Source organism: Microplitis demolitor, chromosome 4 (genome assembly GCF_026212275.2).
Source record: "Microplitis demolitor isolate Queensland-Clemson2020A chromosome 4, iyMicDemo2.1a, whole genome shotgun sequence".
Classification (NCBI taxonomy): Eukaryota; Metazoa; Arthropoda; class Insecta; order Hymenoptera; family Braconidae; genus Microplitis; species Microplitis demolitor.
This window is the reverse complement of record NC_068548.1, coordinates 5,487,899-5,551,431: the sequence shown is the minus strand read 5'-3', so window position 1 is coordinate 5,551,431 and position 63,533 is coordinate 5,487,899. Positions and strand designations below refer to the sequence as shown.

The window sequence follows — 63,533 nt, the reverse complement described above, 5'->3', positions numbered from 1 at the left end:
GATATTTTTGTAGGGAATTGAATGACTTTCAAAATTTTTTTTTAATCATTACACTAAGTCTAATATCACTTGAGCCGCTAGATACCTTTAAAAAAAAAAAAAAAAAAAAAAGAATATAAAGCAATGTTTTAGTCAATATTAATATATTAATATATATATATATCTCATAAATATAAAGAGAGGTAAATTTGAATTTGGGAAAAAAAAAAGTTGAAAGTATTATTAATTAAAAGTAAATGTTTAGATGCTTATTCTTTGTATCTTTCTATCTCTATTTATAAAAACAAAGAAAAATTGCCAATTGATAAATTTAAATTGGCGCCCACTCCAGTACATTCTTGTCCAATATTTTTAGAAAAATATTTAAGAATATTGATGTTTCTCTAAAATATCCATAAATAAATTATCAACTTTAAAAGAGTATGAGAAACATGTAAAAAAAAACTATTTAAAAAAATCTATTGCTATATATAAATGTATTGTTTCATGCTTGTTCGCTAAATCGTTAAGGAAACATATAAAATTTTATAATATATCGCGTTTCTTATTTCGAAATTGCATAGAAAATACTTATGGCCTACGAAAATTCAAGCTTGGGTAAAATGGCTCTCGTACAAATCTTTTTTAAATAAAAAAATTCGGATACTTTAAAAAATTGAAATATTCGGCAGACTATTTTTTTTTTTTTTTTTTTTGTTTTTTTTTTTTTTAAATAGAAAAATTGTTTATTTAAAAATCAAGATTTCTAAAATAGATAATTTGTTTTTATTACCACGTCTGCAAAAAAAAATTTCAAGTTATCCCTGGAGATTAAATATCATTAACGCGATGTATAAAAAAAAAAAATAAAATAAAACAAAACATTTAACAAAATATATAAAAAAAAATAAAAACGAAAAATCGGCCTCAAGAAAAGTATAAGGAAATTCTATTAATCAATAACGTTGACGTTATTGGTATACATATTCTATCAAAAAATAAAAATATATATATAAATTATGTTAACCATCTCTAAAAAAAAATATATATATAAATAAATGTGGAGTATGAAATGTGTTATAGATACAATATAAATAATTTATTTGAAGAAAAAAAAAAACGAAAAGTGCAATAAAAAATAAAAATTGTTAATGAAAGTAATAAAAATATAAACAGTAAACATATCATATATATTTAGACGTATTTTATTGGCTTTTGATTGAACACGTGACGACTTGGGAATTTCCCAATCTTTTTTTATGTTTCAATTGATTAATATTATTAGTAGTAGTAATTTATAAATATATATTTTTTTATTAATTAAAAATTTATTTTTTTTTTAAGAAAATTTTTTTCAATTTTTTCAATTTAAATGTTGAATAAAAAAAAATTTCAAACTGCTCCAAGAAGCCACGTGATCAATTAAATAAATTGTGTTCTACAGTAGATTCAAAGCAAGACTTGAAAAATAAAAAAAAATATATGTAAATGAAAGTATAATAAAATATAATATATATAAAAAATATATATAGATTTAAAAAAAAACTAATGATATTTATTGAAAGTAGAAATAAAAATGAAAGTGACTTCGCTTATATCGCGGCCAAGAATATCGCGCATATCAATTATTGTAATAAGTAAATATTATATATTATTTAAGTTTATATATACTTTGTTGATTTATAAATTATTTGTAATTATACATTAATATGTAATAAAATATGTATGTATAGAAATCAATTAATTATGTATTTTTTTAAATTTTGACTTATGCCTCCTTTCTTGCATTAGTATTTGCTAAGTATATAAGTTATTGAAAATACTCGTTATATAGAATTATAGAAAATTTGATGACTTTTAAAATGCGTACCAACAAGACATACTTATTTTTATGACAGTAAAATATATACATGTATATTAGCTAACATATATGTGTCGCTTTTAATAAAATAAAACTTAGTATGGTAGAGGTACCATTTTTGGCTACTTTAGAGCCAGTTTTGAATACCTTAAAAATTTGAATAAAATAATTTGTAAAAGACGTAAAGACAAAATTAATTTTTCAAATTTATACAAAGATACTTTTCTCAGACTGTTACACTGGAAATTTTATTTTATACTTTTTCATTAATTAGAATGAAGTATTAAATGTCCAAAAATGAAGCATTGGCCACAAATGGTACTTCTACTCTATAGCTTGTTGGTACTCATTTTAAAGAGGTTTAATTTTTTTTTTTAATAAAATTTTGAATAATTATATTCTATCATTTTTTATGTCAAAGACGACATGCCTTCCAAAATGAGTATCTACAACCCATACTTATTATCATTAATTTAAAATATATATTATATTCATATCAAAAAATACATATGTTGACTTATAATAAAATTAAAAGAAGTACGTCTTGTTGGTACTCATTTTAAAGGGCATAAAGTTCTTTATTCAACTATTTCAACAAAAAATAAAAATCTTCAATATTTGCCCTCGAAAACTCCAAAGTTATTCTAAGCCTAAATTAAAAAATAAAAATACAATTTTTTATTTAATGATTTATTGAACAATAAAGTTTACATATGTAAATTAAACAACAAATAATACAAACAGATTCAACACTTCCATTTTCTCTCTTGATAGTCACTACATTCACGCACATCCGTTAAATTTGGTTGGATAAAGTTCGGGTTATTGCTAAACATAATCCGATCAATTAATCGCTGATTCGGGAAATCAGCAAGCACAGCAACGAACTTATTATGTGGGTTTTCAAAATAATTACTCATTTGATAATTTATCGGTACTTGACAGCCATAATACCAATTACTCCATCCCTTAACAGCTATTTCTTCAGCGAATGATTTGTCTCCATAATAATGACCAATTATATTAATAAAACATTTATGATCATTATCTTCAAAACTAGCTCTCTGCAATTCCTTCATTTCTTTGCTTTTCGTTAAGACCTCTGTACCCTGATCATTTGACTTATTGTAAACTTTGCCAGCAATTTTACATGCCCTCAAATCAGTAACACAGTCTTTAAATGAATCATTATAATCATCTCCAATTGTTGCCAAAAATATGAATCCCCGACTGTCTTTAATCGATCGGTTGAGTGACCACTTATTAATTACTATATTGCTTGCATAAAATTGACGCAAAATATCACAATTACTCATTGTTACATCCGATGCTGCTGAATGATCTTGTCGTAAAAAAAGAAATACCAACTCACTTGTATGTTTATAAAGAAATGTTTTTATAGTATTTAAAACATGACCCAACATTTTATTCAAAAAATAACGACCATTATGAATTGCGAAGCGATTCGATGTTGGACGAACTCCAATATCAAAAGCACGAACTCCAGAATTTAATTGTTCGGTCAAATTTAATTTTTGATTTTCAAATGTATAAGAATCTTCATAACCAAGTGATGCACGAGTACCGATAATTGATATATTACTCAATTTTAAATCATTTGAAAAATATTTAAATATATATTTACGATCTTCGTGTTTTGCATATATATATTTTGGGCATACTGTACTAACTGATATATTTATGATAGTTAAAATTAAAAATACTAAGAGATACATTTTTTAAAATGTTTATTTTAATTATAAAGTCGAGCAAATAATTTTATGTTGACTCGAATCAAGGTGGACTACGTGACTGATTTTAGGTGATGAGTATTACTTTATATTTTAAGACACTAATAGATAAAAAATTGGATAATTGTAAATTAATGAATGGTAAAGACAATAAATTTATTTAAAAATTATGTAATTGAACTTTTATGAGTTTTTATACCATGGGTTTTTTTTAAATGATAAAAAATTTCAAAATATATTATTTTTTAAAATTTTTTTTTTTTTTTAGAATTTTAATGGGAATTCTACTAATATAGATTTATAGGGAACTTGAAACCCTTCAGAATGAGTACCAACAAGATGTATTTATTTTGATTACTATATGAATCAGATATATTTATTTTAATTAATTTAAATATATGTATATTTTTTGAATTATTTAAAATAAGTATGGCTTGTTGGTATTTATTTTAAAGAGAATTTCATGAGCTATCAGTTTTTATGGTCAAAAATGTTTTGTGGTTACTCAAATAATTTAAAAAAAAATTAAAAATAAATTTTAATTTTGAATAAATTTTTTTTTTCATCATTCTTACATAGAAGATTGAATGCCCTCTAAAATAAGTACCAACAATCCATAAAGTCTAAGAGGTATTGCCTCAGAATTCGAGTACCGAAAATTATTCGGCTTCAATTTTTTAAACGATTTTCTTCAATATGTTGTACTGGTGATATAAATGTATGTTCTCACGGGGCAACTTGGTATTATGTTTTTTAAACCGAAATTATTTAACGAGTTACATGATACTGTTACGTATTTGGTAAATGATAAATTTTTATTTGCAATGTTTGATAAAAAAGCGAGAGAATTCTTTGCAATAAATTTAATATTTTTAGAAGTATGAATTTTTCAAGGATTAAAAAATCACGAATTGAGATATTTTTGATGCGATAAAAATATATAAAAAATTACGATAAGATACGAGGTATTTATTTTTAGATTCTTTATACTATAGTTACTCGGGAAAAAATAATTTAGATCTACGATGATCTACAATAGATCTATAGAGATCTAATTTTTTGAAAAATTAGATCTTCGTTACTTTCAGCAGACCTACAGAGATCAAGGTAGATTTCATAGTTGCCAGGGTTTTTTTTTTTCAAGCGACAATCGATAATTATTTAAACATACCATATGATCGTAATACTATATCCCTTATAGCCAAGTTGGCGAGAAACTGACGAGAAACTTGCAGCCGCAACTGGACACTAAGTTGACCACCAACAGTTGGTACCTCCAATAGTTGATAGACATTTTCTGAGAAAGTTGGTGGCAAAAGTTGGAAATTCAATAAGTTGACGAACACTTTCTGAGAAAGTAGGTGGCAAAAGTTGCTTGCAAAAGTTGGTGATCATAAGTTGACGGTAAGTTTACTTTCAATTTCCTCAAAAACTTGCATTCTAGTTGCGGCTCCATACTGACGCCAACTTTCTCAGAAAGTTGGCGGTAACTTGTAGCCAAAAGTTGCAAAATCTAAAGTTGTTGACAACTTGTCGTCAAGTTGGTCAGAAACTAATGAATGACCAACTTTTTCACGATCAACTCGTGCTATCAGGGATAGTGTGTTAATGTGTTATTTATATTTGTTTTATCGACAGTTAGTAATTAATAATTTTAAATTTATTGTTAATTAATTTAAAAAAAAAAATACGGTAAGGCAAGAGACCCAGTATCCGATCAAGGACAAGTACCCGATCACTCATGTATATGTATATCTATATTTACTAAATTTTACAAAGTATATATATATATATATACATATACATATATACAATATATATACATATATTAGGGTGATTCAAAAAATAATGAATTATTTTTTTTTTGCAAACAGGTTCAAAAGTTTTGTTTAGATAAAAAAAAGACGCCTGTGAAAATTAGAGCTCTTAATACTAACATTAAGAGGTTCTGCATTTCACTTTTTTATTTTCCATAAGAATAACATAAAAAAAATTTTTTTTCGTGTTCTGATTTTTATAAGTAGCTAAAAATTCGTCATAAGAATAATTGGCCGGCATATTTTTTTAGGTAATTGAATGCTCTACAAAAAAAGTTTTTTATCATTTTTTTATAAATCTATTTGTTTAAAAGTTATTTGAGGTTGAAGTCGAATTCATATCAAATTTTGAGATTTTTTTATTTTTCCGGCAAAACTATCAGACCTATTACAAAATATCATGGGACCTTTTTTGTAGACAATTTTACTCCCTAGAAGTTATTCTTATAAAGTTTTTTCAGATTCTGCATTGTTTTCTAGTTATTTTTATTTTAATGTCAAGCTCATAAAAGCAATAATTTTTGGATCGATTTTAAGAGCTTGACATTAAAATAAAAATAACTTAAAGCACAAAATATATTTTTATCTCATTAATAAAAATTTTTTTTATTTATCATAAAATCAAATTTAGTATTTATCCGAGTATAAGGTAAATGTCCCAATACCGGAACGATTTGATAATCATATTATATTCCAACTCGTACGCGATGAAACTAAATAAAACTTTCTTTATTTGAAACCTTAATCTTTCAGTTAAAAAATAAGATATAAAATAGATTTTAGAAAATATTTAAAATATGAAAAAAAAAAAAGTTAATTAGAGCAATAGTCTCGGATTCATAACTTTTTCATGTCTCTTAATGGTTTTGCTAAGAAATCAGTCAATGGTCTTAAGCTTATAGAAAATGCATAGAATTACTTTTCAATAATTTTTTTTTTGTATATGCATCTTGAATGACATAAAATTTAAGAAAACATATTAAAAATATGAAACAAATAGTATTATTATATTAATTTGACTGTTCGTCTATTGGTACACCAAAATGAACCCGCGCCCAGTACCGGAACAGCCTCTCATATTAATGTTATCGATAGACATTAACGGTGAGTTTTATTGACTGGCTAAATCAAGTAATACAATATTAATTATTACTGGAGCCCTAATATTTAATGCAGTATGTATGATTGTTATAAAAAAAGATTAAGTATAGATAAGCTCTAATTTAAATCATAAAAAATAAATTTTTGTTTTTAGTTTTTTTTTTTTTTGGAATTATTTTTCTAGTATAACCTCAAATGATTTATTTTGTTTCTATTCTTTAGTTCAAAATAATTATTTTCATTGAATATTCAATCATTTTTAAATTTTAAATACATTTTACATTATGGGTGTTATATAGCAGATATCAGACAAATTTAAAATTATTAATAAATCGAGTAAATAATTAATAATATAAAATTTAAAAAAATGCAAATTCAAAAAATTTTGAAATTAATAGTGTTTTTTTTGTAAATATTATTTTTTTAATTATTTATCTTATTTATTTATAATTTTAAAGTTCTCTAATGTCTGCTACATTCATACTCGTTTTACATTAATATTATTTAATAATTATTAATATTTTTACCATGAATAAATGCAAAAAATAACTTATTTTATTTACTGTTCCGGTATTAGGACAACCGAATTCCCGTATTGGGACAAGGCTATTTCAGCGTTCCGGTATTGGGTCTTTTGGGTGTCATAGAAAAAAAATTGTTTTTTTCATTAAATTTAAGAAAAATGAACTAATTTGATTATTTTTGAATTGGCAAATGTCTATTCTATATGATGTAATAAATTATTTTGGTTTATAATTTATTTGAATATTTTTAAAACGATAAAAATCAGTCATATACCCTTCGTCGTTCCGGTATTGGGACATTTACCTTATATTAAGCGCGTTTGTACTTGTAACGAACAAAGTCCATAATCATAAAAATGGTTTAATCGCCATTCTACTGTTAATTACCTCATCAATTTATAATGTTGATAACAAAGTTTAAATTTAACTCAAAAAAAAAAAAACTTCAGTATAATTGTAAATTTACGAGAGCTAATACACTAAAATTATAAAAAAGAAAAAAAAGTATATGTAATTCTATTTATATTGTTGAATTTAATACCTATTGCTTTTGACCAGTTTGGCATTAAAAAAAAATTTTTATACATTATAATTATGGTTGTCAAAATTATAAACTTCATTTATTTTATTTCAATTTTAATAAATGTATCAACAAATTCACTGTACCTATGTCCAAAGTATCAGTATGAGCCACATCAAGATCATAAAAATTTCATGTCTCAGTTGCCAGACAATAATAAATTAAATGATTTGTCATTAATCGGTAGCTACTTCTCTCTTGGTTACGAAGGTTCTGTTGAGTTCAAAAATCAAAATTTAACTTTGACCCAACAATTAAATTACGGGATTCGTGTTCTCGATATTGGAATTTATCCGATTTCATACAGATTTGGCATAAGACAAAATGACGACAGTCTAGGATTGATGTTCGATGAAATTCCAAATACAGTAAGACATTTTTTGAGTGAAAATCCGAGTGAATTTGTTATAATTTTATTAAGACAAATTGTCGATTCAATAAATCCAGGAAAGACAAATTGTGAGATATTAAATTTCTGGTACAACTATAATTGGATGATTAAAAAATGGACTATCGACGATACAATTGGTCAGCACCGTGGGTCTATTTTATTAGCAACAATTGGTGATAATTATAATAATTCATTTAGCGAATGTGTAACAGACTTGAGATCAGAGTGCAGATTATCGTCAGATAGTGACAAAAAGTTATCTTCAAGTTTAGAAAATCTTTATGTAAATAAATGGCAAGAAATAACGAACCTGCAAAAGGCAAGTTTCGAAGATGAAAGGAAGTGTTTTGTCAATATAATAGCTAATCATGATGAGGAATATAACCACATTGTCGACGTTCTCGCGATTAAGGGGCTTGAAAGCTCGAAAACTGGATGTCAAATGCCGATAAATTATCAGATAAGCAATTATTTTGTTAATCCACACCGTGGATTAGTTATTTTGTTGGCTGATTTTCCGACCCAGCGATTGATTAATCGGGTTAATTTTAGTAATTACCCGTATCATGTACCGATTAATTTGACGGATAAAGTCGAATGTAATAAATTCGCTCGTAGAAGTGATAATTGTAATGAGTTTTATATTTAACACCCAATTTTTTTATAATATTGTACTTAATTTGATCAATATAAATCTATTAAAAAATGATATTTGTTTTTTTTATTCTTTTATTTAGTATTTAATTGACAGAGAGCTCTGGTAGTTAAGTAATTCGATTACAATTGTATTAATTGTGCAGGTCGATTAAGAATTTGAGGCCATTTAAAATGAATATCAACAAGGTATAATTTCATTTTTATTTTCATTGAAGTCTGATATGTGAGTATGAATTTATGTACACAAAGATAAAATTTAGTAACCGTTCCTAGCACGTCTATGAAATATGAACCCATAACGTTATAGTGATAATTACTAGGAATTATGAGATAGACGCTCATAGATTCTGGAAAAAGTTTCTATAACTATGGAAACAATTCCTACTCGAAGAAATTATTCTCGTTTAAAATGCTATGGTGTCATAAATAGTCATACTAAAGACGAATTTCGAGCTCCTTGAGTTCGAAAATAGCGGTAAGTTTTGGGGCTGGCTCGCAGGGTCAACCGTTTTTAAGATTTTTTAAATTATGGTGTTATAGCAGTCCAGGGAAGATAAAGGAGGAACACGAAAGATGACGTCTATGTATTGTTATGAAGAATAGTTCGTGACTTTTGTGAAAAATTTAAATATTGCACTGAGAGAACAATTTATTTGAGCCAAATAAGATTTATTTCAGGCAAATAAATCCCATATTTGAATGGACCCAATTAGTATTTATTTGAGACAAAAATATGGTTCATTTCAATGAAAAAGTCATTTGTTTATAGCTAACAAATCTTTATTTGAATTTTTTTTTCAACGATGATTTGTTAACTATAAACAAATATATATTCTAATGGAATAAATTATTTTGCTCAGTCAAATAAATTGTTCTCGCAGAGTGTTTTTGAAAATATCTAATGCATTTTAAATATCATAACCGTATTTAAATTTAATTAATTAACTAATTAAGAAAAAATTGAAACTTTAATTTAAAAAAGTACAACGTAGAAGTAATTTCACCGAGATATAGAATTTAAAAAAAATTACTTACAGGTGTTATCAATCAGGAGTTAAACAAAATTTGTTGAATAGATTTTAGCCTAAAAAATTTGGAAATTCTAATTATAAAATTGACATGAAGACTAGCGTACGTATTTCGCGCGCAAGCGCGCGCGTGTCGTTTGCATATATTTTTTTGCTTTCGACCAATCACATTACAAATCGTGTGCCTTTATATATATTTCATCTAAATTTTATTGTAGGATTTATTGTAGGACAAATTTCGTTTAACTTCCAATTGATAATAATTCTGTCATTTTTTTAAAAATCTACATCTCAGCGAAATTACTTCTACTTTGTCTTTTTTCAATTAAGGTTTTAACTTTTGTTTTTAATCAATTGATAAAATTTTGATACGCTTATGGCAATTGAAAGTCATTGAAAATTAAAAAAAAAAATAATCTCGAAAAAAGGTTAAAAAAGTCAAAAAATTTATTTTCTATCTTCAAGTATATACACAAAATTCGGATTTTAATAAAAAATATCTTAATTATAGGTTATTGTGTGCGTTATTTTATGCAATAAAACAATGATACTGAAGTTGGCCGAAGTCTAATAAGTTTTGAATTTTTTCCAACATGATAAATCATAAAAAAAAAAAAGTATTTAAAAAATTGCGCTTAGAGTTTTTTGAATTTTTTACATGCGCATATTTTTAGTTTTTTTTTTTTGTAATTAATATGGTGAAAAAAAAAAACTTCGAAAGTTGTTAATGATCTGTTGACTTCAAAGTCATAATAAATCATTTATTATTTTAAAACCTATTAATTTTCCCGCTAAAATATTGGTATTAAATTTTTGAGATTAAATAAAGAAAAAAAAAAAAAAAAAGAAAAGAAAAACAGTTTTAACTGATGACTCCAATGAATAAATATAAGTAATAAATTATTGTCACATTATAAAAGAATGAATAAATAATTACTAGAAAAAATTTTAATTAAAAGGTGCATTCCGAAATGCGCTGCGATCAGCTGTAGCGTAGCGCATATTTCAGAATGCACCCTCATTAATTATTATTATTATTTGTGTGGTACGTTTAAATATTTGAAAAATAAATTATTAAAAATTTGAGAAATATTAAAATTCATACGTTAAAATAAAATGGCGGCAGAATTTGATAGAAAAATATTCAAAAAATTAAAAAAAAAACACTTGAGTGTTTGAACAAACCTTGGTGGGGAAATAATATGCAGAAGGGTGTCCTCATACACTTGGAGATTTAAATTAAATTGCTCCAAGTGTATTCCAGCTAAAAAAACGTCACTTAACTGCTATTTCCCACCAGACGATGCCAGATGATTGGGCTCAGGAACTTGGAGGTTATCAACATCAGCAATTCACAACACTTTACACTAGCACTGAACACTCAACACTTAACGATACCACAGACAATTCGCATAATTTAAATTTTACAAAGACTACACATTTTAATTAAACAATTACTATGAGCAATGAATTTTATATATAATTTCACGAATCAACTGCAATACTGTGTTTCAATTTAAACGTAAAGACGGATCTGTACTACTACTGCCATTTTCGATGATAGTGACTGCCGCTATCGAACCGCCAGTTGATACAAAGCAATCGATTTTGCGATTCATCGACCACTCCCCACTTTAGCAAAAATTTGAACGTTGAATACAGCAACGCGCAGTAGCGCCATCTTGGCGCGAAAATTTCAAAATTGAAATTCGATAATTTTATTAAAATCTATTTGTATCAATAATTACATTAATTAGATTAAAAAGCAAGCTCGCAATTATTTATTTTTATCAATTATTTAATAATTATTGTTATTACTTGCGCGGTAAATTTATATATTCGAAAAATAATTTATTAAAAATGAGAGAAAAATTAAAAATCGTAAATCAAAATAAAATGGCAGCAGAATATGATAGAAATATTTAAATTGAGTGTAAGTGTAGCAGGCATCAAACAAATTTAAAGCTATAAGTAAATAATTTAAAAAATAATATGTTTAAAAAATGCACTTATTAATTTACAAAAATTTTTAAATACGTATTTTTTATAAATAATTTTTTTAATTATTTACTCTATTTGTTTTTAGTTTCAAATTTGTTTGATATCTGCTACCTTCACACTCATTTTAAAATATTTAAAAAAAAAAAACACGCAGCTTGATGAAGTGAACAAATTAAAACAATTACTCACAGTAAATTACCCATTACTCACTTAAATTATTTGCAGAAATAAAACACTGATTTTATTTTTATAACATCACTCACTACTGAAACACTGATAGAATACACGAATAAATTTTTTCAAAATGACAGCAGAAAATGTTAAAAAAAAAAAAAAAATTATTTTCTCAACAGTTACTCAACAAAAAACAATGACAATTATACACAAAAGACCACTGATAACTTTTAAACACTTTGATAAATAAATAATAATTAATAAAAGTTATTTTCACGGTTTTTAATTTATTTAAACAAACGACAACGAACGCCGGTAGTCGAACAATAGAAACAACGCCACGAATTAAATGGTTTGTTTTACTTTTTATATTTCACGTACCGATTTAATTATTATCACAAAACGTCCGTTTAGTGATGGAGAATATTTAGAGACAAAAGTTTTTATTTATTTACACGAAAAAACACTTAATTTATTTATTTAATTACGAGCTAGACAAGGTCTGAGACACTGCAATGGCGACAATATCAAGTTGGAGCCAGAATCAGTTGCGGAGCTGTGGGGCCGGGTGAAACGACTTGCGCAGTAGAGATAAAATTTAGACACGCGTGCGCATGAAGCTTCTCGATAGCATCAGTCTCCCGCTTAACCGAAGCTCTTATTGTCGTTTCACTCGGGTAAAAAATTAATTTAATTATTGTGTCGCTTGATTTTAAATGTCTCGTTACTTTTAAATAATTATTTGTTAAATGATGAATATTTTGTGATATTAAATTGAGTGTGACAGTGAACGTAAGTTGTGAAGTAAATTAAATTCAGTACCGGGGTAGCTCTCGTGTAATTTGACGCCATGTTGATTCTTGGAACTTTAAAATAAAAGTAAAAATATTTAAATGTGTCAGTTTTGTTAAAAATAATAATTTCAAGTGATTGTTGTAATGTAGTAATTAATTAGTTTCATTGATTTAATTTTTTAGTGAGTGTTTATAAGTTTAATTTATGAATTTGTGTGTCGATGTACGAGACTCGTAGCAGAGAATCAAAATGGCGGGAAGAGTGAGTAAATTTAAAAAATTTTTTACTTACAATTTTTTTTTTTATTGTAATTAAGCAATTAAATTTTTATGATAATTTTTTTATCGCCGTATGCAGTTTTAGTTTACGTATTTGAAAAATTAATTTTTAAATCTTCATATATTTTCATACATATAGACAAATATAAATGATCTATGAGAGTGAATGTAGCAGACATACGAGAATTTACAAATTCCAAATAAATAAATAAATTAATTAATTGAAACAATAAAATTGAAAAATACGCGCTTAATGATTTAGCATTTATCTAAAAAAGCATTTTTGAATTTTTACTCTACTTATATTTTATCCATTTATTCTTAAATTTAAAAAATTGACATTTGTCTGCTACATTTACATAAATAATGATCTTGAAATTAACAGACAATGAAAAATTTTTGAATTTTTTGTTTCAACAAATCATTTATAAGAAAAAAATACTAAAAATATAGACAAGTAGAAAATTACGAAAACTATAAGTTTTTCAAAAAATTTTTTTTTTAATCTATAATTTTGAAAAAAATCCAAAACTTATGAAATTAAAACCTAACTATAATAGTTTATTAAAGGATAAATTAAACAAAAAGGAAATTTTCTTTTTAAACATCCGTTTATTTTTTTTTTTTTTTTTTTTTTTTTTTTTTTTTTCATGCGATAACTTTATAAAATTTATGTACAAATTTTATTTAATTATAAATAATAATGAATATGATACGAAGAATATTTTTTTTTAATTTTTTAAAATATTCATTATTTTATAGTTTTTTTTTTTATAATTATGCAACAATAATTAATGATTAATGACTTATTAATTAATTATTATTAACAATTAATAAGTACAGGCACATGAGATTTCTACCGTCGATTGACTCGAAAATAATAATAATAATAAATAAAAATAAATAAAAAAAAATTAATGACGAAGAAAATATTGAGCCTGAGTAAAAAAAATTAATTACATTAAAGATAATAATAATTATAATAATAATAATTATTGTAAACAATTTTATACAATAATTAAAAACTACATATTTATAATTATGAGATTAATTGAATAATTAATTCTCAAATTAACTTGAAAATAATGGAATTAGAAGGTAGATAAATAACATAATTGATTATATTTGCTGAAGATATCAATTATCAATCGTCGACGACGTTAATACTGTATTAATTCTCTAGATGATTAATGACAAAAAATTTTTGATCATGTGAGTAAAAAGGAAATTACATGAGCTTTAAAACAAGTGTAAACATGACATACTTATTTTCATTATATTAAAATATGTGCTTATATTTTTAATCATCAAATGTATGAGTGAATTTTAATTATGAAATAAGTGGTGCTTGTTGGTACTCATTTGAAAGGGCTTGAAATTCGCTATGCAAAGAAATAAAAAAATTTTTTTTATTGTTTATAAAATTATCAAAATTAAAAATTTTTGAAGTATAACAAAATTTATTATTTTTTATTTTGAATAAGAAATTACAAACCCTTCAAAATGAGTATCAACAACTCTTATTTATTTTAAATATTTTTATAAACCACATATATCTGAAGGCATTCAAATTAAATATATGTATATCTTTGTCGGTAATTAAAAGAAGTATGTCATGTTGGTATTCGTTTGAAAGCTCTTTTAATTTTATATAAATTTCCGGCCTTGAAAATTTTTTTTAGTAATTAAAGTAACCAGGGTAATATGGGTCCAGGATACAAAATTTAATTTTAACTATTATAATCAGCAAATTTATGTAATGTATAACTCATACAATTATTTTTTCTACCTGAGATTAATTAAATTGATTATCATAATAATTATAATAGTAATAATAATAAGTAAAAATACTCATAATAATAACTTGGTCATTAATTAATTATACTAATAATTAATTAATTATACTAATAATTGATTAATTACAAATACAACGAAAAAATTAAGACATCCCCGAAAGAACAAACAAATTTACACCGACACTGAAAAATATTGAGCAACTTTTTTTTTGTATAAAAAACAAAATTCATACATTTAAATTAAGCCAAAATAATAGTAATAATAATAACTATAATAAATGCATATGGCAGCGTTGAATAATTAAATATGGCAGTACAAAAAGTCTATGAGAAAAAATTGATAAAAAAAAATTTCATTAATTTAAATTGTATTAAACATGTGATAATAAGGTTAATTATCATTATTAACCATGTTGAGAGTTATCATTTGATTTATTTGAACACTTGGTCCACGGTAATTATCATTATTATTACGTGAATTATTAGCCTGAGCACTTGGTGTTGGTCCGGTTTCTTCAGCTGATTCGGAATTTGATGAACATTCACCACGTACCAATACGGTATTTAGTACATTATCACGTTGTTCGGTACCGAACTGGTGAAATGCACGCGCTGGTACTTGTACAGTTACTTCTCTGTAAATTAAAATCAATTTATTATTTTTTGGAAAAACTAAGAACTGGAATTTATTTTTAACGACCTGAGGGTGTAGAAAGTTTTGTGCCCTTTCTAACGAGTACCCACATCACATACTTCTTTTCATAAATTTATAAAAAGTATATATTTACATAGATTTTATGTATATAAATATAGTGTGCATAGCTTTTGACAAATTTGTTATATATAAGACTTTGTGGTATTCATTCAAGAGGCCATTTAATTCTCTGTACTTGATAATTTTTTTTTTTTTCAAAAATGAAAAAATTTATAATTAAAAATTTTTTTTTTAATTTTCATAAATAGATAGAGAATTAAATTCTCTTTAAAAAGAGTACTAACAAGCTATATTTATTTCAATTTCTTCAGTAGATATACATATATATAAAACTATATATACATACGTATTATAAATTTATGAAAATGAACATGTCATGTTGGTATTCATTTGAAAGGGCATTTAATTTCCTACAACATCATATATTGAAAATAATTTTTTACAAAATATTTGATTCACGAAATCAAAATTACATATATATACATATAATAAATTTATGAAAATAAATATGTCATGTTGGTACTCATTTTAAAGGCATTTAATTTCCTACAACGTTATGTAGTTAAAATAATTTTTTAGAAAATATTTGAACCGCGAAATCAAAATTTATTATTTTTTAAAGTTTTTTGCGTCGTGAAAATAAATAAATATTAAATATACAAATGTATATAAGTAGTGACATAAAATAAATGAGTAAAGATAATTATAAAATTCTCTTAGCGTAATTTTCACAGTGACTCATAAACGAGTTTCATGCGTAATGCAAGTAAGTATAGTTTACTGTCTTTAGTTATTTTATTTTTATTTTTTTATTTTTTTTATCTCAGTACCATCTGAGTATTTTAGAGTAAGAGTTAGAACAGATGGTATAGATAGAGTTTAAGAAAACTATAATGAGCGCGGGGATTCCCCTGTTACTGATGACTGTATAACTAAAAATATAATTATACTACTTTTAAACACGTAACAAATATCATCGCAGGGGGTCGTTACTTTAAGTTTAGCAATTATTTTTTTATTTTTCATTTTCTACTTACTCGGGTGTCCAAACACTTGGAGTCGTGTCTTCATCTTCAACTTGCAAAGACGTAAATACATTTGTTGTACTTGATGTTGTCGTATTAGCTGAAGTGTCTGGATCATCGTGGCCATAATTTGGATCATTGTCAACCCAATCTGGGGGATGACAAGGAACTGCACGAACTAAACGATTTTTATCTTTATTATTATTGTTATTATTTATTACAGATGAGTAAATTGGCGGCTCATCGTCAGCGTAATATGTCGTTGGCAAATATATTGCGCCTAGAAATTAAATTTTTTTTTTTATTCAATTCATACTGTTCAATGAATTTACGATAATTTGAGTTGTGAGTTAGAGATAAAAATTTTTTTTTACGTGAATAAATTGGAAATTTGATGCCCTTTTAAACGAGTACCAACATGCTATACTTTTAAATTCTTCTAAACTCATATATATTTATTTAACATCATATATATGTACATCATAATAACTATGGCTTGTTGGTACTTGTTGGAAAAATTTTCGCATTTCCAATAGAAAAATCCACTTAAAAATTCAATATCTTTTAATTATGATCATAAAAAACAAATAATTACCATCAGGTGGTGGAGCAGTAGGTGAAAAATTCCAACTACCTATTTGTCTAAACCATTTTTTATTTCCATGAATATATCCTCCTAGAAAAAAAGTCATCAATTAATCAATTATATAAGTCATTAATTAATAAACTAAATTTTTTACTCACTTTTTTTGACTAATAAAATTGAAAATAATACTACCAATATCAATAGTATTATCCCCACAGCTATGTATATCCATATTGATAATTTTCCATTATTAGAATCTATAAGAAAAATAAAAATAAAAATTTTTATTTAATTACAATATACTAGACAATTTAAAATTTTTATTATTAAAAATTTAGATTTTTTTTTTTTTTGGATGTAAATAAGAAAAAAATCAATTGTACAGTTAAATTAGTGATGAAATTCCCTCTTATATGAGTACCCACATCAATATATTTAAAAAAAGTAATTTTCACCAATCAACTCGCGGTTAATTCGCGAATTAGGCACAACTAAATATCTTTATTTCAATATACTGTTGTGGGTACTCATTTCACAGGAAATTTCATCTACTTTATGAAAACTAAACTTGTTTTTTTTTTAAAAACGTTGATTAAAAAAAAAAAAAAATTAATTACATGGTACATCAGTTGCCTCTTTTTTGATATGAGTTACTTTTTTGCAAAATGCTTCAGGTATTCCAGTAACTAATATTTCAGCTTGATATCTAATTATGAAACAAATAAATTTATCAGTTAAATTAAATTAGATTAAATTTTTTAAAAATGATTAATAGTTTAAAATTACCCAGGGATACATGGGCCACATTGTGATGCTGATTGTGCTTGTTTTTTTCCTTCTAAACGATTCCATCGTATACATGATGTATAGTTAACACATTGGTTTGATACTTGATAACAATATTGATGAATTGAACAATCAGAATCATGATTACATGATAATATTTCGTCTGCTGCATTTGCCTTTTTTAAGAAAAAAAAATTAATTATTCAATTAATTGACTAATTTAATTAATACATAAATTATTTATTTGATTAATGATACTTACAGGAGTGATAAAAGCCACTAAATTAATGATTATTACCACCTGTAACAATAATTCATTGATTATTTTTAATTAATTGTATAGATAAAGTGATTTAATTATGGAGGTTTTAATTAAGATAACTCGTTAATTAGTGGGGTTAGGTGAAAATTTATTAAACTATTTTTTGTAGGAAATTTAATTTTACATAAGAGAGATCTGATTCATTTTTTATGTAAATGTGATGGTTCAAAAGATATTTTGATTTAAAGTGCGGAGTATGTGAATTTTTACATAAAAGTTTGTTTTATTAGTTTTTACTTCTTTGAATTGAAATTGTGAGTAAAATATTTAAGATACAAAAAAAATGATAGAATAAAATTTTATAGAGAATTAAATTTTCTACAAAAAAAGTCTCTTATAAAATTTTTGTAAACCCAATAGTTTAGAAAAAAATATCAGTGTCACGTAAAGTATGAATTAATTCTACTTTTTTTTTTTTAATTTTACTAGTAAGAAAGTAAAAAAAAATTTTTTTTTCTTTTAATTGATAGAAAATTAAATGCCCTTTTAAACGAGTACCAACAGTCTATATTTATTTTAATTCCATTAAAAGATATACATATATATAAGAATATGTATGTATGAAAACTATAAATTTATATGATAATTAGTAGGTCATGTTGGTACCCATTTGAAAGGGCATTTAATTTCTTACAATACTTCGTACCCAAAATAATTTTTTGCCTAGTATTTTAATTACAAAATTAAAGTTTAGGATTTTTTTTAATTTTTAATTATTGAATCAATGAATTTTAGTATTAATATTAAGTTCAAGTCGAACCTGTATTTGTATAACTTTTTTAAAAATATTATTATTATTATTATTATTTATTTATTTTGATAAAGAGAAAGTTTTATTACGTAATATTAAAAGGGATTCCCGTCTAATACCAAAAATAAAAAAAGTTCGATGAACGCATAAATTTAATAGGATTTATTATTTCCTTTATTATTTTTCTCATTCGTGACAACCTGTACCCTGGTACAGATTTTGCATCATCGATCACAGGTCAAGATTTAAGCTCAGATAAATTATAAAATAAAAAAGAAGTCGATAGAGGGGAAAAAACGTGGAGAGAAAATAGAAATGAAAAAAAAATAAAAGGACTCGAGATGAGTCGATGACTGTACCACATACATATATATGTATTTAATATATATACAGTATCACTAGTATATACGGTGAGATGAAAAGGAATAAAAAAAGGGTAAAAAAAAAAAAATACAAAAAAGTGAATGTGTTTTGATGGCAACGGAAACTCTGCACATTCCTTATTAACTTACGTGGCATTATCTAACTGGTCACTATTTTTTTAACATTCTGGGGTTGATACTCATTTTATTTGACAAATAGAAATTATTATTTTTTTTTATTAAGTACTTAAATAATTACGTGAGTAATTAAAAAAAAAAAAAGTTTGAATACGCGGTTCCGTAGGGAATTAAATGCCCTTTAAAGCGAGTACCCACATGACCTACGTATTTTTCAATATCCAAAATATATATAAATATATGTAATAATATATATTCTATATTCTTAAAAATAAATACCGCTTGTGGGTACTCGTGTTAAAGGGCATTTGATTTCCTATTCAATACCATGGTCCAAATTTCTATTCACCAGTTAAGAATCGGGGTAATATAGACAGCAAGAAAAATAGAAATTTTAAATTTTGTAAAATAATATTCAAATATATGAAATATTGATAATAACAAATTAATATCAAGTATTAGAGTCGGCAAAAAATATATATATAAAAGGCTGAACATGACTCATCAGATTTCGATCTCTTCTTTCTTATTTTTTACGTTTATTATTATTATTATTATTACCCTTGATTATTATATCAATTCTTAAAATCCATTTATGATTCTTTTTAAAATCATACCCAACAATCAATAATAATAATAATAATAATAATAATAATTTTTTAATATAAAAAGATTTAGACGATTTTTTTTTTCTAATAAAATTTTTATTTTATTTTTATTTGAATCGTGAGCTATTTTACTAATGCGATTTTAATAGTCTATCGCGAAATAATGTTACGAAATATATATAAGATTTCGGTTAATGAATTTTTAAAAATTTCTAAGAAGTCGAATAAAAAAGTTGAGATTTCAAAATAAAATAAATTTTTAAAAAATAGAAATAAAAATTTAATTTTCATTGTCTTTGAAACTTGATTATGATAAAGATAATAGATACTGATTAAAAAAATTATGATTCATTGGTAACAAGAAATTAAATGAATAATAATTAATAACAATAATAATAGATGGATATTAAAATTTATTAATAGATAATTCCAATGAATTAGTAACGTTATCGATAACAAATGAGATAAGTAATTATTATTTTGATTCATATTATATTACGTCGTAGATTATATATGTAATTATAATTATCATTATCGATTGTTGATTTTTACTGGGTATTTAAATTATAAAGTGCAAGGATCATTTTTTCGTAATTTATATTCCTTGGACTTTGACTCTAGTTTTCGGCAAAACCATCAGAGATACAAAAAATATGAAAGAGAAAAAATTTGTAGAGGATTAAATTTTCTGTAAGAAAAATCCTGATAATTGATTTGATAAATTGAATATTTTGGGCAGAATTTATTGCGGAGAAATTAAAATTATTGGAAGTAATGTTTTTTTGAATTTCTATAAATTTACTGGATAATTTTTGAAATCAAAATTGCAACGAAACTATTGAAGATATAAGGAAAATATATAGAAATAAATTTATAGAGAATTTAATTCTATATAAAATGTATTTGAATACTTTTTTGGTAAAGTCAATTTCCGTATAGAAAAATTCGTTCCAAAGATTCCAAAAAAGTTCGCAGGTGGAACTTCTGAACTTGAGGCAGATTAAAACTTCGAGTGAAACTTTTTTAAAACTTGCAATTTTGATAGTGAAAAAAAGTTTATTTAGAATTGTATATGAACGAAATTTGAGTAAAAAAAAAAACGTATTTTTACTAAATTTTATCCTGGTTCCGAAAAAGTTAAAAAAACAAATTTGGAATTTTTTATGGACGTTTTTTGATTCGTATGAAGCTATTGGTTTCTAATGGAAACTTTTTTCGGAACGAGGGTAAAATGTAGTAAAATTACGTTTTAAAAACGTTTTTTTTTGCTCAAATTTCGCGCATATAAACTTTTTTTTCAGTATCAAAATTACCAAAGTTTCAAAAAAGTTTTATTTGAAGTTCTAATCTGTCTCAACTTGAGAAATTTTACATGTCGAACTTTTTTGAAATTTTTTTACACGGGTCGTTTAGTCAAAATTTTCATTTAAAGTACAGTAAATATTCCTAAATTTAGAGCGTCTTTTACGAGTATGGAATATAATTTTTTATAAAGTTAAAATTAATTTAAAAGTATTAAAGTTTTTTTTTTTATGAAAAAAAAATTCGCTTAGTTTCATTTTAGTAGACATATAAATTGTCCATTTTACGACCTATCCGTAAATAATTTTTTTTTCTTTGTTCCACGTCTCACATATAATTTTATTTATTTTATTTTTTATCCTCATCCCTTTTATATATTTTTTACCGACTACACATATATATTATAACAAGACATCTGTATATATGTATCCATAATCTTTATTCTCTTTTTATTTTATTTGTATTTAATCGACACGCGCGACTACGATACGATGACTGTACTAATATTTCTTATCTAATTTCTCAGTATCAATTTAAAATTTCTTACTATTCTCCCTTTGTACTATTTAATATATACACCATAAATATTTAAATATGACGTCTTAAAAAAAAAAATCAACAATAATTATTCTTTTTATTTTGTACTAGACTTTTTTAATTACAAAATAAGAATTCAAATCTCGTTCTTGTCCTCTCGCTTTTTTAAAATTTATACTAAACTATTGAGGCTCTAGCTTCTGAAATCTTAAATTTTGGTAAAAATGTATCGAGATTGTTTGTAAGAAATTGAATTCGCTATAAATTTATTATTAATAATTGTCACCGTACCTTTGATAGTATAGCCGATATTTTAATTTGAAGTCAAGTCCAAAAATAAAGTGATGTTAAAAAAAAAAAATAAATAAATAATTTCAAAAGCATTTGGTGTCAAAACTATTAAATTTACATGATAATTTATAAATATCTTTTTTGTGCAAAATTTAATTTTCTATAAAATCATTCCTCTCCATCTAAGCTGTAACTCCAGAAATTTAACTATAATTTAAATTTAAACCAAAAAAAAAAATTGAATGTAAATTATTAAATTTAAAATTAGACTAAATTTATTAAAAAATCATTTATTTATTAATTTACAATTAAAATCCATAATTCAAAATCTATGTCCCATCTTATACATCTAATAATTCAAACTCTCATAATCATAATAATAGTAATAAATAAATATTCAAAATTTTAATTAATTTTTCATATTAAAAATTTTTTTTTATAAATCTCGTGAAAATTTTTTACTTATTGCGTCAGAATTTGTCATATATATTTTATATAGATCCACATATCTATATCTATATTCTTTGTAGCTATGGATCCTTAACATCCTTTCTGTATTTTTCATGTATTTTTATTTATAAAATTTCGATTTATTTATTTAAAATTCAAATGTTTTCGAAATTTAAATATTCAAATGTTTCGCGCCAAAATTAAAAAATAAATAAATTAATCAATTAATTAATTAATAATAACAAAAATAATAGTAATAATAATACTTTTTTTAATTTTTTAATTTTCCCGTTAAAAAAGAAAATAATAATAATAATAATAATAATTTATTAATTAATTAAAAATAAAATAAAATTAGTTCAAGGACCTTAAATAAATTAAAAAAAAAAATTTATATGACTAAGAGTGCCGTGATATGATAACTATGTACTATATATATATGTTTGCATTTACTCATACCACTTGTTACACTCTTGTCTACACTTGACATGAGTTCATGCATTTATAAACATTCATTTTATTTCCCAGCTCCAAAAAAAAAGAAAAAAATTAAATTAATTATTTAATTCACTTACTCATTAAAAAAAAATTTTTTTTAATAAATTAGTGGAAATCTGAATAAAAAAAAAAAGTTAATGAAATAAATAAATATATAATTTATAAATATGATGAGTACTTACGGTAATAAATGATTTAAGATCCATGTTTAATAAAAGGATAGTAATTATTTATAAAAAATAAATATCGAAGGCTATCGGACCATAAGCGGGTTTTGACGTCAATTAACGCCGATTGCATTTGCATTTAATTTAACACTTTTTGGGAAACTATTTTTGTTTATGACACACTGAGTTTTTTGTTATTTATGTAAATTATGTATCACTTTACTGAGATGTAATGGGTGTAATTAAGGATCTAGATGTTGGAGATTCATTATTTTCTGCACGAGTTTAAATCTGTGACTGAGAGATCTGGGATCGAAGATCGAGGATCTAACGCTAGACTGTCGCGAGTCGCGGGATTAAACGTGAACTGAACGTGTTCGAACACGTTTGGGATCGTTTTTCTTTCTCTTTCTTCCAGGGTCTTTTAGGATAAAAAGTGGGGGGATCCAGACATGGATAGATCAATAGCCTGACCCGTACCTACACTTGTTTGGATACTTTTGTTACTTTATTTTTTTTTTTCGCGTATTGAGTCAGTGGCTGGTTTTGGGAAATTAAAAAATTTTATTTTTACTTTATGATATTTAGATTTTTTTAAGTTAGGGATAAAATTTACACATAAAACTAAGTTTTGAAATTTTTATAAATCAAAAAAATTTTTTTCTATTGGGGGATGAAATTTTTTCATGAAAATTAATTTTTTTAATTTTGTACAAATTTTTTTTAATTTATAAAAAATAATTCCTCAAGCTCTAATTTAATTTTCAAGGATAAAAAATTGTCTCGATTTTGAAATTTCAAAAAATTTCTCATTTTCCAAAAATAAATTTTGATAATTAAATTTATCATTCATGATTATGACTTTTTTTTTTAAATTGAAAAATGAATTTTTAATTGAATTAAAAAACAATCAAATTTATTAAAATTAATTACAAGTCAAAATTTTTTCATATTAAAAATTTTTTAGTCACAACATTTTCAAAATAAACAAAAATTTGAATTGTTGTACTAATTTAAAATAAAAAATCTATCAAGTATTGAAATTATTTAAAAAAAAAAATCGAAAAAGAAAAAAAATGATGAGTAATGAAAAAAAAAAAAATTTTTATGTCTGGTACCAAAGAAGAATACTTAAAAATATTTATAAGTAGAAGTGATGATATTTTGAATTTGTAATTAGATTTTAAGATCCGCATAAAATAGACGTCCCTGTAAGTAAGAGATGACTCATTTAAATCGAACCGACTTGTAGGTCGTTCAACGGATGAGACGGAGATCCCCAACAAATACAAATATACATAAATATATATAAACATGTATAATACATATAAATAAATATATAACTTAGTATATTATACAGTAGCTTTGTAGTAGTTTATCTCACACATTCAGCCACATTGCGCTCCATTTACTATATATATATATAAATTTATTATGTATACAAACCGAAGACAGATATGATGATTTTGAATATCAAAATCTTAATATCGCTCTCCTTTTTTAACTAAAGATAAATTTATTTTTATTTCACTTTCATTAACTTTTGCTTTCATAAAATTTTTTTATAAACTTCATATTTTTTTTTTCTTTCATATTAATTTTACATTTTTTATTTAATCTGAACTGTGAAAAAAAATTTCAAGTAAATGAAATCTGATTGCATTTATTTTTTATAAATTTTAGATATTCCTAAGATCTATAGATTTACTTACACTTTATGCAGATCATATAAGATCTCATAATTTTTTTTTCTTAATTTGCAAAGTTTTGAATTTTTTTTAAATCAGACATTCATCATTTTTTAAATTTGATACTTTAATTCATTTTTTAAATTGAGGATTTATAGGAATTTGAATTATTAGGACCCGAATAAATTTTTTCATTAATAAAAATAAGTTGTGATTTCATTAAATTATAAATTTAAAAAAATTTTACTATTTTTTTTTTTTGTTCGAAATATCATTGTTAATAAATTTTTTCAAATTAATTACAATAATTGTGCTATGTAATATTCAAAAATTTAATACGCAAGAAATTGTCAGTTTTAATAAAAGAGCGCGAAGATTCTAGAATATTCTGCCGCGAAAATTTGAATTTAATCATTACGTCAGTTCATTTTATTTCTTTATGCTTACACTCTAACAAGAGCGGTGTTAAAAATGGACTCAATTTAACACCACACGGTGTTGAAATAAAATAACACCGGTGTAGGTGGTGTAATTTGGCGGTGTTAAATCGTGGTAAAAAAAAATTCCACGTGCAAAAATTATAAAAATGTATTACATATAAAAATTTGATGAATATTTTCAGGAGGCAATTTAAATTTCACTATGTAATTATTTCAATAATTATTAATATTATAAGTTCATTTTAAAAATACACAATTTTTATGCCCGGCATTTTAATCACAAAAAATTTAATTAATTAATAAAAACACTTTAATTGTAGTGATCGAGTAAGTAAAAATACTTACAAAGTAAAATATTTTAACACCGGGAAATTTTTTTAACACCGGTAAAGAATATTTACATCGGTGGCGGTATTATTTGAACACCGCTTCCGGTGTTGAAATTTAACACCAAAAATTTCAACATCTACACCGCCTGGACTTACCTCGGTTTTTTTTATAGTGTAATCTATATTATTATCTATTTTAGGTGGCAGCCCCACTTCTATATAATTACCCTATCTTATTAAGAGAATAAGAAAAATTTTGTTCCCGCCATATCTATACGATAGAATTGGTTGATGGTATTAAATTTGGTATCATTAGAAAGGTCTTGATTTAAATTTGTGCCTTTGCATAGTCAAACTTTTTTTTATTGTTAAGTATCGAAATAAATCAACTTATCTATATTTTGCGATTAAAATTTAAATTACGCGGGAAAAAGACAATCGTAATTATTTTCTTGAAATAAATTAATATTTTAATTATTCTGTCACTAAAAATGACTGAATATATGAAACTATTATATATGTAAAATTGAAAAAACATAAAAAAGTTTAGTCTATGCCATGTCTTCTATGATTATAAAAATTAAACAGATTTAATTTGATATCAGTAAAAAAAAAATTAGATGACTAATAACAAAAAATTTAACCATGCGTAGATTTTTTTTAAGAATCCCATGATTATAAAATCATTGAAATCAATCAGTCAATGATGAAATTTGTCTAATTAAATTTCAATGATAACAGAAATAAACAAGAGATTTTAAAGTATAATATAAGTATATATTTCAATATAAAGTATATATACTTTAATATAAAGTATATATTTCAATAAACAGTAAAATTCAAATCATATTCAATAAACTGTGTAATAATACTCGGATAGTCACTTAATGACTGCAGGTTGCTCGTTATTAATTACGAAAATTAAAATTAAGACAAATACAAAAAATTTATTTAAACAAATCATAAATTTATTGAATTATAATTTTTTTTAAACACAAGTACAAATACATATAAAAAAGAATGTGAATAAGAGTAATAAAAATCATTAAACAAATATAAGTAACATGTAAAAAAAATTAATATTGATTTTTTATATTAATTAATTAATAACTAAATTTTAATACTACAATACTAATTATTATTATCAACAATAAATTTTTTTTTTAATCATCACATATAACAAACATAATTATAATAATCATAAATAATTTTTTTACGTCTCTAAATAAATGCTCGTAGACTGCCTTAATCAATTAATTAATCAATTTAAAAAAAAAAAACGTTTTTTTCCGGAAGTTTTTTTTTTAATTATTATAATTATTTATTAATTATTTTTATTATTTACTCTATTGTTTCTACAAAAATATCAATTATTTATAATAATTACTGTTATTGTTATTATTATTAATTTTTTTTAAGTCAATATTGATTTGCTGTTTATTAAAAAAAAATAAACAATTAATATCCAATTCCTATTTTACGTCAATAATTTTTTTTTTTATTTTATTTGTTCTTAATTACTAATAAATGTATTAATTAGTCATCATGTTAATAGTCTGTAGGCCTGGGGAAATAATTAGGCAGTGAAGTAATTAATTGATTAATTAATAATGAATACTACGTTAATAAGATGAGGATTAATTATTAACTTTTTTTTTTTTTGATTTTTAAGACTACACTATTACGTACTACGTAAATATTTAATAAAAAATCTGTAAATTTTTATATATAAAAAAAATATATATAACAGGTATTGCGAATAAAATTGAGGAATAATATATATATTTGTATATATATATATAAATTAATCGGTTTGATTGTTTTGGAATGAACCGACTGCATAGGCAACAATTGTTGCGTGGTCTAATTTACCTGGCACCATTGACATTTTTTCAAGTATTTTTTTTCTGCGTGATCGCTGCTCTAATTTTGATAACTGTACCAATTGACCGTCTTTACGTTGGCTGTAATACAAATCAGCGTCTTCGAGAATACGTCTTTTGGCGGCTGTTATACGGACCTTTGAAAAGTCAAAAAAAAAAAAAAAAAAAAAATAAAGAGTTAATATTAATTGGATATATTTTCATGTGAAGAATTGAGAAAAGAAAATTTCTGACTACAGAGTTTAATAGGAAATCAAATGCCCTTTCAAATGAGTACCCACAAGACCTAGGTATATTTAATATTATAAAATATATACATATAAATTTATATATATATATATATATATATATATATATATATATATATTTTAATTAATTAAAAATAAGTATAGCTTGTTGGTACTCGTTTGAAAGAGCATCAAAATTAAAATAAATTTTTGTGATCAAAAAATTTTTTCCATCAACCGTTTGATGGAAATTTAAAAAAAATGGCTTACAGCAAAATCGAGTAATAATTCACATAATTTTTTGGCACTATTGCACGGTGGCCCGTCACCAGAAACTCCACGTGACAATAAATCTTCCATACGTAATAAAGTTAGTTCGTGTCGTTGATAAGCTTCGACGATTGGTAAATCATTATTGTCAGTACAATTATTACGTAAACGTGTGTGATGTCTATTATCACTTCTTCCTGGTCTTTGGCCATTATGGTTACTACTAGAGTTACTATTTGTTGGTAGTATGGCAAATTTACCAACGACTGGATCAAAATTATCGGAAATTCCATCGCTTGTTAAAAATACAATATCTCCTTCCTCTACTTCTGTCATTGCTAGTGTTAAATTATTTAACTCTGGATTTGACCCGTCAACAGGTCCCAATGCTCCTAATGCATCACGCATATCACGCATACAATAAATATCATGTGAGCCACGAGTTATTTCTCTGACTCCAGTTTTTCTATGAAAGTTAATGAATCATTAGAACCTTTTAATTTGTAACAATATTCTCTATCGTTTGAGTACCCACATCAATATGTTTCAAAAAAGTCATCGTCAACTTTAAAAACGCAGATTTAAAAAAAATTAGTTTACTAATTAATCACTTGATCAACATTTTATTGAAATATATGATTGTGAGTACTCATTTTACTCAGAATATAATCAGCTACTCAGAAATTATATTTATTTTTTTATAAAAAATTTTCAACTCAAAAAAAAAAAAAAACAAAAAAAATTATTATTTATTTATTTTTTTTTTTAAATCATTAGTGCCTTTTTATCAGTGACAAAATTCTCTTTTGCGTGAGTACCCGCATCAATATATTTCAATAAAATTACCAATGAGTCCGAAACTGCGAGATAAAAAATTAATTAACTAATTGATAAACACAATTAACACAATATCACAATGTACTGTTGTTGGTACTCATTCTCCGCGGAATTTCATCAGCATTAAAAATATCGTAACCATTTTTTAGTAAAAAATATTCGGTAAAAAAAAAACAAAATCTTACTTGGAATAAACATAAGCGAGACTATCACCAACGTTACATGTACAGGCGACGTATTTTTTAAATCTAGTATTTCCATCAGACGGCTGGGAATTATTGACAGGTAATACAACACAAACGGTCAATGTCGTAAGCATTCCTTGTTCTTGTAAAATCATAGAATGAGCTGCATGAAATGAACGTAGTAATGCAACAAATACATCTTTTGTCGTTGTAACACCAGTGTTATTTAATGACGGAGTAAATAGTGCTTTATTTAAATATTCCATACTACCATGGACGGCGGAACGTGCTGCTAAACTCGCTTTTACACCTAATACACAAATTATGGTTACAATAGTTAATTTAAAATTTTTTGTATCCCATAATTGAATAGAGAATTAAAAGACCTTTCAAATGAGTACCAACAACCTACATTTTTTATTATAAAGTAAATATGTATGCATGTATATTTATATATACATATACTGTATCTTTCAATCTATAAAAAATAAATATAGCTTGTGGGTACTCATTCTAAAGGGCATCAAGTTCTCTATAAATTTATGTGACCAAGTTATTTTATTTATATATTTTTTGAAAATATATACAAATCAAAAATTCGTAAAAATTTTTTTTTACTAGTCAATAGTTTAGACAATTTAAAGTTCTTTCAAATGAGTACCAATAACCTATACTTATTTTTCGAAAATCGAAATATATACATATATACATATATGTATATATTAAAATTTATAGAAAAAAAATATAACTTGTTGGTACTCATTTGAAAGGAATTTGAATTTTCTATCAAAATACATAATTAAAATACAAAAAATCTCACCCCAGTTAACACCGTCAGCTAATATCAGTATTGCAGCATTTGGACGAGCTGCAATACCAAAACAATCAGCTATCGGTTCCCCATTCGTCACATTATTTGTTGGATTTTTTTCATATAAGGTCGTTGCAATTCCATAAGCTAGTTCGTGAGGTAGAAACCAATTTTCAATACCAGCTATCATTTCATTATTTGATAGCGAAGCTGTAATTAAATATTAAAAAAATTACAATTAATTATTTTATTTATCTAATTTTTTTTGCGTTTAATGCATACATGCTCAAATAAATTTTTTTTTACAGGCGTATGTAGTATAGGTAGACAATAAATAAATATATATATATGCAAATAAATAATCATGCGAAGCATTTTATGTTTTGATTACTAGCATATACTTTGGTTCAACTTTTTTTTTTTTGCTGATGAATATTTCGTTCTTTTTTTTTTTTTAACAATAGAAGAAAAATAACTTCAAGCAATTTTCTAATGGAAAAAATTTTTTACAGTAAAATATTTCATAGCCTTCATAGGAAAAAGTAGACAATATTTAAAATGATAGGTCATAGTTTAGATAATTTGAAATTTTTTGAAGTTTTCGAATTTTTTTTTGACCAAAATTTTTGATTAAAGAATGGAATACATATTATTGAAGTTGACAAAATTTCGCACGAAATGAGTACCCACATCGATATATTGCTATTAAGTTGTCATCAATTAATTAACAGCAATTTATAACTAATTAAATATTTTAATCAAATACAATAAATACTTGCCAAGAATACATTGATGTGAGTATTCAAACTTCATGAAATTTTGTCAAAAATTCAACTACACTAATAATTTTTAATTTTAAATATAAAATAATATTTTCAATCACTTATCTAAATTTTTTGTGCCCAAAAAAAATTTTCATAAACAAATAATAAGAGATTCTTGTAATTCACAAAATTTCCTGTGGAAAGAGTACCCACAAGCCTATATTTCAATAACTCATAAATTAAATAATTACTTTACTAATTAATAATAACAATAATTATTTAATATTATTATTTACCCAAATATATCGATGTGGGTACTCAAACTTCACGAAATTTACTATTCAATTGAAATTTGTCATCGCTGACCCATTTTACCCCACTAACAAAAGAGTACAAGCACTAATTGTCAAAATGACTTTTTTTTCTAAAAAAAATTAATGCAAATAGCAAGTCTAGCATGCTTGACACAATAATAGAAAAAAAGAAAATTGCATTTAATTTTTATAAAAATAAACCTTTTTGAGCATTTTTAAATGGTGCAGGAGCACTTTTAGATTTTCGTAACGGAATCATTTCATTAGCAAAATCCTTAGGCGGAGGAATAATATCGTCAGTACTATTAGAAGTACTATTGTCATCAATGGTATCATCAGATACACGTATCAAATCAATTTTATTATCATCATCCGAGTTATCAACATTATCTCCACTATCACTAGATGCCTGTATGCCCTCATCAATTGTCGCCATATCAACAAAATCATCATCTGTTTTTTTTTCATCACACAATTCAAATCTGACACCGCTAAATTTTGATGCCTTGCCATTTAAATTATTAACATTATAATTTTTTTTTTCAATGTCATGATAACTGTACTTATAAGGATTATTTATTTCACTTGTATATTTTTTATCTGGCTCATATAATTTACCAGCAGCACGTATTTTAATAGTACTATTGTCTATTGGACATGATTCGCTTGTTGGTATCAGTAGCCAACGATTATCAGCGACCGAAAATATACAATCCATTGATGTGTTAACTGCATTAATATTTTTATATATATATTTATTTATTTAATATTTAAACTGAATAAATTTGAAATTTTATAAATTATCATCTAATGATTTTTTTAAATATTTCGTTAAATATTTGAATTAAAAATTTGTTTACTCCACAGATCAATAGGAAATTTTTAGTGCTTTCAAACGAGTACCAACAAGTCATACTTATATTTTATAAATTTCTAGCTGTACATAAATAAATAAATATATACATATATTCAATTTTCAAAAATATGCGTGGGTTGTTGGTACTCATTTTAAAGGGCTTTTAATTTCCTGTCAATCTACACTGTGAAAAAATTATCTATATATATATATACATATATACATATATATTATTTATCAAATGTAAGTATGGCTTGTTGGTACTCGTTTGAAAGAGCATTTAATTTCCTATGAATTCAAGTGGTCAAATAATATTTATCATTGATTGTTCAGAAGATAAATGTGTAATTAATTACTTGATGATTAAAAAATAAACTAATACCTGTTGCTTCTTGATCATTTTGTTCAAGAATATCAATATAATCAACATCAGGATCACTAATACTCAAATGCTTTTGTTTTAAATTAACTGTAGTTAATCCGCGATCTGGACCCGTGTAAGCAGCAAATACTTCTTCATTGTCATCTAATTTACCTAGTAATTTGATTGGCAATTCCTCAGGATTACGACCATGTAATATTACCGGTCCTTCTGTTTTTTCTTCCGATCTGAATTTTTCCAATTAATACAAATTAAAAAAAAAAAATTATATGAAAAAAAAAATAATTAACTACATTTACCCATTTAAGTAACGGGTCACAAAACAACCACCAGGAAAATCAGCAGGTGGTGATCTTGGTGTTATTGTGTTGTCATTGTGACCAATATTTTCAACGGCAGCAGTTAAATTGCTTATTGATAATTGACGCATAAATCCTACGACTTTTTTTCTTAAGCTTGGCATGTTTTTTTTTCTTTTTAAATATTTTTATCACACATTTAAGTCTATGTCTTGTTGACACATCTAAAAATAAAATTTAAAGAATATTTCATCTCAAAAATCAAAACTGTTATTTTTTTATTATTATATTAATTTTTAAATAAAATCAATCTGATATTTATATAGTTGATAAAATTCCTTGTAGAATGAGTACCAACAACCCTATGATGTTATTAAGTCAACATTAATTACATATATTAATTAATTAATTGATCATTAATAATTCTACGTATCATTTAATGGCACCATCCAAATATATCGATGCGACTACTCATTTTACTCGTCATCACTTCAGCTAGTATCTAAATTCATTGATTTTCTTCAAAAAAATTTTTTTTAAAAAAAGTATATTTTTTCAAAATTTTTTATTGTAACTTAAATATATCGATGTCGGTACTCAAACTATAGGAAATTTTATAAGAAATCACACTGTACTATTTATGTTTTATTTAAAATAATCTATTACTAAAACCGCAATAATTATCGGTTTATTAACATTCAAAATAATCAATAACCAAAAAAAGACACTAAACTCTTTTTTACTCCAATTAATTATAAATTTCGAGAAACTAGTCAATAATGTTCACAAATTATCAGCAAAAAAAAATTATCTAAAAGAACAAATAAAAAAAAAATTTACTACGTCTTAACATGAAATTAAAAAAAAAATTAAATAATTAGACATGTGTGTCACATATCGATTTATAAACATTCGATTTAAAATAACCATACACACTCATAGATAAATATTTAATAAAAAAAAAAAAAAATAAATAATTGTTAAATAAACTAGACACTTACCAGTTAAAAAAATAAATGCACGTTGTTGTTAAGTAAATAATTAAAATATCATTATAATAATAATGGGTGTGATGTCTAAAATACTATTTTAAAAAAATTTTCACGTATAATTATTATATATATTTATTATTATAATTATTATTATTATCTACGGATTGAGCAGCGAGCACACGGCCATGACTGTTAATAATGACATCTGTCAAAAAAGATACCTTTTAAATTTCTTTTTTTATTACTAGTCTCTGTTATTATTATTATTATTTACAATAGATGTCACTGTGACATTATTCCATACCATCTCTAATAGCCATTTTAACTGAAAGTTTATGGCAACTTGAAAATTCAATTTACCCGAAATCTGCTGTCCGAATTTGATGACAAATTTACAAAAGTTCAAAAGAAAAATTTTCGGTTAATTTTTCGACAATTTGTACAGTTTTTACCTTTATATTGTAGTCGAAAAACAGTTTTATAAAAGTTGAATACTTGCTGTCAATTTGGAATTAAATTTGCTTGAAACTTACTTCCGAAATTTGACAGAAATTTGAGAAGTTAACTTTTGCTAAGCAATCCTGGCTATTAGGGGTACTTTATCTTCAATTGCATTTACTCTGACCTCCGATCCGAATCAACAGAGAGTTTTAAAATCTGATGCTCTTATATTGCTCTACACTCACACGAATCGCGGCCACGGATTTTCCGCGAAATTTTAACGCGAAAAAATATATATCTTTAACTTTTTACGTTCCATAAGTTTTTTGTTGCGAGAAGAAAACTCTGTCAAAAGACAGGGAAAAACTAAAAGCCCGAAACCATTCACTTATTTCGCCGCTTGAGAATGGCCAGGCATTACCATCAACTCATCTTTTTCCGAGTAGTGGAAATTAATCCGCATTTACTTCGCAAATTTTTTACAGTGTACTACAAAATTATCTGTATAAAAAAAGCTTGTTATAAAAATAATTTAAAAAAGATGATAACCGTGAAATTCAAAATTCGAGACAATTCCGAACTTCGAGTTGATCATTTTGAGTAAATAGAGATTTTTTTTTCTCAACTGAGTAATTTCGGAGTGACGTTAATTTTATTTCAATTCGTATTTACTTCAATCCCGAATTTTAATGTCAAAATAAACTTCTCTCCGGAAAATGAATTCCTCATTCACTCAAGTTTTACATCGCATTTACTTAAAAAATTTTCTACAGTTTATAACACTATTACCGTACACACGTACACAAAAATAAGTTACCATCACGAATTATTAAATTATTTGTTTGTATAAGAAAAATTCTATTTAGGAATATTTGAATAAGGGTTTGCAAATCGGGTTCTGATCGAATCGAATAATTTGATTTTATTGAATTATTCGTAAATTTTTTAATTATTCGAAGTTATACAAATTAATTGTAAAGTTTCGAATAATTCTAAGTTAGAATTGAATAATTAAATATTCATGTGAATTTTTGTACGCTTTAAATAATAAAACAATTAATTAATACTTAATCAAATTAAATAATTAACTAATAGTAATACCAATAAATAAAATAATTATTAATAAATTTTGAAAGAATTTTTTTTTTTTAAATAACAAGTGTTCTTATTTCGCGCGCAACTGCGCGCGTATCACTTTTTTATTCTAATGTATATTGTTGTGTCAATTGTGTATATTTCAACGTTATTTATATGTATATATATATATATATATATATATATATATATATATATATATATAAGTTAACCTGAACCTGAGGTTCCAGAATCTTAAATCTGAAACGTGTTCAATTGAACGTAAACAAAGTTGTCATAAATTAAAAATATAAATAATTAATATAAATTAAATACTACAAAATGAAGGTCAATATTATTATTATGATTATATATTTATTATGTGTGATAAATGTTTATTGTAATGAAGATAAAAAAAGTAAATCATGGAAAGATAAAAATATTATGGATATGACTGATGCTGACATGGAAAGATTATTTGATCAATGGGAGGTAAGTTATATATTTATTTGTATTTTATTTTAATTAATTGATTTTTTTTTTAATGTATTATCTAATAATTTAAATCAAAGGAAGATGAGGAACCATTGGAACCAGATGAATTACCGGAACATTTGCGTCCGCAGCCACAGATTGATATATCTCAGGTATTTTTTATAGTATAATTGTCTAGGATTTAAATTTTAAAAATTTGTAAGCTGACAACAGAAGTTGATCCATATTGCCCTGGTTGTTGTAATTGATTAAAAATTATTGTAAGCATGTAGACTTACTGAAAATTTAATGCTCTTTCAAATGAGTACCAACATGATATACTTATTGTAATTACCGGCAAATATGTACATATATTTTAGTTTTTACATATATGAGTTGAAAATATTTATAATAAACATGTATTGTTGGTACTCGTTTGAAAAAGCTCGTAATTTTCTACTCACAGGTAAAAAAAAAAATGAATTTTTTTTCAATTTTTCAGTTTGAGTTTTTTGAATTTTATGAGCAGTTAGAATTTTTTTTTGTACTAATGAATAGATAATTAAATGCCCTTTGAAATGAGTACCAACCAGCTAGGCTTATTTTGATATTTTAATAACGTAGTAATATATTATTTAATAGATTAATTAACATATATGTACATCTTTTAACAAATTGAAAATAACTATGCCATGTTGGTACTCATTTTAAAGGGCATCAAATTTCCTATAAAATTACCTAATGAAAAATCATTAATCGTTTATCAAATTAATTAAAATTTAACGGTATTATTAATTATCGCTCAGGAATATTTTAAAATAATATTCGATTTTTTTCAGATACTAAGAACTTTAATTTTAATTGGATCTCCAGTTCTTCTAGAGTCATATTATCATCTCATTTTTATTATAACTATTTTTGTAATTTTTATTTCATTAGATCGACGCATCAGATCCAGACAGTTTATTACGTATGACTAAAGTTGGTAAAAGTATTATGATGTTTGTTGATTTAAAAAAAGATTTAACAGACAATGAAGCCGATAATATTTTCCGTATTTGGCAGGGAAGTTTACAAAATAATCACATTATTGCTGAAAGGTAAAAAAAAAGTTTTTGAAAAAGGGAAGAGGACACGTCAGTGATAAAAAATTTGAATTTTTATCGAACTTGAAATTTTGTCGAAACTACTGAGTTTACGTAAAAATTAATAGAGACCTTTTTGATAGAAAATTTAACTACTTATAAATTTATAGGAGATCATTTTTACCATATCTTTGATAGTTCACCCAGAATTTGATTTTTTTAAGTAAAAAATATAAAATTTCAATTTTTTTTTTGTGATAATAACTTTAATAATTTATAACTTCTAAAATAATAGACCTAGACAAAATTTTATAAGGACCTTTTTTATAGAGAATTAAATTTCCTCTAAAATTGTCTCTTATCGTTTTTATCATATCTTTGATAGTTTAGTCATAAAATTAATTTTAAAGTTAAAAAATTCGTAGATTCAATTCCTGGAAATTTTTACTGTCATGTCCTCATTTTTTTTTTTTTTGTATTTTACATAATTAATTAACTGATTAATATTTATATATATTTTATAAAAATAGGTATCCTATAGAACCAAAACGTGCAGTTTTTATGTTCCGTGAAGGATCACAAGCCGTGGATGCTAAAAATTTCTTAATAGACCAACCAGAACTAGAACATGTCACTCTAGAAGGTCGAATTTATAACGGAAAATTTTCATCTGAGGTAATTAAGTCTTTAAATTATTTTTAGAATTCATAATTATATTTATAACATGAATTTTTTTTTTACAGAAAAATAAAAAAGATAAAACTGAATTGTAAAAGAAATTACCACAATTTAAATTTCATTCCAGTGAAAAAAAAAAAAAAAAAAAAAACAAAAATATTTTTTAATTAATTGAAAAATAAATTAATTTTTTTATATTACATTACATTGTGAGTTTATATTTATTAAAGTTTTTTATTAATTATTATTTACTAGACTCGGCTCCATCATTTTCGAGAGCTTTAACTTCCTTTTGAATTTCTTTGACAACTTTTGCAAGAGCTTGAGGATTTACTCCATTCTCACACAATCGTATGCAAATACTCAGGGTAGTTTGGTCAAGATTTGTGTTAAGAAGTTTTGATATCTCGTATATTGTGTGGAATGTTTTTCGAGATATGTTTACTTGATGATTGACTTGTCCAGGCATTTTAAGTTTTTCTAAAACTAGAAAAAAAAATATTTTATTAAATTATAAATTTTTAATTCAAATAATTTTAAATTGTTAATATATTGAATAACAATTTTAAGTAATTTACATAATTAAATTTTGATTGATTGAATTAATCGATACATCGTATGAACTACGATTGAACTATAGCTTTTATTTTAAATATCTACATTTTTTTTCTGATTCGTGTCAGTTTAAAAAAAAAAATTATTTAAATGATCATTAGCTAAAAAAAAGTAGAAAAAAATTACTGAGACCGTTTTTATAATTTAAAAATTTTAAATAAATGCATAATCTCTAACATTTTTTTTTTTGAAAATTTTATAGAAATTTTTAATGCATTAACTTTTAGGTTTTTTACAAACTATTTATAGAGGGAAGGGGGGGGGGGTTTAGTTACCTTTTTTTAAGAAATCGGAGTGAAATAAAATTTAGTAAATAAATTCTAGTATTTTAAAAAACACAGAGACAACTTTAAGATGTCATAAAGATATCTTTTAAAAGGATGACAAATTTTTTTTTTGTCTCAAAGCCAAGATTTTTTAAATAAATAAGACGTACAGATGTCGGTCCTGAAAGTCATAAAAAATTTTTGTTTTTTTTTCTCGTCTTAAAAAAGTCATTTCAATTTAAAAAATCGTGTAGATGACTGATTTGTAATTTGATTTTTGCCGCCGTTTGTCTCTAGTCTTTTAACCAGATACTTTTTTTTTATGACATAAATTTCTAATTGTTTTGTCAATATATTGATGCTCTATTGATAGGTCAAAAACAGCCTCAAAACTTGTCTTACAGATGTCACAAAGCCAAGTGTGTTGCTAGGGCCAGTAAAATCTTTATAGCAAATTACAATTATAAATATCGAATTTTTAAAGCTATAATTTAACTCCTAATTAATAACGCCTGCAAGTAATTTTTTTTTCAAATCTATATTTCAGCGAAATTATAATTATGTTATCCTTTTTTCAATTAATCCTTTAATTCTTTTTTAAATTAATTAATTAAACTTTAATAGTTATGACAATTTTTAATATTTTTTAATATTTCAATACAGAAGTGTGCAACAAAATTAGAACTGAAGTTCTAAAAATTGTCAATTAAAAAGCTGCGAAGTATTTTTTATGAGTGTGAGTGTAGCAGACATCAGACATTTCATAAATTTTAAATAAATAAATAAATTAAAATGAAATTTAAAAAAAATTGCGTACTAAGTTTTCATTGATCTAAATACGCATTTTAAAATTTTTATTCTACTTACATTTTATTTATTTACTCAAAAATTTAAAAAATTTTTACTTGTCAGTTACATTCACACTCATGTATTTTTTATGTAATTATGATAAAAATCAAAGAGATGTAGGTAAAAATAAAATAATTTTTATTTATTGGTCGTGTTAATTCAATGGACTGATCGCCCTATTATATTTACCTCATATATTTATGTGACAATAATATCGTTGGACAAAAGCCAGCTAGAATTTATTTAAACACTTGAATGCCAATTTTTCAATCCCTAGATGTTCTCTTATTATAAATATTCTTTTTATAACTTTTAAGTTTAGTTTCAAAAGACGCCTTCTCTAAAACAATTATATTAATTATTAATTATCCTAATTACCATTAAATTAAATAATTTATAAAAAAAATGATTAAATTATTCAAAATTTAAATGTCAATTTAAATTTCAAATTAAAAAATTCGTTAATCACAAAAATATAAAAAATTAATTTTATATTAATAGTTAATTAATATAATTATTATAAATTTATATACATTATATACATAAATATATATAAAATGTCAAATAAATATGAAGAAAGACGTAAAAGACATCCGTTACGTGAAGATTCATCAATAACTGGTGACGGTAAGTAATTTAATTAATTAGTTATTATTACTAATTACCTTGTGCTTTAATTAATCTGACGTTTATTTTTTAACCCATAATTTTTCAATAATAATAATAAAAAAAAAATAATTTAGTAAAAAAAACTGAGAATGAGAAAGAGCGAGAAGTGACATCTAGGAATAAATATATGAAATATATGTCATAAATATATGTATGTATATCTAGTATATTTATATAGTCATAGTTTATTTTATTAAGACAATTGATAAAAAAAGATAAAGATAGAAAGAAAAATAGTCACGAGAAAGGCGTGACAGTTGAAGTTTTCATAAAATAATTCATCAATTAATGATTTAATTATTATTATTATTATTATTATTATTGATTATTTAAAAATTTAATTGTTATAAAATTAATAATGGCACTCCATTCTGCAGGAAAAGGAAAACTTATTGCTGTTATTGGTGATGAGGTAATTATTTATTTATCCTTAATTATTAATTAATTGGTAGATTAATTACTTAATTAATATATTTTTTATTCAGGATACTTGTGTTGGATTCCTTTTGGGAGGTGTCGGAGAAATAAATAAAAACCGTCAGCCAAATTTTATGGTTGTTGATAAAAGTATGGATTTTTTAAATAATTTATAAATAATTACTCTAGTAAAATTATATTTAAATATAATTTATAATTTCGAGTAAATTAATTAAAAATATTCAGGATCTAGGATTTTCGCAGTCAAATATTTAATAATTATCATATTTATTGTCCTAGATCTTTTTCTATGATTTAGTTCTACTGATAAACTGATAAATTTATAGTTATAAATTTATAATCATTGTTTTGAAATAAGATATTGTATTTATATACATTTATTGTGAGTGTGAATGTAGCAGACATTAGACAAATCTAAAATTAATAATAAATAGAGTAAATAATTTAAAAAAAAGAATATTTATAAAAAATGCACTTATTAATTTTTTAATTTTTTAAACGTGCATTTTTTTTTAAATTTATTTTAGGAATTATTTACATTTTTTCATAATTTTAAATTTGTCTGATGTCTGCTACAATCACACTCATACATTTATTATCTTTGAAATGAGTACCCACAAGATATAATTATTTTAACTATGTAATGGTTATATATTTTTATTATATTTACATTAGAGTGGCAATATTTTTTCATCTTTTTATATTTTTTGACACTCACTTGAAAAAATTTAAATTTTTCTGGTTAGTCGACGTTCAATAATTTTTGGATATTTTTAAAAACAGTAAATTATGAAAACAAAAATATTTTTAAACATAGCACCTATAGTTTTTTTAATTTCCTACATGTGTATATTTTTATTTTTTTTATAATTAATTCCCAGAAAAAAATTCCGGAAATTGTTAATTGTCTATTGAATTCAAATTTTTAGTTCAAAGTACTTAAAAACTCTTCAAGTTTCAAGTCATTAAATAATTTTTCAAAGGTCGCTCAATAATTTTCAAAATTTCGAAAATCAATCTATGTAGTCGTAGAGTAACATTCTAATTTTAAGTCAAAACGGGAAGAACATAAATTTTGTATGAACTCCTAGGACCAAAATCTGTAGGTCTTATTTATATAAAAAAAACTATTTTTTGAGATATAATAAAATTTGTCGTGTACTGTCTCTCGTAAGTATGACAACTTAAATTTGTCTCTGTGCTATTTGGGAACTTGAAAATTGAAGAAATCTTCAAGTACTTCGAATTAAAATTTTTTATGTGAACTTTAAAAACAAAAAAAAAAACCGGAAATATAATATCACCCTAACGTACATATAAATATGATTTGATGTACGGGTTGTTGGTACTCATTTTAAAGAGCATTCAATTATTTATAAGAATAATGTAATTAATAATTAATTTAAATAGACACAGCAGTTGGTGACATTGAAGATACATTTAAACAATTTGTAAAACGTGATGATATTGATATTATTCTGATCAATCAAAATGTATGTGTACATTATTTATATTAATATTAAAAATTTTGTGCAGTTAAATTTGATTAATTTATAAATTCTTAATTAATTAATTAAAAACAGGTAGCTGAAATGATTCGTCATGTTATTGATAGTCATACTCAACCTGTTCCAGCTGTTTTGGAAATACCTAGTAAAGATCATCCTTATGATGCAAGTAAAGATTCGATTTTACGACGTGCTAAGGTAATTTATTTATTACTTATGAGTTTTACTTGAATAATTATTTAAATTAAATTAAATAATTTTTTTAAATTAAAGGGTATGTTTAATCCAGAGGATATACATTCAACATAAATATATATAAAAAAAAAGTTATTAACAATTATTTTAAAAATGTGTTATTAATAAATGTTAAATAATATAAATATAAATATGAGTATAATTATGATGAAAAAAAATAATTAAAAGATAATTTATTAAATTTTTTTGCTCTTTAAATTCATTACAATTTTGAAAATTGAAAACAAAAATTTGTTTGAAAAATTAAAAAAAAAAATTATTCAGAAATTTGAAAAAAATTATTTTTTTTATTACATTCCGTTTGTTTTTATTAAAAATAAATAAAAAAAATTTAATAAAATAAAATTTCCATAGCAGTTTATTTTAATTTATTAATTAATTGATTGATTGTAAATACAAATTTAAATTTCACTGTAAATGAAGGTATTGAATTAGAAATAAATAGTTGACACAAAAAATATGTATTTTAAAAAAATGTATACAAGGTTATAATGGATAATAAAAATAAATATTGTAGCAATAAAAAATCAGTTAATTCAGTTATTTTAAAAAAATGTTAAAATTGTCAGTATATAAAAACGTATGTTTTGTAGCATAAAAATAAAATTAGCGAATTGGTAATTACTAAAAGTATCAAAAAAAAAAAAAATCACGCGGTTATAAAATTGAGATTAAAAAATATTAAAAATAAATAATTTATTTAATTGATTTATCTAATTATTTTTAATCGTCTTTTTCCTCTCTGGCAGCCATAAATAATTTTTGTACCGTGTGCGTCGCTTTTTCTGTAACACAAAAATCAAATCATTAATTTATTTTTTTGAAATAAATTACTAAGTAGCGAAGTACGAAATTTAAAATTCAAATTCTGTCTAAACTATCAGATTTATATAAAATATGAATAAGACCTTCTTTGTAGAGAATTAAATTTTCTACAAAAATGTTCATATTAATTTTTGTGGTATCTTTGATAGTTTAGTCAGAATTTCAATATCAAAGATAAACAAAACCAAAATAAAACTTTAAAAAATGATTAATTAGTAAAATAATTAAAAATTACCATTTAATTTAAGAAACCATAATGGTTTATTTTTCCATACAATACCAGCAAAATAAGCCGGCACACCCGATAATGTTATCAGTGCGCCCATGCCAACTTCAATTGGTCGTTCTAGACACGGTACTATTACTAAAAATGCACAAATGATAACAAATACTATTGGCACCCAAATTGGTATCTATAAAACAAATAATAATTATTAAATCGTTAATTACTTGATAGTCATTAATTATTAACAGTTAATTAATTAACTTACCTTAATAGGTCGCGGCATAGTCGGGCGCTTGTACCTCAGCCATAAAATTCCCGCGACTGATATCATGATGAAAAATGATTCGACGATACTACAGTATGTTATCAGTACGAAAATATCACTTGTACATAACATCATCAATGACAATATACACTAATTAATAAAAAAAATTAATTAATTAATTAAATACTTTTTAAAAAATTTATATAAGAAAAAAAATTCAGTCAAGTCTTAAAAATAAAAAATTACCAAGAAAACTAAAGCAGGTGTTGGTGAAAATCTTTTTACATTAATATGACTTAACATTGCTGGAAAATGTCCATTACGTGCACCGACAAAACACATACGTGATGATGTCATAATATGGACACTTAAACCGCCAAATGCTGATGTTGCTACTAATACTGGCATTATCCATGACATTACACCTAATAGTTTATCTGCCAGTGTCTGAATTAAAAATTTTTAATATCTAATTAATAATTGATTGTTTAAATTAATAATTGGATGTAGATAAGCAGTAACGTGTCAATCCACAAAAAATAGAGTTTCGTTTTTTTTTTTTTACTAAATGATTACTTAGTAAGTAAAAAATTTTTTAAATCATAAAATAAAAAAAATTGTTGACACAAATAAATTATCGGGGGTAAAATTTTTTGTGAAATCGAGTCAAGTAACTTGAGTTTAAATACTAGAGCAGAGGACAGTCATTAATTAGAATTAAAATTCAAATAATTTACTGCGTTACTGCAACAAATAATAAATAAACTTTTTTAAATTTCAATTTAAAATTTCGCTAAAAAAAATCAATCTCCAAATTATAAAAATAATAATTTTATATTAATTATTAATAATTAATTAATTGATATAATTATTATAAATATATTTATTATATATGAATATATATATAATGTTAAATAAATATAAAGAAAGATGTCAAAGACATCCATTACGTAAAGATTCATCAATAACTGGTGACAGGAAGTAATTCAAAAAATTTTTTTGAGTAATCTGGCGTTAAAAAAAATTTTTGTAAATCATAAAATAAAAAAAATTATTGACACAAATAAATTATCTGGGATAAAAATTTTTATAAAATCGAGTTAAGTAACTTGAGTTTAAATACTAAATTGCAGAGGACCAGTCATTAACTATAATTAAAATTCAAGTAATTTGCTACGTTATTGCAACAAATAATAAATAAACTTTTCTTATTACGTTTTTAATTTTTTCGTAATTAACTTTTTACGTTACAATATTTATGCTGTAATTATTTTAGCAGTACAGTCTCAAGTTACTTGAGATTCATTGTATTTAATAGACAAGTACGATTAGTAATTTTGCAAAACCGAGTCAAGTCTTCCGAAACGTTTTTGATAATTAAATTTGCTATTTTATATTTCGTAATACAAAGTTTTAGTTGATTTTTTATAGATTTGGTTATTTCAGATCCTCAAACTATTATATTTTTTTTGTGGACATGATTAATAAAAGCACATGGAAGCAATTTGTGCTCGAATAATTTCCAGATAAATTTTATTAAAAATAGTTTTAAATTTTTGAACCGAATTTTCTCAAAATGACGTCTATGTTGGTTGATACGTTATTGCTTATCTACGTCAATTTATTGATTTATTAATTACCACAGCAATAGCACTTGAGGCGATCATTGTCGTCGGATCAAGGACTGCAAGATACGCAACGTTTGCTAGCGCGTATATTATTGTTACTAATGGCAGTGATATATAAATAGCACGTGGTAAATTTCTAGAAATTCATTAAATTACATTATTAATTAATTAATTTATTTATTTATTTATGGACTTACTTGTAAGGATCTTTTAATTCTTCAGTCATAAAATTTAAATAATTCCATCCAGAATATGAAAATATACCGGAATAAAATGCAATTGCTATTTTACCGGGATCTTTTGTCGTTTTTTCAAAGGCATTTTCATAATTTTCAGTATGTCCTGTAAAAAAATTTTTTTTTTTTTTAATGAAAATTGTTTCTTAATTTTATGTAAAATTTATTTATATAAATTAATATTCTTGTTAAACTATTGAGTTTACATAAAAATTTATAAGGACCTTTTTTGTAGAGAATTTAATTCTCTATAAAATTTATCTCAAACTTTTTTTTATCACACGAATTTTTCTTGTCCAAATTAACGAAAAACAAAATATAAGTGATTTATCTCCAAACAATAAATTAAAATTTTTAATTAAATTAATTAATTAATATAATAAAGATATACCTAAGCACAACCATGTTAATCCAGCAATAATAATAATAACTAATGCACTTATTTTAGCAAACATAATAATATTTTGCATTTTAGAAGTTTCTTTAACGTCATAACAATTTATGAAAGTCAATAAACCTGTAAGAAAAATTATTTTATTTATTTATCACTTTCGTAATTAACTAATTAATTAATTAAAATAAAAATAAATATTAACATACATATCGTACAAGCAGCTAATAAACGTACACTTTCATCAGGTATTGTACAATTTTGAAAAAATGGTTGCAGTACATATTCAGCAAATGTTAAGGCCATTATTGCATTTGTTGTTGGTCTAAAAAATTAATTAATTAATTAATTTAATTGATTAAATTATATATTTATGATGGGAGTTAATTTACTTACACAAATATTAAATTAGCGGCCCATAAATATAAAAATGATGGTAGTTCACCGAAGGCCTCATGAATGTAAGCATAGTCGCCACCACTTCGAGGTATACTTGTACCTAATTCAGCATAACATAGTGCACCTATCATTGATAATAATCCACATAATATCCATACTATCAATGATAATCCAACGCTACCGACTTCTTGAATTACTCCTTTTGGTGATATGAAAATACCTGTAATATTTTTAAAATATTTATGTATTTTTAGGGTGGAGAATATTTTAGAAGCTTAAAAAAATTTATTGATGAAAATAATTGAATTGTCTAGGAGTGTAATAAAAATTACTAAGAGTAAAATGTTGTGTCTATGATTTTAATAATTATGATTGAGAGTTAATGGAATTTTCGAGGAGTTTGGAAAAAATGATTGGAAGTTAATTGAATTTTCTAGGAGCTTCGAAAACATTATTGAGAGTTAATTGAATTTTCTAAGAGCGCAAAGAAACTATTCAAAGTTAATTGAATTGTCTAGGAGTTTAGAAAAAATTAGTGGAAGTTAATTAAATTTTTTAGGAGCGTAATTATTCTTTTATTCTAGAATATTATCAACAATGAATATTTTAATTTCATGAATGAAATAAATTTAAAAAATTACTAGGCAAAGAATAAAGTTATAGAAAGTTAAGAAAAAATTCTAGGAGATTAAAAAAATTACAGAAGCATGAAAAAAATTCTAGTACTTCTAGTAAATATTCTAGAATATTATTAGTCATAGATTTCTTAATTGCATTAATGAAATAAACTTTAATTATTTAATAAAATTATCAGAGTAAAAAAAAGCTACAAAAGCTTAGAAAAAAATGCTAGAAGGTGAAAAAAAATTTCATTAAATCTAGAAAATATTCCAAAACACTAGTAGCCATAAATATATTACTATTATTAACGAAATGAATTTAAAAAATTACCAGAGCCAAAAATAATTCCTAAAATAATTGCAACACCCTCTAACAATCCTAATTGTTTTTTCATTTGAACTTTATCATTTTCTTTTAATTCACCACCATTTAACGCTTTTATTTCACTATCAACACTTTCTCTAACCATTTTTAAAATTTTAACAATTTACTTTTTCCCGCGCTTATTCAAATTAAAAATTAAAAAATTCAAATTTTTATTTATAAATTTTTAAAATTTATATTTGGTCACAGCTTTTTTTTCCTCAATTTTAATTATTATCTTAAGGATGTAGTTTTATTTATTAACTTCCATAAGGTAATGTTTATAAATTATACAAATCGTAGATATAGATATAGATATATAAATATAAATATATGTTTTTAATAAACGAATTTCAAGATAATAAGCTCTGATTTAAATGATAAATAACGAGTATTAAATTACATATATGTTTACTATTTATATATATATGTGTATAGTTATATTTAAACATGTATATCACATATCACATTCAGTTTAATACACGTGCGTTTGATAAAGCCGGAATGATATATATTATTACATCATTATTAACCTCTAAGTTAAATAAAATAAAATAAATAATAATAACAACAGACAAAGGAAATAATAATAATAGTGTAGAGGGTCTAGAGGAATTTTCCGTGAGGTCCGTGAGGGATTTTATTATTATTAAGCCAATGGAAATGAGTTGGGGGTTGATTGCTTCTGGCGGGAAATTTAAAATTCTTCCCAGTAGTTGATGATTTCATTTTTTTTCTTATTATCATCGCAATATCAGAAGATTTAAGGGAGAATTTAAATTGATAAGAATCTATTCCCAAGAATTTAATTTACTACAAGATTAGAAGAGAAATTTTTTCTTTAATTTTTGACAGCTCTGTCAGAATTTTAAGTTAAAGATTTTAAAAATAAAACTTGTTATTTAATATTTTTATTTATTTAATTTTTTCAAATTTACTCTCATCCCTCAAAAAAAATTTCCTATTCACTTAATAATTTTTTCCTAGTCTAGGAATTTTAAGAATTTCCTGAATTCCCACGAAAATTAATTCTTTATGATACTAAAGTTAGCCGACTTCTAATAATTTTAACATTTTTTTAAAAACGACAAATTTAAAAATTAAAATATTTCAGAAAATTGCACCTATAGTTTTTGAAATTTTCTACGTAAGCATTTTTTGAGTTTTTTTTTTTTACTTAATTAAATAGTTAAAAAAAAATTCAAAAATTTTTAATTGTCTGCTAAATTCCGGATCATTAATTCTTTTAGAATGATATTGAAAATAGCAAATGTCTAATAATTTTAGGATCATTTTTCAAAACGATAAATTATAAGAAAAATATTCGAAAAAATTGCACCTACAGTTTTTGTAATTTTCTAAATGTGCATATTTTTAGCTTTTTTTTTCTAACTGATTTGTTGAAAAAAAAAAAAAATCAAAAAGTTGCTGATCGTCTATCAATTTCGAGATCATTTTTTTAGTTCATACCACACCTCAAAAAAATTTTCTTATATCTAGTAATTTTTTCCTCGTCTAGGAATTTTCTAAATTTCCACGAAAATTAATTTTTTATATCCATTCCGACCATTAAAAAAAATTTTCTCACATCTAGTAATTTTTCTTAGATTAGTAATTTTAAAAATTATCTGCGTTTTTACAAAAATTACATCAAAAAATTTTTCTCGTATCAAGTAAATTTTTAGTCAAAAATATGTTTGAAAATCCCTAAATTTTCCCTAAAACCACTTTTCGAAATTTACTCCCTCCTTCAATAAATTTTATTTGAAAGTTAGTTCCTCTAACATTAATTTTTTAAATTTCCCCCCACTCCTAGTAAATTTTTTCAAATCCGAGATTTTTCAAACTATCCACAAAAATAAATTCCAAAAATCCTGCCCCATTTTTAACAAAAATTTCCCCATGTTTAGTAAATTTTTCCCGCCCTAGTAATTTTAAAAAACTTTTATTCCCTATTAAAATTAATTCCCAAAACTGCCGGGTGATCACGTGGCGCTTCAGTTATCCGAGCGTCATCTCACACGCACTATATATATTTAAACACACTCCATACACACATATATACACATATTTACGTGTACGTATACTATGATTTATATTACACATACACATTGATACATAATATATATATATTTACATATAAAAAGATACATGTATGGATTTAATATTTACACTTGCAAACATATATTACAATAAATAAACCAAAAGTATTTAATTTTAAAAATTAAATATATTATCCAGCCCGTATGTACTTTTACGTACTTCAACAAAATAATAGTAATAATAATAATAATAATTAATAATAACAATTATTTGTGTAAGTATTTTTTCTACGCTAATATGTAACCATAACCTGCGCTTGTTCTAAATTTTTATAAAAAAAAACTTAATTATGAAGTAATAAATGATATTTTTTTAGCTCTTACTTAAAAATTATTTCTCGCAAACTTATTTAACAAATGATTATTTTAAAAATTTAAATGGATTATCAGCAATAATAACAATGGAATCAAATCCGTACAAAGCAATGGCTGGAGTTAAACTCAGTGATAATTATAATATAAATACAAATGACAATGAATATGTTTATGTTACTAAATCTGAATTGCAAGATCATGAAAATATGGTAAGATTAATTATTATTATTATTATTATTCAAATTTTCCCGCTTATTTTTTTGGAATATTTAAATTTTCCCGCTAAAAAAATTTTTTTTTATTTCGCTTGGAATTCTATATTAGCTTATAGATTTTCTAAATTTATCTGATGGTTTTAAGTATTTTTTTTTTCCGAATTATTTTGAGGACACTTTTTGAATTATGTAATGGCGGGATGTGAAAAGTCGAAAAATTTTTTTGACAAATGGTGGAAAATTATTTTTGATTTAAAAAAATTGCAGGAAATTTAATGAGCTTTAAAATGAGTATAAACATGACATATTTATTTTTTATGGCTTATATAATTTATATATATTTGTATATATAGAAAGTGATCGACCCAGTGAATGATTATTATTTAATTTTTAACTACATCATTTAGATTTTTATCATAATTATAAAGGAAATTTTTTATCGCTGGTTAATTGACAATTTTTAGAGCTTCAGTTTTAATTTTGTTGCCTCCTACATTAAAATATTGAATATACGACCGGTTATTCACTGGTTCAGAGGCCAATTATTGGCTTAGTCACCTCATTCATATGAAAGTAGAGATTTCATTTAAAATTGCCAAAAAATTTATTGAAGTATAGATTAAAAAATGCTTTCAAATAAATATCAGAAAATGTCAGGAAATAATAAATATACTGGAAAAATCAGGGAAAAGTCAGGAAATTTCATCACAAAGCTGAAGAAATTTTTACTTTATTTTCTTTTGACTGAAAAAATCCGATAATTTTTTTTTTTACGTCGAAACTGTTCAAAAATTAGCGCCGCGCGAATGCGATTGCAATATTGTCTTGGAAAAAATTGTTAGAAATGGATTCCAATAGTGAAAAAATAAAGCAAATTTAATTAAAAAGGCTGGTAGAAAAAAAAGTCTTAGCAGAAACCAATATTCAGGTACTTAAGGCAATTAACCTGTATATTGACAAGTTATAAAACCAAAAACATTAAAAGTATAGATAAGTATTGAACTAATAAGATTTACATACTTGATTAATATTTTATAGATATTCTATAAAACGTTCTTATTTATGAAATTTATTCTGGTGAAAATAAAAAATTGATTTATATTTTATTATTGAGTATGTTATCTAAAAATATAGATTTAAAATGAAAAATGAAAAATTATTTATTTAGTAACTAAGAAAAATCCTATGAACATTGACAAATAATAAAATAAAGTTTCATTTAACGACGATGTTTATTATTTATTGAACTGACTGATACCATTTTATTTTTAATTAAATAAATATTTCCAATGATTTAATATTCCTACATATGATTAGAGAAATTTTTAATTATTTGACTGGAATACCTGGAATAGTCAGAGAATTTCAGTTTCAAAAAATCTGTGATCACCATGTTGTATGTACTTAAATACATGTACAATATAATTCATGATATATATATATATATATATCATGAATTTTTAAAAATAAGCATGGGTTGTTGGTACTCATTTTGAAGGGCATTAAAATTTCTACTTTTTAAAAGAATCAAAACATTTTTATCTGCTATTTATAAAAAATTATACGTCAAATAAACGAGAAACAGATTTCTCAAAAAATCTTTAATTAAAAAAATAAATATAATTTTACAGTAGTACATCAGTAGTCAAGCTTTAGGTAATAAAAAAAAAAATATTGAAATTTTTTTTCCATCATAATTTGAAAAGTAAAAAAGTTTGATGAAATTTATAAAACAATGATACAGAATTATAGGAAATTAAATGCCCTTTAAAATGAGTACAAACATAATATACATATTGTCCATAGTTTCAAAGATATACATACATTTTAATTTATCTACATAAACCCAGATATATATATGATTATAAATAAATGAAAATGAGTATACATTGATGGTACTCATTTTAAAGGGCATCAAATTCTCTTTTTTTTTCATCCAATAGAAAAATTTTTTTCCTCATAAACTTGATAAATATTTGATGTTTTTTTTAGGAAATGGGTGACATGAGTGAAGCAAATCATGAAACTATGTATTTTGACAGTAACGTCAATTTAAAAACAACCGAGGAGTCTGTCGAGGAGTTCGATCCTGACCTCAGTTCTTTAATCCGCATAAAGCAAGAGTGGAAAGAACCGAGTTCATTACCTACCACTCACTCAAGTACTCCCTTGAAACAAGAGCACGAATTTTACGAGTTTTCCGAGTCCCAAGATGCGGATGCAGAAGAGGAAGAAATCGTCGAAGAAGAATACGAGTACGAAACGTTCGAAGAATCTGAGGAATTTAAAGAAGAAGCTGTGAAACAAGAAGGTCAAGCAGACCTAGAGCAAGAATATTATCAACAAGAATATCAAGGCACAGTTCAAGATCATGATCAAGAGCAAGAACGAGAACAAGAACAAGACCAAGAACCACAACAAGATCAAGAACCAGAACCAGATCCAGATGAAGAAACAATCGCAACTTTCGTTACCGCTTCCGGTAAACAATTAGCTCTTTATGCTGTCGAGCATACCGATGACGTATTTGCCGTTGCAGCTTACGATGGATCAGGAAATCCTCCAAGTAATTTTCAATTCGTCATGAAAGCTGATGTTGAACGTTTAATTGGTCAAGGTGCTGTAAGAACTGTCAAAAAACCATCGTCGATAAAACAGCAGACGTATTTAGGTGACGCGTCGGCCATCTTGCCCCATAATAATAATAAATTATTCAAAGAAGAACCAGATTTAATTGATGTGCCATCGCCGTCTTTTGAAAAACATAATCCTAATGAAGACAGTAGTCATTATAATACTCAACTTCATCATCATCAATTAGATCCAGACAATGATGAAGTTGAAGACGATCTAACCTATCAGTTTCTTGAATCACAATCGAATTCATTTGAAACTGCCGGTAATTCTGTTGAATCATACGATGGTAAAAATTCAGTGGAATCAATGTCTCAATCAGATCTGGCATCTAATAATAATAATGATAGGGTTAATGATAATGACAATGATAATGATGATGATGATATAATAACAGTACAACATTTATTGTATGATCAATCGGAATCCGAATTAACATTTGACGATATTAAATCAATAGATTTTACTATGATACCGGAGAAATCAATCAGAAGTAATCAGAAATTAATAGAAATTGGAATGTCATTAGGTAAAATAAAATCTAATTCATTAATTGGAAATGAATGTAATTTAATGGATATTGAATCAAGATCTAATTCAATGGAAGTTAGATCTAATTCATTTGATATTGGAACTAAATCAATGGATATTGGATCTAGTAATTTAAGTAAATCTGATGGTATGGATACACGAAAATCAGATTCTAATTTAATGGATATTGGATCTGAATCAAGATCTAATTCAATGGATACATTAAGATCAGTATCTAATTTAATGGATACTAAATCAAATTCATTAAAATCTCAATTGAGTAAAACTCATTCATTGGATATTGGATCTAATTTAATAAAATCAAAATCAAATTTAATGGATATTGAATCTAATTCAATGGAAAGTGATCACAATATTATTGATGATTCGAATTCTATAGATATGAGTTCTAATATCGACGATTCTAATTTAATGGATGATTCAAATTTAATGGAAATTGAAAATAATTCAATGGAAATTGATAAAATAGATAAAATGAATACTTGTAATTTAAAGGTTAGATCCAATTCAGACATTGGATCTAAACTATTGGATATTGGATCTAATAATAAATCAAGGTCATTATTAAAACGCACATATGAAATAATAAAACATAGCGATAATGAACCGATAACACAAGTATTAGATCCAGTTACGGTTAATAGTCTAATACAATCGGTCGATAAAACAGAGCAAGTACGTCAGACAAAACGTTCAAAGCACATGCCGCGCGCTCTTTTGGGCTGTAAAACAAATACTTTTGATTCGAAAAATTCAACTGTTTTTATTCACGGATCCACTGCGTTAATTTGCTGTCCGATTCAGCCAATAAAGAAGACCAAGGAGAGGGACGGCAAGGATGAGGAGAAGAAGGGGGATCAAGAGAATGGTGGTGGTACGGGTGAAGAAGGAGAGGGAGAGGAAAAGGATAAGGAAAAAGAAAAGGAGGAAAAAGAAAAAACAGTTTGTAAATTAAAAAGACCGCCGAGGAAACAGCAGTTGAAAATAAATGACCGAGCGGACTCGGAGATAATTATTCAGCAGGCGGTAATGGAGGAAAATTTCGAAGAGATGTCGCCTCCTGTACGCAAACGGGGACGGAGAAAAAAAACACGCGGTGAAGTTGGGGTCAAAAAGTATAGGAATGAAAAAGATGGCAAGGATGGAAGGGGGAGAGGGAGGAAGAGAAAATCGAGGATCGAGGTCATTGATCTGGATGAGGAGGAAGAGGTTGCGAGACATATCGAAGAGATTACGATTGATGATGCAAAGGAGAAGGGATCGAGTGACAAGGAAAATGAGATAATTATGCTGGAGTCGGAGGAAGAACAGGAGGAAGAGGAAGAAGAAGAAGAAGAAGAAGAGGAAGAAGAGGAGGAAGTTTGGAAATGCAAGCATTGTAGGAGAAGTTTTAAACAGAAGAGGGCGATGGATACTCATGCTAGAGTATGTCCGAAAAGTCCGAGGAGGAATGAGGGAGAGAAACGAGAGAAAGGAGAGAAGAGTGTAAAAGGAAGTATGGGAAAAGAGGAGAAAAAGGAGAAAAAATACGTTTGTAAAATTTGTAAAGAAACTTTTGATGTTGTGGTGGCGCTGGCGAGACATGTTAGGTCGCATTATAAGAAAAATGTTGTTGAGGAAGAAGAGGAGGAGGAGGAAGAGGTCGGGGGTGAAGTTGAAGCTGAGGAAGAAGAGGAAGAAATTGTGGAAGAAGTTGAGATGGTGGTGGAAGAGTATGAGGAGATAGAGGAGAGAGAGGAGGATGAGGAAGAGATTAAAGAAGGAAAGAGAGAAGAAAAAGAAACAGAAGAAGAAGAGAGAGGAGAAAAAGGAAAAAAAGGAGTCAAAAAGGTGAATAGGAAGAGAAGGTGGGGACCTTTACAGAAGAAGTTAAGGTGCATGGAATGTAGAAAGTGGTTCAATAGTGAGGCGTTGTTGGCTACGCATTATTTAAAACATGATACTAAAGCTACTGGTAAGATTTTGTTTTTTATTTTAATTTGGGAAAATGATAAGGTCATATATGACTAGAAATAATTATAAATGACCAAGTATGATCGTTGATGATTAAGTATAATTATGTATGACTGGTCATAATTATGTGTGACTAGGCACGATGATATACAGTCAGATATAATTGTATTTAACCAGATGTAATCATATTTGACAAGAGGTCATATACGATTAAATATGATCAGGCCTGGTCATTGAGGATTAGGTATCATTATATATGACTTATGACTAGTCGTAATTATGGTTGATCAGATATGATCATATATGGTCATGCAATATAATATGATCAGGTATACTTATGTCTGACCAAGTATGATTGCATATGATCAGGCACAATAATACATAGTCAAATGTGATCAGATGTAAATAAATTTGGATATGGGTCATATACCATTAAATATGACCATATATGATCAGGTATGGTCATAGGTAATCAGTATACACGGTCATATATGGCAAATTGTGATCATATATAACCATTTGTGGTTGTGTATAATCAGATATGGATATATATCACCAGTCGCGATTATTTATGATCATATATGATCATTAGTGAGTATGTATGATCAGATATGATCATATAAGGTTTTATGTGGTTATATATGATCATTTGTGATGTTGTGTGATCAGATATGACCATCTGCAATTGGGTATGATCAGATATGATCATAAACGACTAATCGCGATTATTTATGATCATATATGACGATTGGTGATTGTCTTTGATCAGATACGATCATTTGTGATTGAGTATAATCACATATGACAATTCGTGATTGTGTAATGATCAGATATAATCATATCTGGTTACATATGATTATATATGGCCATGCTCGATCACACTTGAGTATTTTTTTAAAAAATTACTAATTGTCATAAAATTTATAAATTTTTTTTTCAATAATTTAATCGTAATCATATAAAAAAATTAATTATATTTATTTTAAAATTTACAGATAAACAAATGAAATACTGCTACATATGTAAAGAATTAATAAAATCTAAACTCCTGTATTTACGGCACATGCAACTTCACATAACAAAGTCTCCAAAAAAAACATTAAAGTCACCTGAAAATTCAGTAGTAGTAAAAAAATCACCGCCGATTGAAAAACCGTTACCCGTAAGACGGACCACCAGATCATCAATATCTGCATCAGCGCCATCAACATCTCAAGCTCCCAAAAATGATAAAAATAATAAATCGTTAGATAAAAAAAAAGTAAACAAATCATCACCTAGTAATAGCAACAAATTGTCATTAAGAAAAAGTGGTCGACAAAAAAAATTATGATTTGTTTTATTATTATTAATTTACCATAATATTATAATTATTATTACTATTACTATTATTATAATTACATATTCAATAATTAATTTTTTTAGTTTTAAAATCCAAAGTAACGTTTATTGCTTACAAATGTTATTTTACAACAACAAAAAATATATAATGTATCTTAATGTAATATAAATTAATATTAAATAAAATAATAAATAAATAGATTAATCATTTTTATGAATGATAATAATAATGATCATTAATTAATTAATTGATTAATAAATAACCCAGTAAATGTGGGCCTTTGACGCAATATAAAAAAAAAATTATATTGTTTATTAAAAAAAAAGTAAAAAAAAAAATAGGCATCAGATTAATGAATTTTTTTAGTATAAAATTTTTTAAATTTAATTAATTGCTAGTTACTAGACAATGATTATTAATTATTGAAATTATAATACGACCGGTGTAAAAAAAAAGACACAAATATTTTTATTATTTTTTTTGTAAAAGGAAATAATTAATTAAATTTTTTTAGTTTTTATTGTTAATGAGACAATTAGTTATTAATTAATTTGCGAAGTTTAATTTGTTTGAATGTATTGAGTTTTTTTTTTGTAAATAGTTTTAATATAAAAGTGAATTATTAAATAAAAATTAAAATATATTGTGTTTTTTTTATTATTAATTAATTAATTAATTAAGGAACTAATTGATTAATAAATTCATTAACAATCCTGCAGAATTCTCAAGCATAAGAATTTTTTAAAATTAATTTTTGGGAAAGGGTAAAGAATCAATCAATTTAATGATTAAAATTTTTTATTAATTATTGAAAGTTAATTTATTAATTAATCATTAAAGGGATTTTTTTTTTATTTTTCAAAGTATAGACTTTTTTTGTACAAATATATATCCTGGAGGTGAGTGGAAAAATTTCAATTAATAATGTATGTAAATTTTTTAATTAACTTTTTTATAATCGTGAAGTTACCAGACAATACCAGACAATCAACAATTTTTGAATTTTTTTTTCAAGAATTTAATTTAAAAATAAAAAAACGAGAAATATGCAGATGTAGAAAGTTACAACAACTCTATGTGCAATTTGTTGAAATTTTTTTTTTTTAATTTTTTTTATCAAAAAAGTAAATTTAAAAAAAAAATTGTTGAAAAATTGCACGTACAGTTTATGAAGTTTTCGACATGTGCATTTTTTTAGAAAAAATTTTTTTTTATTTCAAATGTCTGCCAACTTTGCTATCATGAAGTCAACAGACAATTTAGAAATTTCGGATTTTTTTTTTAACAAATCAAGTACAAAAAAAAAAAATAAAAACCAAAGATATGCACATGCGGAAAATTTGAAAAACTATGGGTGCAATTTTTTCAAATATTTTTTTTTTATAACTTATTATTTAAAAAAAAAAATTTTTATCATTGGACGTCGATTAATTTCGGTATCATGGTTAATTTTAGTATCATAATTTTTCTTAATTAATTTAATAGTTTAAAAAAAATTTAATTAATTTATTTATATTCAAATTATCTGATGGTTAATTAATGAATTTATTAAGTAATTCATTTCTTAAGTCATTTATTTATTTATTTTTTAAATTATTAATAGCAAATTAATTATTGACTATATTTAATTTTTAAATAAAAATTAACAAGATGGTCGTTCGCGCGCTTTTTTACCAAAGTCAAAATGGCGGATGTGAGAATCATTCCCGCGAAAAACGTGGAGAGACGCTTTGTTATTCTATTGAATTGAGGTTCTGTACAGTTTACTTGTTGATTGTGTCTTACTTGTGCCTTCTTAAACTTAATTTATCGATTATTAATAATATAAGTAACATTTAAATTTAAAAAATAATTAGTAATTTAAAATATTTAAAATAAAATGGATTTAGCTGATTTGCAAGTTCGTCAAAACCGCGTTAAAGATGAAATAGGTGTTCAGTGTCAAAAATTATTCCAAACATTTCTCGAAGAGTAAGTTTTGATAATTAGTATAAATTTTAGAAAATTTTAAATTGATTTTTTCTCTTGTTGATTTGAATTTGCTGTTAATTCTCAAAATACCAGACATTGAAAAAATTAATCACTTTCAAATAAACAAATAAAATACTCATAGAAAAAAGTTTAAAAAATATTTTTGTATTCAAATTCAAAATTGTATTTTATTTGTAAGTAACTGAATTATAAAAATGAAAAAATTGTCTGATGTTTGCTATATTCAGCATCGTTTTGAAATTATATTTTATATGAGTACCCACATTACGATATTTAAGTTTTCAAAGAATACTTTTTGTAAATTAACAAAATTTATTTTTTTCAAAATTTTTATTAAAAATTTTTAATGATCTCAAAATTTCCTCTTCAAAAAGTACCCACATCACGATGTTTCAATTTTCCAAAATTACTCATTATAAATTTTGAAAACCTAGTTTTTTTAAAGTTTTCAATAAAAATTCTTAATGCTCTTGAAATTTCCTTTGCAACGAGTACCCACATCATAATATTTCAGTTTTACAAAAATTCTGTTCATAAATTTTCAAAATCTACTTTTTCAAAATCTTCATCAAATATTCTTAATACTTTTAAAATTTCCTCTTTAACGAGTACCCACATCATTAAATTTTTTTTTTTGACCAAAAACACCTTTTGCAAACTCAAATATTTTTATTTCAAAAGTTAAATTCAAAAAAATCAATTTTTGAAAATTTGATTCCTGATTCTTTAACCTTTTTCGATTCCGTTTCAAACGAGTACCCACATCATACATTTCTCAAAAGAAAAAATTTTCAAAACCACCTGCAAATTTTTCAAAAAATTTAAACTTCATTAAAACCCCGTCATGTGGGTACTCATTCTACCGGAAATTTACTTAGCTTTCGAAATATCTTATAAAAAATTTTAAAATACTCCCAGAAGTTCCTTATTATCATGCAACTCATAATCAATGGATTTATTTCTATGCCCAGATTTAAAGAAGATGACGAACTTAAGTATTTAGAAGCAGCTAAAGAACTAGTGAGCCCAGAAAGAAGTACTTTGGTCGTATCATTTGATGATGTTGAAAAATATAATCAAGTATTAGCTACGACAATTATCGAAGAATATTATCGGTAAGTAATTAATTAATTAACTTATAAAAATAATTTTATTTCATTATTAAGTCGTCTAATTTTATTTTTTTTTATTTTTCAAATAGAATTTACCCATACTTATGTCAAGCTGTTTGTAATTACGTTAAAGATTCTGGTGAATTAAGAAAAGAAAAAGAATGTTACGTTAGTTTAGTTGATGTACCGACGAGACATAAATTACGTGAATTGACGACTTCGAAAATTGGTACACTAATCAGAATATCTGGACAAGTTGTCAGAACACATCCAGTTCATCCTGAATTAATTCTTGGTACATTTGTTTGCGTTGATTGTAATGCGACTATTAAAAATGTTGAACAACAATTTAAGGTGATTATTATTTATAATTATTTTGCAATGGGGGAATAATTTTATTTTATTTCATGGGATGACGATGGGTTTTAATTTATTTCCTTGCTACAGTTTACCAACCCGACAATTTGCCACAATCCCGTGTGTGCTAACAGGCGGAGGTTTGTTCTGGACATCGATAATTCGGTGTTCGTTGACTTCCAAAAAGTCAGGATTCAAGAGACGCAGTCTGAGTTACCCAGAGGATGTATTCCGAGATCATTAGAAGTTATTCTTAGGGCTGAGACCGTGGAAACTGTTCAGGCTGGTGACAGGTAATTATTTTTTTCTTAATTTTTAATTACGGACTTTTGTAGCTTTTTAAATTTGCTTTCGAATGAGTACCAACATTGATATATTTAAATTTTTAAAAAATTTTCAAAATCACCTTTTTTCAGTTATCAAAAAATAATTTTTTTTAAATTTAATGCTGAATTCTTGGAGCCTTTAAAATTCTCTTTCAAGCGAGTACTCACATTCATATACTCACAAAATTTTTCAAATTTTAGTTTTGTCAAAATTTTCAAAAATTTTTTATGGACTAAAACCCTGTCATGTGGGTACTCATTTTACCGGAAATTTTTTCACTTATTCAAATTTTCTACCCATAGATCTCACAAATCAACTGCCTAGATCTAGTCGCTAATAATCACTTCTGCCATTTTCCAGATATGACTTCACTGGTACCCTGATCGTGGTTCCTGACGTCGGTCAACTAAATCTACCCGGCGCGAAAGCAGAAATAGGTTCTCGGCATAAATCCGGTGACCAAGGTGAAGGAGTTCGAGGTCTGAAATCTCTAGGAGTCCGTGATCTGAACTACAAACTAGCGTTCCTGGCTTGCAGTGTCACCGCGACCAGTCTCCGCGTAAGTAAAATAATTATTTACTTTAAAATTACTTGCATCTTTTATTTCCCGCGTAAAATATAAATAATTATAATAATAAAAAAAAAAATGTTTGAAGTTCGGTGGAACCGAAATGGCCATGGAGGACATCTCCCAGGAAATGATGAAACGTCAAATGACCGAAACCGAATGGAACAAAGTCTACGAAATGTCACGTGACAAAAATTTATATCAAAATTTAGTATCCTCCCTCTTCCCCTCGATCCACGGCAACGACGAGGTAAAAAAAGGCGTGACCCTGATGCTCTTCGGTGGCGTAGCCAAAAATACCCTCGAAGGCACGACCCTCCGTGGTGACATAAATTGTTGCATCGTCGGGGATCCCAGTACCGCAAAGTCCCAACTTCTTAAACAAATAACCGATATTTCTCCCCGCGCGGTCTATACTTCCGGTAAAGCTTCCAGTGCCGCGGGTTTGACTGCTGCCGTAGTTCGTGACGAGGAATCATCAGATTTTGTAATCGAAGCTGGCGCCCTGATGTTGGCAGACAATGGGATCTGTTGCATTGACGAGTTCGACAAAATGGATCCCAAAGATCAGGTGGCAATTCACGAAGCCATGGAACAGCAAACAATTTCTATAGCAAAGGCCGGAGTCAGAGCGACTTTGAATGCTCGTACTTCAATTTTAGCTGCCGCTAATCCCGTCGGAGGTCGTTACGATAGGTCGAAATCGCTTCAACAAAATGTCCAACTTACTGCTCCGATTATGTCGAGATTCGATTTGTTCTTTATTTTAGTTGACGAGTGCAACGAAGTCGTAGATAACGCGATTGCCAAAAAAATTGTTGACCTTCACAGCAACAATGTCGTCACTATCGATACGATTTATGATCAGGCAGAAATAATTCGTTACATTAATTTCGCGAAGCACTTTAAGCCGACGCTTACCGTCGAAGCTGCTGAGCTATTGGTCGAAAGTTACACGTCGCTACGTCAGAGAGAGGGCGTTGGTAGCAGCAAATCAACATGGAGGATCACAGTCAGGCAACTTGAGAGCTTGATCAGATTGTCCGAAGCACTTGCTAAGCTAGAGTGTGCCGACAAGGTCACGGTAAAACATGTCCAGGAAGCCAGAAGGTTGCTGAGTAAAAGTATCGTCAGAGTTGAGCAGCCGGACATTGATTTGGACGAAGACAACGTTGAGGAAGGGATGGATTTGGATGAAGCTCCACCTCTTATGGAAGCTTTCAATGCCATGGGTGGTAGTGGGGATAATGCGCAAAATGGGGATCAGGATAGTGGGGAGAACGGCCATGGTGGGGATGGAAATGAAGTATTTGAGCAGAAGAAGAAGTTGACGATGTCTTTTGAGGAATATAAAAATTTGTCTAATATGTTGGTGTTATACATGAGAAATGAGGAGGAGAGATTAGAGATTGAGGGTAAGGAAGGAATTAGAAAAACGGAATTGGTTGCTTGGTATCTTGATAAAATTCAGGATCAGATTGATTCGGAGGAGGAATTGCTGGAGAGGAAGGCGCTTGTGGAGAAAATTATTGACAGACTGATTTATCACGACCAAATTATTATTCCGTTGACTACCGGCGGGCTGGGAAATAGAGATGAGGAAGAGGATCCGATGCTGGTTGTTCATCCTAATTATGTTGTTGATGGATAGATTAGGTGGTTCTGTAATGATTTTTTTAAATAAACTTAAAATACATTTTTTTAATTAGAATTTTTTTTTAACTTTATTGGGTTTTTTTTTCACCCTAATAACACAGTTCGCTTAATAAAATCATTTGGTGAAGTTAAGAAAATATTTACTTAATAGATGACTAAATTACTTTAAAATGCCAACAAATCCAAATATTAAAGCAAAATATTGTTATATTAACTCTAATAAATATTACTAATACATAAAAAAATTTATTAATTTAGAATAAATATATTTGTTTGAGGTTAATAAATATATATTTAAACCTAATAATTATTGATTTAAAAAGTTGTGGTGCCAGACAGCAGCAGTGAGAGTAGTTCAGTGCTCACCACTAGATCGCGCCCACCTCTTGTAGTGTCCCTGGTAAGAAACTTATTTCAGAATTATTATATTCCCATTGTTTTAGAATATAAGTCGCAGTACTTCCAAATACTTTCGTTCACTTATATGATATTCATTGTTATCAAAATAATCGGTGTTTTTTATCTGTGCATAAAGTCGATCATCAGCTTTTACTTTTATGTCAATAAGTCGATAATGACTTCTATCAAATTTCGACCACTTAGGTCGAAGTATCTCAACCAATATTTTACACGGCTAAAATTAATTAAAAATAATATCTGATTACTTTTTTTCCCTCTTAATTTTTTTTTAAATTTGTTATCAAGCATCTGCGCCATTTTTAGTCGTAAGTCGAGGTATTTATTTTCGTGGATGTGATAGGAGGCAGATGTAAATTAACTCATGTCTTTTATTTCTCCCAATAATATCTCGTCCGCGTTGATTTTAATTTTAACAAGTTATTCGTGTAGTTCATTGTAATCAGCCCACTTTGATTTTACTTCATTTATTAATATTTCAATTCATCTGGTACATTGAACACGCTTTAAAGAATAATCAAGAAACTTTAATTCTATCTTCGCAATAGGTTTAAAAATTTTGTCTAGATGTTCGACTATATTCTGGCATTCATCCATTTGTCTAGCGATCTATTAACATAAACTTTATTGGCAATACACAGATAAAATTATAACTTTATACATTTTTTCATTAGGTTCTCTGCAATTTTCTTTTTCTTTTTGTTCTTCCAATTTCAAGAAATTTCCGCTCCTCCGTAGACTAACTATCCGAGTTAATGGAGTTCGACTGTAGTATCCGATCACTCATGTATTTGTAAATCTATATTTAATAAAAATTTGACTAAATATAGAAACAAATGGAGTGATCGGGTACTATAGGTCTTTACCTTACGCGTGTTGGATTTTTTTTCTCTCTAGAATTTAGAGATATTTCGAAAAATATTTAGTAAACTATGTAAATAATTACCAAATTATTTGGCAGCTTTATTTTTAAATTAAAAAAAAAAAAAAATAATTGATCTACTTAACAGTTTTTTTCCGTGTTCATTTTAAAATGAGAAGCCGTTATATGTTTCAAAATCATCCAAATGTTATATAGACTATGTATGTATGCATAGAATTATTCAACATGATTTAAATTTGGAACGCTGCCTTTAT

General features: G+C 25.3%; 7 protein-coding genes across 10 annotated transcripts; 4 read left to right on the top strand and 3 right to left on the bottom strand.

Moving 5' to 3' along the window:
* Positions 1-13,686: 13,686 nt before the first annotated feature.
* LOC103580940 (uncharacterized) lies at positions 13,687-23,641 on the bottom strand. The gene is made up of 8 exons (XM_008562892.2): positions 23,287-23,641; positions 18,108-18,146; positions 17,846-18,021; positions 17,677-17,765; positions 17,218-17,316; positions 17,069-17,149; positions 16,486-16,753; positions 13,687-15,368 (listed from the first exon to the last, which is right to left on the bottom strand). Exons 1-8 carry the CDS (start codon positions 23,308-23,310, stop codon positions 15,125-15,127), a joined length of 1,020 nt encoding a protein of 339 aa, XP_008561114.1. The 5' UTR covers positions 23,311-23,641; the 3' UTR covers positions 13,687-15,124.
* Positions 23,642-26,955: 3,314 nt separating this feature from the next.
* Positions 26,956-33,732, bottom strand: LOC103580849 (PP2C-like domain-containing protein CG9801). Of its 4 annotated transcripts, none has more exons than XM_008562756.2 (8): positions 33,558-33,732; positions 32,557-32,780; positions 32,258-32,484; positions 31,221-31,748; positions 29,951-30,151; positions 29,131-29,440; positions 28,109-28,574; positions 26,956-27,748 (listed from the first exon to the last, which is right to left on the bottom strand). In XM_008562756.2, the coding sequence occupies exons 2-8, from the start codon at positions 32,718-32,720 to the stop codon at positions 27,533-27,535; spliced, it is 2,112 nt and encodes a 703-aa protein (XP_008560978.1). In that variant the 5' UTR covers positions 32,721-32,780; positions 33,558-33,732; the 3' UTR covers positions 26,956-27,532. The 4 variants fall into 4 exon arrangements, with proteins under 4 accessions (XP_008560978.1, XP_008560979.1, XP_008560980.1 ...); XM_008562757.2 differs by lacking the exon at positions 33,558-33,732 and adding an exon at positions 33,290-33,395; XM_008562758.2 differs by lacking the exon at positions 33,558-33,732 and adding an exon at positions 33,192-33,251.
* Positions 33,733-35,302: 1,570 nt separating this feature from the next.
* On the top strand, positions 35,303-37,547 carry LOC103580850 (LDLR chaperone boca). Its single transcript, XM_008562759.2, has 5 exons — positions 35,303-35,555; positions 35,636-35,710; positions 36,477-36,637; positions 37,153-37,297; positions 37,366-37,547. Exons 1-5 carry the CDS (start codon positions 35,406-35,408, stop codon positions 37,393-37,395), a joined length of 561 nt encoding a protein of 186 aa, XP_008560981.1. The 5' UTR covers positions 35,303-35,405; the 3' UTR covers positions 37,396-37,547.
* A 2,360-nt stretch (positions 37,548-39,907) lies between these two features.
* Positions 39,908-42,244, top strand: LOC103580854 (V-type proton ATPase subunit F 1). The gene is made up of 5 exons (XM_008562760.2): positions 39,908-40,111; positions 40,185-40,266; positions 41,548-41,630; positions 41,721-41,843; positions 41,919-42,244. Exons 1-5 carry the CDS (start codon positions 40,058-40,060, stop codon positions 41,952-41,954), a joined length of 378 nt encoding a protein of 125 aa, XP_008560982.1. The 5' UTR covers positions 39,908-40,057; the 3' UTR covers positions 41,955-42,244.
* Positions 42,245-42,342: 98 nt separating this feature from the next.
* LOC103580855 (Y+L amino acid transporter 2) lies at positions 42,343-47,485 on the bottom strand. The gene is made up of 10 exons (XM_008562761.2): positions 46,822-47,485; positions 45,868-46,090; positions 45,681-45,796; positions 45,472-45,597; positions 45,042-45,186; positions 44,857-44,980; positions 43,463-43,663; positions 43,217-43,366; positions 42,961-43,138; positions 42,343-42,685 (listed from the first exon to the last, which is right to left on the bottom strand). Exons 1-10 carry the CDS (start codon positions 46,958-46,960, stop codon positions 42,624-42,626), a joined length of 1,464 nt encoding a protein of 487 aa, XP_008560983.1. The 5' UTR covers positions 46,961-47,485; the 3' UTR covers positions 42,343-42,623.
* A 1,386-nt stretch (positions 47,486-48,871) lies between these two features.
* Positions 48,872-56,248, top strand: LOC103580856 (FK506-binding protein 5). Its single transcript, XM_014440388.2, has 4 exons — positions 48,872-49,171; positions 49,274-49,480; positions 51,479-54,626; positions 55,621-56,248. The coding sequence occupies exons 2-4, from the start codon at positions 49,358-49,360 to the stop codon at positions 55,956-55,958; spliced, it is 3,609 nt and encodes a 1,202-aa protein (XP_014295874.1). The 5' UTR covers positions 48,872-49,171; positions 49,274-49,357; the 3' UTR covers positions 55,959-56,248.
* A 1,429-nt stretch (positions 56,249-57,677) lies between these two features.
* Positions 57,678-62,034, top strand: LOC103580857 (DNA replication licensing factor Mcm6). Its single transcript, XM_008562764.1, has 6 exons — positions 57,678-57,938; positions 58,931-59,074; positions 59,161-59,425; positions 59,519-59,721; positions 60,116-60,314; positions 60,412-62,034. The coding sequence occupies exons 1-6, from the start codon at positions 57,847-57,849 to the stop codon at positions 61,972-61,974; spliced, it is 2,466 nt and encodes an 821-aa protein (XP_008560986.1). The 5' UTR covers positions 57,678-57,846; the 3' UTR covers positions 61,975-62,034.
* The last annotated feature ends 1,499 nt before the right edge of the window (positions 62,035-63,533 follow it).

What these genes read in the sequence shown, in the direction of transcription:
- LOC103580940 (XM_008562892.2), bottom strand. Translation starts at nt 23,310, where the DNA reads ATGGATCTTAAATCATTTATTACC. An exon ending in AATTTTATTAGTCAAAAAAA is followed by an intron (nt 17,150 to 17,217) that starts GTGAGTAAAAAA and finishes CTTTTTTTCTAG; the next exon opens with GAGGATATATTCATGGAAAT. An exon ending in CCAAGTGTTTGGACACCCGA is followed by an intron (nt 15,369 to 16,485) that starts GTAAGTAGAAAA and finishes TTTAATTTACAG; the next exon opens with AGAAGTAACTGTACAAGTAC.
- LOC103580849 (XM_008562756.2), bottom strand. Translation starts at nt 32,720, where the DNA reads ATGCCAAGCTTAAGAAAAAAAGTCGTAGGATTTATGCGTCAATTATCA. An exon ending in GTGACCCGTTACTTAAATGG is followed by an intron (nt 32,485 to 32,556) that starts GTAAATGTAGTT and finishes GGAAAAATTCAG; the next exon opens with ATCGGAAGAAAAAACAGAAG. An exon ending in AAATGATCAAGAAGCAACAG is followed by an intron (nt 31,749 to 32,257) that starts GTATTAGTTTAT and finishes ATATTAATGCAG; the next exon opens with TTAACACATCAATGGATTGT.
- LOC103580850 (XM_008562759.2), top strand. Translation starts at nt 35,406, where the DNA reads ATGAAGGTCAATATTATTATTATGATTATATATTTATTATGTGTGATA. An exon ending in GATTATTTGATCAATGGGAG is followed by an intron (nt 35,556 to 35,635) that starts GTAAGTTATATA and finishes TTTAAATCAAAG; the next exon opens with GAAGATGAGGAACCATTGGA. An exon ending in AATCACATTATTGCTGAAAG is followed by an intron (nt 36,638 to 37,152) that starts GTAAAAAAAAAG and finishes TTATAAAAATAG; the next exon opens with GTATCCTATAGAACCAAAAC.
- LOC103580854 (XM_008562760.2), top strand. Translation starts at nt 40,058, where the DNA reads ATGGCACTCCATTCTGCAGGAAAAGGAAAACTTATTGCTGTTATTGGT. An exon ending in TTATTCTGATCAATCAAAAT is followed by an intron (nt 41,631 to 41,720) that starts GTATGTGTACAT and finishes AATTAAAAACAG; the next exon opens with GTAGCTGAAATGATTCGTCA. An exon ending in CGATTTTACGACGTGCTAAG is followed by an intron (nt 41,844 to 41,918) that starts GTAATTTATTTA and finishes TTTAAATTAAAG; the next exon opens with GGTATGTTTAATCCAGAGGA.
- LOC103580855 (XM_008562761.2), bottom strand. Translation starts at nt 46,960, where the DNA reads ATGGTTAGAGAAAGTGTTGATAGTGAAATAAAAGCGTTAAATGGTGGT. An exon ending in ATTAACATGGTTGTGCTTAG is followed by an intron (nt 45,187 to 45,471) that starts GTATATCTTTAT and finishes ATTTTTTTACAG; the next exon opens with GACATACTGAAAATTATGAA. An exon ending in CTATGCCGCGACCTATTAAG is followed by an intron (nt 43,139 to 43,216) that starts GTAAGTTAATTA and finishes TTTGTTTTATAG; the next exon opens with ATACCAATTTGGGTGCCAAT.
- LOC103580856 (XM_014440388.2), top strand. Translation starts at nt 49,358, where the DNA reads ATGGAATCAAATCCGTACAAAGCAATGGCTGGAGTTAAACTCAGTGAT. An exon ending in TGCAAGATCATGAAAATATG is followed by an intron (nt 49,481 to 51,478) that starts GTAAGATTAATT and finishes TGTTTTTTTTAG; the next exon opens with GAAATGGGTGACATGAGTGA. An exon ending in ACATGATACTAAAGCTACTG is followed by an intron (nt 54,627 to 55,620) that starts GTAAGATTTTGT and finishes TAAAATTTACAG; the next exon opens with ATAAACAAATGAAATACTGC.
- LOC103580857 (XM_008562764.1), top strand. Translation starts at nt 57,847, where the DNA reads ATGGATTTAGCTGATTTGCAAGTTCGTCAAAACCGCGTTAAAGATGAA. An exon ending in ATGTTGAACAACAATTTAAG is followed by an intron (nt 59,426 to 59,518) that starts GTGATTATTATT and finishes TCCTTGCTACAG; the next exon opens with TTTACCAACCCGACAATTTG. An exon ending in TCACCGCGACCAGTCTCCGC is followed by an intron (nt 60,315 to 60,411) that starts GTAAGTAAAATA and finishes AAATGTTTGAAG; the next exon opens with TTCGGTGGAACCGAAATGGC.